This window comes from Thamnophis sirtalis, unplaced genomic scaffold, assembly GCF_051295495.1.
Source record: "Thamnophis sirtalis isolate CommonGarterSnake01/CBP01778 unplaced genomic scaffold, rThaSir2_p1.2 scaffold_1, whole genome shotgun sequence".
NCBI lineage: Eukaryota > Metazoa > Chordata > Lepidosauria > Squamata > Natricidae > Thamnophis > Thamnophis sirtalis.
In genome coordinates, this window is record NW_028261381.1 from 122023070 (window position 1) to 122086302 (window position 63233).

General features: G+C 36.2%; 2 protein-coding genes across 4 annotated transcripts in view; both read left to right on the forward strand.

Moving 5' to 3' along the window:
- The window catches only part of G2E3 (G2/M-phase specific E3 ubiquitin protein ligase), a 22688-nt gene extending 17888 nt beyond the window's left edge, over positions 1-4800 (forward strand). For all 3 annotated transcript variants that reach the window (XM_087723232.1, XM_014066000.2, XM_087723243.1), the window contains 5 exons: positions 688-998; positions 1908-2089; positions 3171-3343; positions 3938-4137; positions 4388-4800. In XM_087723232.1, coding sequence (XP_087579358.1) covers positions 688-998; positions 1908-2089; positions 3171-3343; positions 3938-4137; positions 4388-4623 — 1102 coding nt within the window. In that variant the 3' untranslated portion in view covers positions 4624-4800. The remainder of the gene's footprint in view (positions 1-687; positions 999-1907; positions 2090-3170; positions 3344-3937; positions 4138-4387) is intronic.
- A 5208-nt stretch (positions 4801-10008) lies between these two features.
- On the forward strand, positions 10009-59832 carry SCFD1 (sec1 family domain containing 1). Its single transcript, XM_087723253.1, has 25 exons — positions 10009-10163; positions 15981-16051; positions 16541-16629; positions 17397-17487; positions 20007-20129; positions 22446-22533; positions 23304-23393; positions 24398-24453; positions 30808-30893; positions 32567-32666; positions 34945-35084; positions 35265-35355; positions 37588-37661; positions 38739-38820; positions 43245-43341; positions 44214-44284; positions 46113-46192; positions 50023-50085; positions 50948-51023; positions 52163-52216; positions 53248-53300; positions 54541-54574; positions 55688-55753; positions 57730-57798; positions 59616-59832. The coding sequence occupies exons 1-25, from the start codon at positions 10133-10135 to the stop codon at positions 59637-59639; spliced, it is 1899 nt and encodes a 632-aa protein (XP_087579379.1). The 5' UTR covers positions 10009-10132; the 3' UTR covers positions 59640-59832.
- Positions 59833-63233: the final 3401 nt, after the last annotated feature.

Below are 63233 nucleotides of genomic sequence, written 5' to 3' on the forward strand. Positions count from 1 at the left end.
TGGGCGGGTTATATGCGTGGGCGGGGTATACGGGAAATATTTTACACGATCCGGAAAACCCGCGGGTTATATGCGTGTGCGGGTTATTTGCGTGGGCGGGTTATATGGGTGAAAATACGGTAGTTTGGTTTTTAAAACTAGTTTGCCTTTTATGGGTACCATAAAATAATAATAAATACAAATTTAGCTTTTAGAATCCTACGCATTGTTTCAAAATTAGTGATGTAGGCTTGGAATCTAAATGGACATGCGGATAGACTGGATCTTCCATTACGAGACAGGATTACGATCCAATGATCTCAGTTGTAGAAGGGAAGTACTTCACCCACACAAATATTTGGAAGTGACTACACTGTTCCAAGAAAATTACTCTCCAGTGCACATTTTCAAGAAGTACTATACTTCTTTTGATAGAAGTATTACTTAATCAGAATTCCATTCAAAACTTTCTGTTACAACAATATCACAACCCACATTTGCTATCAATAGAAATGTGATTTTAGATACTTCTTTAATAAGCCTAAACTGGTCTCAGAATAGGATGCAGAATAATCCTTTTGTTTCCCTATCTAAAATTAGGCCATTATTATAATTTTAGAGATAACTTTATACAAAATACTCCTGGTACTTGCTTGCCATCAGAATTATTGCTGAAGTACCTAAATAGATGCTTTGCTATTCATATAGGCAACTTGGAATGCAGAAAAGAGAAGTCTCCAAAATTTTGAGGGAATTAAGATTACAGATTAATTCCAAACCAACAAGACTGAATATCATCAGACAAAATATCTGGGGTAGTGCTCTAAAAGGATTTCAGAAGCGGAACTTCAATCCTGCTAACACTATTGAAGTAAAGTATATAAACTGCAGGAATAAAACAGAGGTGGATCTCTGTTGCTCATCAAAGGAAGATTTTTTTCAATTGCTGATGCTTCATCTTCAGAATTCATCATTATTTGAAGGGGACCACTCAAAGAATTTGTCCTTTGATTCTCAAGGTAAGCTTGACATGGTAAATATTTCGAATTTACACCAGGAGGGGATGCAGCTTTGATTGCTAGCTATGTTTAGACATAAATAATGATGGCAGAGTCTTTATTCTAATATTAACTGTTAGAATATATTAAAATTGTTATTTTAGATGTTTGGCCTAAGTACAAAACAAAACAGAATTTATTGTAAGTTTTCTCTCAAGTTCAAGGTAGAAGTTTCATATTATTTTAATTATTCCAGATACTCTGGAATTGGTATAACTCATTTTAAAAATTCTTTCATACAATTCAGAACAATTGCAAAAAAAGCACACACCCCCCAAAAAAGCTGGATTGAGCCTTTTTACTGTTCAAAAAAGTAATGCTAGCTAGGTTTCTGGTTAAACGGCTAGTGAACACAATGTTTTTGAATAGTAGAAAGACTGGAAAGAAACTCAGATCTTCTTCCCAGTGAGGGGAGGGGAGAAATTCAGTGCTGGGCCTGAGGAATGTTTGCATCCCAAAGATTATTGTTTATCCAGCAGCCACAGGAGTTCCCCTCCTTCACAGAATGTCCACGTTCACAAACAAATTGTATCTTATATCTAGTTCTCAGCAGAAATAAGAGTCCCTTTTTTGCCTAATAGGCTTCTAATTCTAACTAATGATGTAGAAAAAAGAATACTATGTTTTGGTCTAAATGTCCATGCAGATTCGCAATCATCCAAGACATGGTTGTCCCAACCTACTTTTCAAAAGGCAATCAGACTTTTTTGGTTTTTCTTTGAAAACGTTTTGCTTCTCATCCAAGAAACTTCTTCAGTTCTGACTGAATGGTGGGGAATGGAATGGATTTTAGTCTAACCTTTTTCTCATATTAAAACAAGTTTCTGTCAGTTGTATTCAGTAAGTGTAACATACCATTTGTACTTGCAGCTCTTAAAGATAATTTATACTATGAAGCAGGAAAAATGATTGCAGTTTCTCTGGTTCATGGAGGCTCATCTCCTAGCTTCTTTTCTAAAACCTTGTTTCACTGCCTCGTCTATGGCACAGAGAATGTGAAGCCAACAATAGAAGACGTTGCTGATATAGGCGTTTTGCAAGCAATAGAGAAGGTGAGCAATTGCTCTGTAAGACAATAGGATATATAAACTTCCAGTAAGAAAGAGGAGAGAGAGTCACAGATGAGTTCATGATTGTGTGTTATTGTGTGTTGAAGGATGTTTTTGAGGAAGGTGGCACTTCCTTAGATGGAAGTTGGACTTGTAGACCCGCTTGGACTATTTTTGGACTTGTTCAGACTGAAGGAGCACATTGCAGGATGAACCACTCTGCACACTAGTCTTGCCTACCAAGATGAGATGCATCTGTGGATTTGGCCACAGTTTTTTCAACATGACAATGTTTTTTTACACCAGTTTAGTCTGCTCTTCAGGAACCTGTTTGCACTGGATTGAATTTGTTCTGGTCTACGGCCATACTTGTTATACCAACTACGCTTGTGAACAGTGGTTGTGGGCATGGCTCCTTCCTGCACCATCTATTTAGCACTGATGGATGCTGAGACTTTGAAGGTATGAGGGTGGAAGAGAGGTGTTACAATACAGTGGAAGATTATTGTTTACCCCCTCTACTATGGAGATCATTTTGCTTATTCTCCTGGTAGTCCCAAGGAGGAAGAAAGCAACTGTAGATCATGTCAATGTAGATGCCATCTGATGTCTAAGTGCCTTGACTGCTGGCCTATTGGTTTCCCAGTGTGGACTGGGGACTGATTTCCCTTGGTTTCTGGTGAGAGTCAGAAGAAGACTTGATGGGGAATGAATGAGAAGGAAGCTCTCTACCAATTGGTGGGAGCAGCGGGACCAGGATCACCCTGTCAGTGCTAGCGGTGGAATGGGAGATGGTTACTGAATATCATTGTTACACAGAACTAGTGAAGTTAAAGTGCCACAGTGTACTTTGCTTCCCTTCCCAGGGAAGAAAAGAAAACAGTGGGTGATCTTTGGCCTTGAGAATTAGAGGGCCTACATTTGGGGATGGGGTTTCCATTGGGGAGGTGGGATGAAGCAGAGTATAATGGTGGTGACAGGCCTGGGGAGATATGGTGGGAGAAAGGGAACAGGTTGTTCCCAGGGAATGTATTACCTGGAATGGTTCGTTGATGGTGCAAATATGCTTGGTTTTCTTCTCTAGATAAAATCTGCCAGAACACTGAGCAACTTAGAATCAGCAATAAGTGATTGCTCTGACTATCTTGCTTCTATTGGATGTTTAAAACCTGTAACAGCACTACGTGATAAGAACACATTGGTGAATGAGATTCTGAATCACCATGTCATCAAAAGAACTCTTTTACCATTTGAAAGGTTTGCTTGCTGTGGAAATCATTCCTATCATTTTTGAATTTTTAACTAATTAAAAATTATTTCAACTGTTTTGCAAGAAAATATTATGTGATGTCCTGTGGGTGTCCATTAAAATATGATTGTTCATTATGTCTTAGTTATTTTCACCAAATTGTTTTTTCTCTTTAATCAAGTAGTATTGGCAAATTAATAATTTTGATAAAATGTGAAGTAGGAGCTCAACACTTGGAAATCCTTTGAGGATAGTTTCAACAATCATAAGTTGTTCAAGCAAAAGGTTATGAAGCTTTCTAAGATATTTCAAGAGATTTTAGTAGATTTGGAACATATGGGTGGTATGATAAAGAACCAATTCAAGCTCTGAGTATGTGAGTTTGCCTTTCTAGTTGAAGCAATCACAGGAATCGTTTTAGTAAGCATAATTTTAAATCCTCTTGCTACTAGAGATTATCTAGTATGTTTTTGCTTTAAAATAAGAGGAATCTGTAATAAAAAAAATAAATTTGGTAGTGTTCACAAGGTTCTTTGTATTTTAAAAAAACAGTACTAAAGACTCAGCAGTTTCTTTCCTTGCATTTCTCTCTTCCCCAAAAGCTTTAGACAAGGTTTGAAAACACTTGGTGTTTTGGAAAAAATACAAATGAATCCCGATGCATTCTGTAGCATATTATGTCACAAACCCGAGAAACTTTCAGCAAAACTTCTTGGTGATCTCTTTACAATTCAATGTACATCAGGAGCAGACAAGGCCAGATGCCTTGATTTCTGGATGGGTTACTTACAGGAGACAGAAGGTAAGAAAATGGGCTATTGCCTACTTCTAGAATTTTGAACTTTTTAAATATATTTGTACCTGTAAAATAAGACATCAGATTGCACTTGGTGGAGAAAAGCTTGTTTTTGAACTTTTATTTAACATATTTGCAGTTACGATTTCCTGAAGTCAAAATGTTATTCCATTTCATCTGTAATTTCTTCACTAATATAATATTTTTATTAACTACAATAGCTTTTTCAAAACAATCTTCATATTTCTTGGTGTAGGTGGTGAGTCATCTGTAACTCTAGAGGATATTTTAGTATTTGCAACTGGTATCCGCAGTATTCCACCCATTGGCTTTGAACCTGATCCTTCAGTTATGTTTCTGCATATAAAATATCCCATCGGAAAGAGAGATCTTAACTGTTTACAGCTTCCAATAACAAAATCTTATGAGAATTTTAAAAAAGTTCTGGATATTGCCATCCAACGTGCCCTATTACAGTCAAGAGTTTGTTAGTTGCTACAATGGATACTGAAAACTGAATGATGAAGCACACAAGAAGCTTGCTACTTGCCTACTGGAAAACAGACATTCATCCTCACAGGTTTAAAACTTGATCATGGAAATGCATAATTTCAGTCTTTACATTTTGAACAGTGCTTCAAAATGATGAGCAAACAAAGCTTTTAAATCAATTTTGCATTACATTTGTTCTGGGTTTTGTTTGTTTTTTGGCCAAACCAGCAAGTAACTGGTGGTTTGAGATTGTGGTGTTCCTCCTTTTTATATCATAAATGTTACACATCAAAACCTCTGCATTCAGGAACCCTTTCCAAATTGTAATATATCAACTTTTATATATTGTCTTTTTGTGTAAAGATTTGAAGCATGGGTTTATTTATGTGGATTCCTGATTCAGGAAATGTTAATTTCACACACAGACTCCTTTAAAGCATTCTAGCTCTTAATTGTAAATATGAAAAAACCCCTAAAGATTACCTCATGTTATCTTCTCTTAAATATTCATAATGCCTTGAACATTTGTGGGATTATGCCCAAATAATTGTGTTTCCGTTCTGTAATCATTCTATTTTTTTTAAAAAAAAGGTTTGAATATAAAAGGATTTTAAAAAACTGCATTGTAGGAATTTTGTAGTCAGAAAAGCTATAATTGGTGTCAGATGTGTTTGTTAACTCAGTTTCGTTATTTCAGATAGAGATGGAAATATGTTTGGACATAGAGTGCTTTATCCTTGAAATAACAGTTCTACCCTTGCCAGAGGAGTTCTAGCATTATTCTGACTATATTGGAAGAGGTCTAAACTTCAATCTGTTTTAACTAAAGCAGCTATTTCAAACCTGGAATAGGATGTTTCATTCTGAAACTATCTTCTATAAGACTATGCATACTATAGAAAATGTATGTAGATGTTTTAAGAATTATCCTCACATTTATGCAAATTGAAGCAAATATCATTTGATTTAAATTAGACTTTTAGAAGAAGGGTGAGATGAATTAGCTTTATATATGTCCTAGAAATACCAAAGTTAGAAATGGCATTCCCTACTCGGTACTTAACTAGAAAAATTATGCATTTGATTTCATTTTTCTAAAATCTATTCTATTGGATGCATTATAGATACACCATGTAGAGTATTAAATCTTATGAAATAGGTAATGAAATAATTTATGCACACATAACATTTTCATATACATGTATGGATACACCAACTGCTTTAATTCAAATTGATATGACATTACTTTTACTAAAAGGAGAAAAAAGCAAATTTATGTTTTCCCCTGGACCACATTTTCCTCTTGGTTTTGTTGGGTTGTGCTGAGCTGAAAGATTAATCACAGTAGTTTATCATTTAAAAGTAATTTCTGTCATCACTTATTAAATTGCACAATAAAAACTTCTGGAGCTTATCCATGCTACTCTAAATTGTTTGAATTTCAATTATTGAACGTTAATTGTGTGGGTGAAAAGTATACAGTGTACACTATACTGAAATGTTAGGCAAAATATATATCAGAATATAGTAATAAGGCTACTTCGTTAGTAGAGTTTCATCCTTGGCAAGCATATATATTAGTGATTTGAAATAAATCTTATGGTAGGTTTATGATATGTATTTCAACAACTTGAATTCATTGGTAGAGAAAGCACTCAGCATTATGGAGTTAATATTTCAGCAGAATGGATGGAATGTTTCTACTCCCACAGTTTCCAACCGCAAATTTCAATTTCTCATATTAAAGAATTAAAAAATGTGTCTGAAAGGGAACATTTATTTCCTGGCTTTTAGAATTCTACTTGTCCTCTTCTGTAAACAAGCAGTTTGGTGGGCCTTATTTTTGGTGTGATTGAGATAATATTTCATTCAAATTCTTTCCTCAGTGTGAATTAATTAAATTCTGGCTACCGAACCAGACAAAGCTTGTGGATCAATGACAGAAAGTATATTACAAGTCTACTGATTTACAAGTAGTCCTCAGCTTAGGACAATAATTGGTGCTGGAATTTCCACTGCTAAGATGTAAAGCACAACTGCATTGCTTAGTAAAGACAATTCCTGAAGTCCTGGTTCTTATTAAATGAATCCCACAATTGTTAGATGAGGTAACTCCCTGGCAGCTTCCTACAACCAAAGGAAAAGCGCAAGTCCCAAACTGGCAGGAAGGTAAGTAGCTGCTGCCAGGTGGGAAAGGGTCCATGAGAGGTGCTGTGCAGGGTTGGGTGTGGGGTGATGCAATGACTTACTCCAACAACTTGCAACCTTCCCTGCAGCTTTCCCATTGACTTTTGATCACAGGATTGCAAGTGCTCAGATTACAATCATGTTACTGCAGGATTGCTGAGATAGCCAAAGTTCCAAGGATCAGTCATTTGTGCAAGATCAGTGTAACTGAACAGTTGCTGAACAAATGGCTACTAGTTGAGGATTGCTTGTATGTGGTATTTTGTAATTTGTTTTTTTTTTAATGGTTATACATAATTTTGAATACACAAATACTATGCTTATGTAAATACCTTGGAGGTAATTTTTTAAATATACTTTTTCCCCTTCCATTCAATTATGTTGGATTCTCAGAGACTATCTGGACAAATCCCTGCAGGGTCGTTGTCCGCCCCAGAGGATTTTCAGTATTTTCCATTGCCTATTTCCTAGGACTGAGAAAAGGTGACTAACCCATTGTTACCCAGCCCAAGGCAGAACTAGAACACATAGTCTTATATGTGTTGCCTAGAAGGTGTTTCATGTTAATATAGGGTTATTTACATTTTCATTTGAAAAGTTGAGATTTTTTTATCTTGGCATTTTTGCAGAAATTTGACAGATATAGTTTACTACTTTGGGGTTTATTGATTTCCACTGAGGTTTTGATTGTATGCTAGAATTAATTAGAATATTTTAATTTAGTTTTGCAAAATTAATGTAAATTTACAAAATTCAATTTGATGTTTAAGCAGTATGTGTGACAATTGAAAAGGGAAACTTTCTGGGGGGTGATTAAATAATTCTTGCATACTACTTAGAAAAATTGCTTATAAACATTTCAGAAACATTTTCAGAAGTAAATGTTGGCAATTCTCACATTTCATATCTTTATAAATGTTTTAAAGGATATACATATAGCTGTAGACAGTTTTCAGTGAACTTTATACTTTCATTATTTTGTCACATACAAATAGCCTTTTGGTGTGAGTGAATAACATGGTTATATATGTAGTTTTTTAAAGACCTTTCAACGTGACTAATGAAAAATTACAGCTTTTTGAATCGCAAATCGCCATGCCTTTACTAGAACATGTTTTATTGTGCTTTTCAATATTCATGTGATTTAAAGGAAGATATATTTGCAAAATATCTTACAAATGTATAGAACTTGTAGTTTTGCTCCTGGTCATGCTTTTTCTACATAAGGATCATATTTTGCCTAATTTCTGATTGGTTCTAGTGGAAACAAGGTAGTAATATAAATCAGAACTATCAATAAGGCTAGCATATGTATGGGTATGGTGATGAAAAAACAATTTTTGTTTTATTATTGCTTCAGTATTATTATTTTACATTATAAAATTTTTACATTTACATTATTTTACAGTGAAATTTCTGCAATATCATCCTATTTCTTTGTAACAGTCATAATATATAAATATTGAGATTCCCTTTGTTGCCCAGAGTCAATGGTGCTTATGTGTCATGATTGATATTGGATGTTTTTCTTATTATCCATTCTTTGCCCTTACCATGTGATTCTAGCAAAATTTATAGCAGTTTATGGGGATGGACTAAGGAAATAAGAGATGCCTTAATAATCTCTCAATGTAATTTATCTGTACAGAGTATCACACATTCTTCCAATTATTATAGTACTTGAATTTGAACTTTGCTAGACTGTATAATACACTATCTACTGATTACAACAGAGAAGTAAGAAACACTGTAAATTAATCGGATTTATATATGTGTGTCAGTCCAGGGCAACAGTATTCCTTTTGAGCTCAGGTACTTGAAATAAGATTCAAGAATTCACTATTTCTTCTAACACAAGTATCTATTGAGAAAAATACATGTGAAAAAGGAAATACGTACTATTGAAAGATGAAACTTAGCATTAAGAAAAAGTGGAATATAAATCTTGTATATAAGGTTACACATTTGTAAATTATGGTTTATGTAAAACTATTATTTCAAGAAGCCTTTTGTAACTTTCAATGTCTTTTGTACTTTGCTTTTAAGTTACTTGTAGCAATATATGGAACTATCTTGTGTGTGTATACATACATACATACATGTCCATGTAAAGTGCAATAAATCAAGGATTTCTAGTTAAAAGTGTTACATGTTTATTTCTTAAGTACTGTTGGTCCAAATTCTTTAGAGAATAATTAAACATTGTGAGTCTAATGATAAAATTAAATGTGGGATAAATCTATAAAGTATGGATGGATGGACATGTAACCCAACTTGATCAAATGTTACTGATGTACTTTCCATGTCCAAATAAAAACTTCAGAAGGATATTATTTATAGTTCCTTTGGAATGCATGAAAATAATTATATATAACTATTGTTCCAAAGATTGGTTAATAAAGGTTGGTTGAAGTTGCCACTGTCTCACCAAAAAGAATTTAATCTGAAAGTGAAAGCTTAACCATACTAACAATTCACTTTCCTGTGAAATGCAGGGATAATTAACCACTGCTAGAAAAGAGTGGAACTTAAATCATTCTTGGTATTTGGGGAGACAAATACAATCTTGTACAGTATTTTTTGTTTTATTCCTGAAGTAATTGCGTTCAATGCCTGTGGAGATAGATATGCAAGTTCCAGTCAGCACTCAGCCACCCTGAAAAATCAAGAAGTAAGGGGATTTAATTAGCATGCGGAAAAGTTGTGGTTTTGTTTTCCTTTTAAGACGCAATAATAAGTGAGGCTAAAGTTTAAAGAACAAGATCCTACGTGTACTTCCACCGTCGTCGTCATCACAATCCTAGCATTTTTCCCGCAAGTTACCTTGGAACCTGCGGGGAAAATGCTAGGAGGAGGAGGAGTTGTAAGAATGTATTGAACAAAAGGTAACTAAAAGTCCCCAAAACCATAGGTTTGGTCAGAAATGAAAGCTTAAACGCGCCGATCCGCTTTCACACGCATAAAGTCCCATAAAAACAGTGCCGAGGATTATCAATCCAGTCATCCGACCAACTGTCGCCCACAAAGTGAATAATGTTCAGAATGAAACGCAGGAACGCAACAGGAGAATGCCAAATCCCAACTCCCGTTCCTCAAGAAGCAGGACGGGGGCGCCGGTCTACTACGACGCGGCATCCCTCCCTTTCTCGAAGGAAGCCGCCCTCGGAGCAGCAACAGCGCCGACAGGTCGTCCATGAGTTCGGCAGACTCCGCCCTCCGCGCTCCCGCAAGAACCCGCGTAGTCCTCTGGCGCGCCACGTCTGCCGGGCTGGTGATGGCGCGGCGGTGAGGGGGGCGGAGTCGGCCCGAACATCAGGGGAAGATGGCGGCCAGCATCCGGGAGAAGCAGACCGGTGAGTGCCCGGCGTTAGGTCGCTCGCAGGATTGTTTGGTCTGGTCGCCTTGCCTTCTTCGGCACGCTTGAAGCCGGGACTGGCTCCAAGGAGAAGGCGAGGGCCTCCTCCTTCGTGTCTGTCCGGTGTTGCATTGCGACCCTCCCTTCGTCGCTGTAGCTTGCCTTGGTGCTTTTAATGTGAGAGGAGTGTTTTCTGCCCCGTCGTGAGAGCGGGCGGGCGGGCATGCCAAGTCTCGGCTGGGCTGATGGAGCCCCCACTACTGGGTTGCCCTCTTTGTGCCTCCCGCTTAGGGTGCTTCTGGAGGCCTTTGTTTATCTTGGTTTTCGCTTAGCCTTGGCGATTACCTGCTAGGAATGAGTTCGTGGGCTAAAGTTTAAGGGCATGGTGCAAAACGGGAAGCTGGCTTTCCACCAGTACAGGTAGTCCTCGACTTACGACGGTTCACTTACACTGGCACTGAAAAAAGTGACTTATGACCATTTTTCACACTTATGACTGTTGCAGCGTCCTTCCCCCCCCATAGTCATGTGATTTGTATTCCGATGATTGGCCACTGATTCACATTCACAACAGAAGAGTGTTACACTTCACTTAACAACAGTGTTACTAATTTAAAAACTGCAGTGATTCACTTAACAAATGTTGTAAGAAAAGTTATAAAATGGGACAAACTTAACAAATGTTTCACTTAGCAACATAAATTTTGGGTTCAATAGCAATATCATTTACACTTCTATACCATTTTACAGTGTTTTACAGCCCTCTCTAGGCAGTTTACAGAGTCAGCCTATTGCCCCCAATAATCTAGGTCCTCATTTTACCGATCTTGGAAGGATGGAAGGCTGAGTCAACCTTGAGCCTAGTGAGTTTTGAACTGCCAAATTGCAGGCAGCAAACAGTGAGCAAAAGTAGCCTGCATTCTAACCCCTGCGCCACCGCACAATTGTGGTCGTAACTCGAGGACTACCTATACTGCCTTGCAAAAGAAATTGTTTCAGAGAGAAAGGAATACCTGAATTAATTTTTAGGCTGGTCAATCAACAAGACAAATTGAAAATATAAGAGTGAATAGTTTATAAAAATGATGGCTAACCTTTTTGGTGCTGAGTGCCAAAAGTGCGCGCACACACCCATAGTGTAATGCGCACATGACCCACCCCACATGACCTGCGTATGCGTGTACAACTTCCTCTGTGTGCAACACCCCCACACGCATGCATGTGTCTCCTACATACACCCCCCCCCCAGTGTATGCATGGCAGAGACCCGAAAACCAGCTGGAGACACAGGTGCATGCTCGGCAGAGCTGAGCTGGGATGATGGCTCGCATGCCTGCAGAGGGCACTGCATGCTGCCTGTGGCACGCATGCCATAGGCTCACCATCACGGGTTTATAAGAAACGGTTCCACCACAAAACCGCATTCGACTAAAGCGCGCTCGACAAAACTGCGTAGCTGACGTCATCACAGGGCGACAACAGCGCGGAGACAGAAGCACGCTGTAAACGCTAAACCTAAAATTAACCCCTAAACCTAACCCCCCTAAACCTAATCCTAAACCTAACCCTAAACCTAACCCTTAACCTAACCCTAATCCTAACCCTTAACCTAATCCTAAACCTAACCCTAACCCTTAACCTAACCCTCAACCTAACCCTAACCCTAAAGCTAACCCTAAAGCTAACCCTTACCTTAACTTGAATCAGCTTGCTTTCAAAGCGCTATTTAAAGCGCCCTTCTTTCTCCGCGCTCGCTGTTGTCGCCCTGTTGATGACATCAGCGACGCGGTTTAATCGGGCGTGCTTTAGTCGAGCGCGGTTTTGTCGTGCCACGATAAGAAACATGTACTTGGAGTTTGTAAAACAGAAGGTCCTTTAACGGGGCAGTCCCCAACCAGGTGTCCTCAGATTTGATGGATGGCTTCATCTATCCCATCCAACAGTGATTATGCTCATTGGGATTATGGGGTTTGTCATCTAAGCCATCTGGAAATCACTTGGGTGAGGAAAGTTGCATTAAAGTCAGGTTTTTTTTCCCATATAGACAATGCCATCTCTACTTCTACTGTTAAATTATGAGACGTTGAGTTTATAGTTTGGTTTATAGCCCAATATCGTAGGTAAAATATTTTTTTCCAGATAAACTCCATGTCAGGTATGCTCTCAGAGGTTGAGTTTAGAAGTAAAAATTATTTGCTGTTATGCTGAGAAGAAGGAAGAATGTGTCCAGTTCAGAACAGTTAAATTATATATGGAGTTAACATATAACTAAACTAATCTCATTTTTCCCTCATCCATATCAAACTTATTTTGTCAACTTGTTTCAATATGTTTTATTTGGAGGGATCCTTTGGCAGGTTTCCATGGTATGCTTTGATTTTTAGGATATACCTTTCTTGCTCATCAATTTAGTAACCTATAGAGAATCCATAATTGCTATACCTTTTTAAAGACATTTGAAAACCAATTTCATTGTATTTAAGTACAATGGCAATAAAGATTATGCTTATACTTATTCATATATATTAGTTCTTGAAACAAGTCAGGGTCTTCCTTTTATGCACTATATCTAACAGGTGCTTCGTGTAATCTAATATCTTCTAAGTGTGTTTGATCACAGCTCCCATAATTCCTTGCCACTGCATCCAAAGATGGCAATTACCTATGGTAGAAATGTAATAGGTGGCAGGTTGAAAGAACACTCTTAAAACTTTGGAAAGTATGGAAGTACCGCCTGCCAAAAACAGGGACTTTACTGAAGACAAACAGAAAAATTTGGGCAGTCCTTCTATCATAGTAATTGGGGTAGATGGAACAGAGAAGCACCATAAAAATAGATACCATAAATAATAAACTAAATAAACATTAAAAATGGGGATGTCAGGATAGAGAGTAGAAAATATAATACCAACTTGTCTGATAGTATGAAAGAGGTCATGGTAAAAGTAGACCTCAGTTACTCATACGTTTCTCTGTAAAAGTGCCAGATGGGTTTGCCTTCCTGTTCATTAAAAACTCACTGCGAAGAATCAAGGTTGAGCACCCAACCATACTGTTAGATGCAATGGGATCACTGTTCTAAGACTTATAACTTGTTGAGTAAACCATTTTCCTATCCTAGAAGTACTCAGTGAACCATGTCCTTGGCACACGCAGAGGCCTGATAAAACATGGCAGGTCTACTATACATTGTCAGTTTGATTCCTGGGAGACTGAGTGGCCTTTATTGGAAAAGTCCAAGACAGGCCTGTTAAAAATTTGTCCTTGGTAACAGCTGCTTGCTATATTCTACCCTAATTATTCTATAATAATGTGAAGGAGGTATACTTTTTAATTGCTGTCCCTTAATTATTGATTGAAAAAAGGTATCAGTGGCACCTTCTGCATGATTAGTGCTTACGGTGAAATGGAAGGTTTACACATAAACAGGTTTTTATAAATGTCTCCTCCAATATGAGGAGAGCAGTAGAAGACAACAGTCTTCTTATTTCTTTCCATATAATTATAATAAGAAACCCAAGTTGGTAAACAAATCCCCCTTTTTCTTTAGCTTTTTACATTGCTATGAGGACCCAGATTGTTGGGGGCAATATGCTGACTCTGTAAGTGCTTTAAAAGCACTATGAAGCAGTATATAAGTCTAAGTATAGAACTTAGACTTATATACCGCTTCATAGTGCTGCTATTGCTATGAAGAACTGTGAATATAAATTACATGTGCCCTGTTTTCTTCTTTTTTAAAATAAAGTTTTTTATTAGATAAACATTAAAAACATTGGATATAGTGCAATATTGCTGGCATAAACCTCCATATAGTGATTAGATCTTACAACAGTTATGTTTTATATCCATTACATAGGTTATGTAGTCAGTCAGATTACTGGTCAGTTGATTCTTTTTATATATATAATTACTAATCATACAAATATATCCAATTTCTATATATCACACATTCTTAATACCATATTTTCCTATTCTTAACTAGTCTGTGTTTTTCTGTCCCGGCCTTTTTCCCTCATTTCTAACCATTGGCACCATTTGTCCCAGATTTCGTGATATTCCGTCTCACCCTTGTCTTTGAGCTCTAGAGTCAGTCTGTCCATCTCTGCGCACATCAATATCTTATTTATTATTTCTTTTTCTGAGGGAATCTCCTTATTTTTCCATTTCTGTGCAAAAAACCAGTGTTGCCACCGTTAAAATATGCAGCATTAAATATAGTCCACCTTTGCTATGTTTTTCTTTTGTAATCCCTAGTAGAAATAATTCTGGCCTCAACTCCATCCTTTGATTAGCATCTCTTCCAAATACTTTCTTATCTGGTGCCAAAAAGCCCTAGCTTCCGTGCACTCCCACCACATATGGTAGAAGGTCCCTAATGCAGCATTACATTTCCAACATCGTGGTGATACATTTTTGTTAATTTTAGCTAATCTTGTGGGTGGGATGTGCCACCTGTAGACCATCTTGCGTAAGTTTTCGTTATATGAGGTGGCTAAAGTTAACTTTCTGTTTCTTTCCCATAAGTCTTACCAATTGTCCAAATCTATGCTGTAACCAAAGTTCCTACTCTATGCTAACATGGTTTCCTTTACTTGCTCTTCTGCCATTGTATAATTCAATAGATAATGGTATATTTTTTTAATCATTTATCCTCTTTACCTAGTAAAATTTTATCTAATTCTGTAGGTTCTTTCCTAATGCCCCATTCTTTTTTGTCTTTTACGTATCGAGATTGGACTTGTAAGTAAGCCCACCATTCCAGTTCTATTCCTTCCTCATATAATTCTCTTCTAGATTTTAGTTCGCCTCTTTCGTTTAAAATTATAGAGATATAATTATACTACGTTATAAATAATTACTTTCCCTAAATTAATAAAATTCGGATGGAAGAACACTTCCAAGGTCGATAACCAGTTTGGTAGCTCTGATTTCTTCTTGTTGGTTAACTTTTGAATAGTTGGTTTTTGCCTTTTCTTTAGCTGAAATTTCTGAAAGACTTGATAAACATAATGATTGGTTAAATAAGATAATTGTCCTATTTATCAACAATGGAATTTAAGAGTATCACAGTCAAGATTTGTACAGTTAGAACTCATTTAATGTCCAGTCAAAGTTACAATGGTGCTGTAAAATTAACTGTACAACTAGTCCTCACGTTTTTGACTGTCACAGCATCCCTGCAGTCCTGCATTTGACATTCAGGCATTTTGTGAGTATTTATGACTGTTGCCATGCCCTGCAATCAAATGATCTACATTTGCATGCTTCCCAACCCACTTCCAACAAGCAGAATCATTAGAAGTTGGCAGTAAAATCACAAGTCACAGTCATGTGATGTCTCGCTTAATAACCCACTCTGATCTGCTTAATGATGGAAGTGAGGTTGTAAACCTGTTGCAGCGACATGTTTTGCTTAGCAAGTGCAATGGTTAACAATAGACTAGAGTTACCAATCACAACTGTGGTCACAGCAAGGAGTACTTGCACATAGAATAGATCTTCCAATTATATTTATTCTGCCTGCTGCAGATGATAAAGATGGTGTCAAGGGCTCACCAAGACATTTGTATAAATGTGCTGGGTATCTAGAGATTTGCGCAAGTTTTCATTTTCTTTATAGTTCTCTGTTTTAGATGTTAATATCCATAAACAAGTATTCCTCTAGTCTAGTCCTTTAGTTTAAAAGAAGCATTTTGGTCGCAAATTCAAAAGATTACAGCCCGTTCTCTGCAGTGTCCCCCAAATATAAATATTTTAAGATTGTGATCATTATAATTATTAACAAATAAAATGGAATTCTTTCTTTTTTCAGGGGCTTTGAAACGCATGTTGAATTTTAATGTGCCACCTGTTAAAAACAGTACAGGTGAACCAGTATGGAAAGTAAGTCAAGTTATAAATTGATCTTTTATTCAAGATAATTGATATTGTCAAATTAACCTCCATGTCATATTTTTGAAAAATATTTTTTATAATTCTAGTTAATAAGGTGACATAGTCGAGCAATTGTTATTTGTAAAAAACAAGTAAATAGAAAAAACAATTGACAATTGAAAATTAGCTGGCCTGAAATTTTGATGAAGGCTGTATAAAAAAACAATTGTAAACACTGAAGAACATTTATTTCAAAACAATTCTTAATATTGCAACTAAAACTGTTTAACTTACTGTTTTATCCTTTCTGTAAATTCATCCCTTCCTTTGTTTAAATCAAAGGTGTCCTTACTTTTTGAATGAGAGAGGTGTATAATACCATATTTTGAGGTATAATATTAACTATAAAGGAAGTGTTAGTGGGAAAATAGCTTAAAAAGAGTGTATTAAGATTATATGCATTGTGTATATTTTAATATTATTGTGTTTCCATTTTAGGTTCTTATTTATGACAGATTCGGCCAGGACATAATATCTCCATTACTCTCTGTGAAAGAATTAAGAGATATGGGCATTACTTTGCATCTGTATGTATTGTGTATGTTTATGTCTGTGGATATATTGTAATGCATAGTATTTGAAATATGTTATGTAATTGAAAGTTTATCAGATTAAGTTGCAAATCAGATATCCTGCCAATGAGTCAATAGATGAGAAAATTATAAGGGCCCAATACTAATCAGGGGCATTGCCCTGTCAAAAGCAAACTTGAAGACTAGCATGCTAGTTAGTATAAAGTTAAACTAGTTTGATGACATTGATGATAAAATTATTAGTTTAGAAAATACTGAAATGAATCAAGAGAAAAATCTAAAAATATATGTTTTAATCATGTGTCAAAACAGTCTCAGTAGAGTTCAAAAGTGTTCGCAGAGGTTGCTGATAGGAGAAAATATATTTCATTGAATAGTATACCTTATTTCTTTCCTGGCCATGATACAATCTCTTACAGAGATTGTCATGGAATAAATAAAATGCTTTCTGATTAATTAAATAGTCCCTATTTTTGAGTTTTTGAGTAGAACTTAAAAGTATCAATTTGATTTTACACATTAGTGTGCTCAATGTTGGTTTAACTTTTTAAAAAGCTTTTGTTATAGATTGTTCTGTTTGCATTTTTTGTATAATTAATTATAAACCATCATTTATGGAAAGATAATAATAAATAATACTCAGCTTTCTGTGATGCTTAATCCTAAGTAAATTCATAGGATCAAGTGATGTCTTTGTTCTTTAAATGACTTTTTAGTTTGTTTGCCTGATATTAAATAACTTAAGTTTCTTTTCTTTTCAGTCTTCTTCATTCTGATCGAGACCCTATTCCTGATGTTCCAGCAATATATTTTGTAATGCCAACAGAAGAAAATATTGATAGGCTGTGCCAGGTAGATATATATTTAATGTTTTCTATAAATAGTAACAAAATTGTAATATAGAATTCAAGGGGATAGAAATAAGATGAGAAAGTGGCAGCTGTATGTTCTGAGGACTTGTTAAGAGGTAGACATTTCATTTTAGTATTACATGTGAGGAAAACATTCTGAGAAAGTGATCATCCAATGCTGGATTTCATGGTTTTCAAATGAGATAAACTTGACTGTAATCAAACTTGTGACTTGAACTTTTGGATGATGAAAGTTATCTTCTTTAGATGGGGAGATAAAGGCTGAACTAAATAGCTGGCTACAGTATGATACTAGTAAAAATAGTTTGGATTCCTTGATAATGGACTCCTTGCTAGTACCGCGTAATAGAGTGAGCGCCCATTACTTGTCCCAGCTTCTGCCAACCTAGCAGTTTGAAATCACATAAAAATGCAAGTAGAAAAATAGGGACCACTTTGGTGGGAAGGTAACAGCATTACGTGCACCTTCAGTGTTTAGTCATGCCGGCCACATGACCACGGAGACATCTTCGGACAGCGCTGGCTCTTCAGCTTTGAAACGGAGATGAACATCTCCCCCTAGAGACGGGAATGACTATTACATATGTGCGAGGGGAACTTTTACCTTTACCTAAAGAACAGACATGTTATTGTGAGGAGATGTTACAGATTTTAGACACGGTGCATAAGTAATTGCATCCAAAATTTGAACAGAATCAAGTATCTTGAAAGCTTGTCTATCATGAGTTTTCAAAGGCTAAAAGCATCAGGCAGAAGTTTTGTAGGGGCATAATCCAAAGATTTCAGTGTCTTGGGTAGGTCATCAGTTGGTCTGTATCCACAACAACAGAGTTTCTGTAGTCAGGAATTTAGGGTACAAACAAGCAGAGTTTTCAGTAAACAGTTGTATTTCCACTGAAGGAAGCCAGGCTAGCAGTTGCCCTTAAATATAACGGACTTGGTAACAGATGAGAATTTCCCTGGCATGTAAACTGCTGCTCTGCTCTCTATTATTCATTGCATATGGCACACACTGGAGCTTGATGGTCTTTCCAGTTCCAGTGATTTCTCAATAAACGTGCCTCAGGCATTGGAATGCTAGCTGCTTCTTTAGGATAAGGTCCAACCAGCTCTTCTGGAGCAAGTTTTTGTCAGAGTTGGAGCTGATCCTGACACCCCTGGACCAGACTATTAGGTCGAATCATTATTCATCATATACTGTATTCTTCACAGGAACTTTGGTTAGTATTCCAAGCCTTCACCCAAGCCCCCTTCAGAGCTTCACTGCAGTTCCTCATACAGAAAATGGCATTTGAGAATATCTAAGCTATGATTTCAGCCAGGCATATAGCAGAAATTGGGGTCACTCTCTACCAAGTAAGACTTTTATATCATCTAGCCAGGAGCTATCACTCTGAACTTAGACCCAGCCATGCCGTCTTTCATCAGAGCCAGAAAAGGATCTTCCCATCCATCTGCTGCCTCAGTTCCAACAAAGAGACATATATTGACATATATTGAATGTCAGGAGACCATCAAGATTTATTAGCAAAGAAGAATTCAGAACCTTGACATTGACTTGTATCCCTCAAACAGTCACATCTTATCTCATTTTAGAATGTCATTATTCCATTGTAGGAAAATGGTACTTAAGACTTCCTTTGCGAGTATATTTTCTATAGCAGACAAAAAGCATTCAAACCCTCAGTTTCAGCAATCAGTTGTATTTAATATATCTATTTCTCAAATATGCTTCTTTGAGCTCTCCAAATAGCTTTTTATTCAGAAACTGCAGATGGAGCTGTTTGTAGAACTGAAGCACTGACTGAATCTTATATCCATCTTAGGAGCAAATGGGAGGGAAATAATCCACTGTATAATGTCTCTTCAGTAGAAAATGCTTCCTGGCCATAATACAAATTATTTAATCAGAAAATGAGGTGGCCTAGTATATCCAGATTTTAAGAAGTAGTCACATCACAGAATTTTGACCAATTATCCCATTTCTGTAACCCAGGTGACATTCATTTTAAAATAAACACTTTTTCACTTAGAAGCATTTTTAAAAAATTATATTAATGAATGCCAATCTTGCCAATAAGGAACTAAAAATATTGCATCTCAATTGAAATTTCAATAGTGATAGTAAACTCAGCAAGGAACTAGAAAAATGCATCTAATCATGATGCAGGACATCCCAAATTTAATTAAACATATCTCCTTGGTTTGTTTTACAAAATGTCATACAGCCACATCTACTCAGCTCTTCAGTTTTATGGATCCACTTTCAACTTCTCATGGCATATGTTAAAGATAATTTCTATGTTTAAATTAATAAGATATTAAAATTGTACTCCTAAATAAGGCAAGTTCCCGACAGTTAATTTGTCCAATGGAAAATTGCGTAAAATAATTGCATCTTTACTGTCCTGTTTGCTAAATATTTTAATCTTAAAGCACTCTTGTTCACTAAAAGCCCACTTATTTAACATTGTTTGGTTTGGTCTTTTTTTCTTTCAGGATCTTAGAAATCAACTTTATGAATCGTATTATTTAAATTTTATTTCTGCCATTTCAAGAAGTAAACTGGAAGATATAGCAAATGCTGCTCTTGGTGCCAATGCAGTTGCACAAGTTGCTAAGGTACAAAGTATAATTTAAGTTATATTGATACAGGCGAACATGACACACATGCTTATGTATTTCCAAAGCATGTATCTGGCACAAATCTATAATTAATTTAAAAATACATCTTTGAAAATACATTGCTTGTAGAGTGATTGGTATTGTATATCTTTGATTCCAAAAAATAGTTTCGGCATTGGAATCTCTTAACACATACAGTACATGGATTTGTCATTACCTGATGCTATATAAGACAACAAGACACTCAAGTCTTGTTCCTCAAGAACTCAATGGGACTGTGGAAAACAACACTGGAAGTCAACTCAAAACATCTCACACAAGTGGCCATCAAGTATGGCACACACTAACTGATGTATGTGCACATTGCTGTTCTGCATAGACCAGATAATTCAAAATACTGGATATGAATATGCAGACATAGAGACCAGTTACAAATACCTTGATATCTCACAGTTACATGGGTGCCATGATGAGGCAAGAAAGACAGCAATGTCCAAGTATCACTAAAGGATAAGCAGGTTCTGAAGAGCCACCTCAATGGCCTGCTAGTCATCAGATACCCTGCCAGTATAGTGAGCTGGCCACCATAATATGGGCATGCAAACCATTGATGTGAAGACTCAGAAACTCCTCACAATGTATAAAGAGTTCCACAACAAAACAAAAACCCAGGAACTGTATACCAGCTGGAAACTGGCAGGTGGGATCTGGTGAATGTTAAAGCCACTGTCCTGGACAAATCCAGAACATCCAGGAATATATCAGAAGATGGCACTCTGAGATATGTTGCTGAAGCAGCAGCAGATATGAGAGGAAGATCAACCAGAGAAAGTGCCATGGCAAGACATGGGATATACTAGTGACAGATAGCTGATGTGGCAAACATTGGAGAACCTTAGCAATGACTGGAAAGGGCTGGATTAAGAAACAGTGCTGAGGCACTGATCATATCAGCACAGGGAGAGGCACTAAGCACCAGTTCATAGAAACAGGCATCTATCACACTAGATAGCAGCTGAGGTGCAGACTATGCAGAGAAGCCCCCAAGACAATCGAACACACATAGTGACAGGATGTTAGATGCAGGCAGCAACAGCATACACTGAATGGCACAACCAGGTGTACCCGAAGTCCACAGGATATGGGCTCAACAGAAGATCATAGAGAATAATGGGACTAAGATCCCATGAGACTTCCAGATACAGATAAGCAGGTACTGGCCAATCAACCAGACATCATGGTGTAAATAAGGACCAGAAAACAGCAGTGGTATTAGAGGTAGAGGTGCCAAGTACTAACAGCATCAGGAAGGAGTATGAGAAGCTGGAGAAAGTACTAGGGCCTGAAGGAATAACTGGAGAGAACGTAGAAAATAAAGGTCGAAATTATTTCAGTGGTGGTAGGAGCACTCGGGGCTGTGACTTCTAAGTTGGGAGAGTGACTCCATTTGATCCTAGGAACAATATCAGAGTCCAGAAGAAAACAATACTAGGAACAGCTAAAATGCAGCACAGAACTCTCAGTCTCCTAGACCTCTGATAGAGGACTCGAGATTGAGACTCAGCCCGTCCATTGGGGTAAGAAGAGGATTTTTTCATAGAAAAAAAATGCATAAAGATATATAAAGATGCCAGTTGCAAACTTAGTTGAGATAACTCTTACATTTTATCATTTTCTAATTTATTCATTAAACAAATTTGTGTGGCCAACCAATGTTCCCACGTGGTGACTCTTGATGGCTTACAAAATTAAAAATCACAATACAGAAACCTGTACAATACACACAATGGCAAGAAACAGAATCAAACCAACGCTTGAGCATCTCCATATCAACATCGGATTCCCCAGGCCCACTAACAGAAACACTCTTCCGGGCCTTCTGGAAAAGTATCAAGTTGGGGACTAATCTTATTTTGGGGTGGGGGTGGGGGGGTGATATTCCATAGGGAGGGAGTCACCCCAGAGATGCATAATGCATGTAGGCATTAATTGTATCCTGTGATGGTTTTGTTTTATTGGAAGTTCTTTACATAACTTGGAACGCCTATATTTTTATGAATCCTTAAATACTGTAATCCTCGGCATCATATCTTTTTGTAGGATTGCTAAAGAATAGTAAAACTGAGATAATAAAATAATGTTAAAGTAGAAAAGTAAAGGTTCTTTGGATTCAGCACTCATACTGTGGCTTCTGAAAGATATTGTGCTTTTACTGTCTTACTGCCCTGTGATTGTGTCAAATATGTTAATTAAATATGTGCAATATCTACAAAGATGTTTCTGTAGTGATGATAATTTTGTCTTGATATATAGGTTTTTGACCAATACCTCAATTTCATTACCTTGGAAGATGACATGTTTGTGTTATGCAATCAAAATAAGGAGCTTGTTTCATATCATGGTAGGTAATTTTTTTTATTTAATGTAATGTGTGGCATTTTAAATCAATATTTGTTAGACCTTTTTTCAGCCTATTCTTTAAATCACATTATTGAGGCTGTAGTACAATTAAACCGTATAAGATCTTAATGCTGTAATTCTTTGCATGCATACAAATTTTCAATCACTGATACTGAATTTTGCTATTAAAAACGTAAGACCACATCATTAAACATGCATTTGTTGTTAAGATAAAAATGGATATTAATGAGGAAAAATAAATAAATAAATAAACAACTACAGTCTTTTAGTTTCTGAAAGAATGTTCCAGGATCTTAGGAGTTTTGAGTCTTTCTTACAAAAAACAAAAGGATGTTAGCATTTGTTGGTGGGATCATCCTCAGAATTTGGTGAAAAAATAATCCCTTGTGATGGCTTATATGCTTCCTTTCCAATATGGGTAGATGGAGGAGAAATAATGATAGTAAAACTTGGTTTATACAAGGCGGGGTTGGGTTGCCTGATCCAAATCAAGAAAACGAGAAAGAAAAATGTCATGTTTATTAAATAATCTTTCTTTCATGTATCTGCCTATCAGTAGACTGATGCTCTCTACATTAATAGCATCAAGGTATCTTTTTCATTATGGAAAGAAGAAGCATAAGTATTTTTCAAGTTGTATGTGTTGCGTATGTGTGTGTTTTATCTTTCAGTGTAGGATTTGTTATATAGAATTCTATATTAGAAATAAAGTCACTCTGTGATTATTTTTCTTCCTTCTTGATACTATAGCCATTAACAAACCAGACATAACAGATACAGAAATGGAGACCATTATGGATACAATTGTTGATAGCCTTTTCTGTTTCTTTGTTACACTCGGTAAGTGTAAACTTTTTTCATTGTTGTACAATTATTAGTAAAGATGATGACTTCTACTTCAATATATTATCTGGAGTAAATAATAAGAAAACAGGATTTGTCATCTATTATGTGCTCTTCTATATTTCTTTCTCATTTTTCCATTAGTTGTAGCATTAAAGTTTATCCTACCCAAAATAGCATTTTCTCAAAGATTCCTCATCAATTTGAATCTTGAATTTAAACTTTTTTTAATATTCATCATGTTTCCTAGAGATATGACATTGTAAGCTTGAATTAGGCAGAAATGAGAATGTTCATTTGTATGAAATTTGAAATTATTTCTTTTTAATTATTTTACAATTAATATAAAGTTTTAGATCATATCAGGATTTTTGAAATACATTCTGCATTGGAAGTCCTGAAGTCATGTTAAAAGGGACTTCTATACAGTGAACTTATGATCAGGTATTTGAAAATTAGCACTAGTCGCCAATTTATTTTTGGACTCTATGCTAATGTTAAATAGTTAGTTACTAATGTTAAATGCCAGAATGATTGAAAACAGAATATTTGAAGAACTTCCTTTTCCAGTATATATTGAGTCACTGATTAAATTAACTTTTGAATTCTCTTTTGTATTCTAATAAATTTTTGGGACTATCTTTTTAGAACTAGTAAGACTGGGGTTTTGGTATCTTTGGCCAGTGCTTAGAAAGTCTATTCCAGGAGAACACTAATGTCATTCTGAAAGTTAGTAAAGGCCTTGTTTTTAGCAGAGCCTCCAATATATAATATTCTTGTTGCTTTATCTGCTGTTTTATTTTATGAAAGGTGCTATAAACATTGTCTACTTTTTAAATATGTATGTAGGTGTCTACATACAGTATGTTTTTTCAAAGTTGTGACCCACCTGTGTCTTTAACTTTAAAAATGTACAATGCAGCATTGCAAACAATATGTAATCTAGTTTAAATATATGATAGACTTGATCAAAGGATATTTATGGAACATTATCTTTACAGGAGCAATTCCAATAATTAGATGCTCAAGAGGAACAGCAGCAGAAATGGTGGCAGTGGTAAGTTATGAAATATCACAACTTAATTTGACATTGAAACATTTTAGGTGCTTTAATGTAAAATGTAGAATGGATTTTATACAGTAGTTAATGTAGTTTCTGTAGCTTGCAAAAACAAGTGCCCAATCACACTTTTGATTTTGTTTGTACCAACTTTTGGACTAACATTATTAGGTCTTATTTACTGACTGCACATATTCTATTACAGTGTAGACAAATGCGAACAACATATAAGTATTAACTGACTATTCATTTTATACTTTTCCACCTAGTCTTATAGTGGGTCAGTGCATTTTTATTTATATATTTGACTTGAATTGCAGAAGAGATTTGGCATTTGCTTGATGGTAAATTCACATGGATGGATGTATCAAGTCAAGCACATTTGAAGAATTTCCCAATTCATCTATCTTATTCAATCAAATCTTAAACTTTAATGCTTTGATGCAAAATAAATAGATTTTAGGAGTATATACTTTTCTCTCCAATCTCATCTGGTACTGTTGCAATCTGATTTTCTTCCATTTTTATTGTTTCTAATTCTTCTATCAAACTTAGATATAGTTTAAAATTCTGGTTTGTTCAAATAACTAGAGATAACATATCTATTTTATTTTATTTTCTGCTGTTCAACCATTTCTGATTCTTGGAGACTGACCTGGACAAATCACTATAGTTTTCTTGGCAAGGTTTTTGCCATTGCCTCCTTCCTTGGATTATGAGAGATTAACTAAGTGGGATTAGATCTCAAGGTTTCCTAGTTTCTAACCTTGCTGCTTTAACTACTATGACAAACTAACTCTCATATCTATTTTAACTTTCATCAAACAAACCAACTTTATATTCCTTCCTTTTACTTGTAATTATCTTATTCTTTAGTTCTTCCAAATAATGTTCTAGGACTTGGATTTCTTTTCATTTTTATTTTGTTCCTTCTCACAAAATTTTTCAAAGCCTCTTTTGTAAATCCATTATAAGGAAATTATCCAGGTCACTCTCTTGATTTCTCATTTGTTTATACCTTTTAATTATTAAGACATTAGCAGCTTACTTTTATATGTCCTGTGTAACTCCTTTTTACATGTTATTCTGGTAGCCTATCATTTTTATATCCATTTTCAATTCAATCTCAATCATATCAGTAAAATTGGTCCCTCTTTCATTACAAACATATTTTAAACACAATCTTATCTGTAAAGGCAGACACTCTTGGAATTAACTTCTGGGTCCATTGTTCACAAATATCCTTTAGTATATCCAATATTAAAATATTTTGTGCCATTCTGTATTAATAAATCAAATTTAAGTGTTTGTCACCTTTAATTGTAATCTTGGTTCTTGCTGGTTCTCCTGTGTGCTGCTTGGAGAATCCAAGCATGGGTTAACTTTGTCCATTAGCCTAGAGACTGAGTTATGAAATTGTTGACCACACCTCCTCTGACTGGAAGAGTTCAGGTTTTTTACTCAGTCCAGCCTGAAGAGACGTAAATTTATTTTCTCTAGGATAATAGACAATAATTTAACTCAAACTAATAATAATTTCACTTTTACCTTTTGTTTCTTTATAATTGCAATTAATTTATCTAGGTATTGTTTCTTGATTTCTGCAATTGATTGTGTTGCTTTGAGTGGGTGGCTTGCCATTCAGACAGACAGCCACTCCTTAGAAGGTCCGGTGCCGGATTGCCCTCTGGGCTTCAGGCAATGTGAAGAAGCCAGCTGCAGCATAAAGCCGCAACTGAGCCAGCTACAGCTTTAAAAGCCGAGGCTTTTCTTCCGGGGATGAGTGGAGCCGCATTGCAGTCTTCCACCCCTCCTCCATCTTCCTGCCACGGTTGGGGGTTGGTTCACCACCCCCGCGTTTCGGCTTAGGCACACTCGATTTACTGGAGGAGCGTTGCTAGGAGATTAATTATGTGCAAATTGAGCCGCTGCTGCCATTCGCCATTGGCAGGCGGATATGCACTCCAAATGGCGCCTTGCATCTGCCCCCTTTAAAGGAGGGTCGTTATTTGAGGATGCCCTGAAGCCAATATTAATCAAGACACGGGACAAGCACAAGGTGCTCCTGTTGTCTAATAGGCGCGCTGACAGGAGCCTCAACCGTATTTTCGACACCAGTCCTTTTGGGCCACAGTGGCTGGGGGCACTTCGGCCCTGTATGTCCCCAGTTACAGTAGGCCATACAATCAGGGCCACGACCGTTCCCAGGAATGGTTCGCAACAAGGGATAGGGGCAGACAACCCCAGACCAGGCGGCCATTTCGTGGTGCCTCCAACCGACCATTTCATCGGTATTGATGACTCCCAAAGGGACGATCCCATTGGCGGTCGCCTAACATCCTTCGGGCCCCAATGGAAAGATACCACCACAGACACTTGGGTTATTCAAAGAATGAGGCTGGGCCTCACACTAGAATTCCTCTCCATCCCCCCAAGGCGCTTCATCAGTGCCCTGTTCCCAGGTATCATGTAAAAAAGGGTCTCATGGACACCAAGATCCAACACCTGTTGGAAATCCAAGCCATAGAGGCAGTGCCCCTGGGACAGGAAAGGCTAGGATTTTATTCAATCTTATTCCTAGTAACCAAAAGCTCGGGGGGGGGGAGAGCTATTTTAGACTTGAAAAGATTCAATCTCCACCTAAAGTATCAACTCTTCAAGATGCAGTCACTCAAGACCATACTGAGCTGTATCCGCAAAAGCGGCCTGATGACATCAGTCGACATCAAGGAAGCGTACCTCCATGTGCCAATACACCCAGCACACAGGAGGTTTCTGTGGTTTGAGTTTGCAGGGCGCCATTTCCAGTACAAGCCCATGCCATTTGGCCTCTCATCAGCCCCGCGAACCTTCACGAAGCTGTTGGCAGCCCTCACCGCATTCCTTCGCTCTCTGCCAGTCAGAGTAAATTGTTATCTCAACGACATCCTCATCCTGTCGTCGTCCCAGGGCCAAGCAAGGCGAGATCTTCAGACCACAATTGCCATGCTCCAGCTACATGGATTTGTCATAAACTTTCCAAGCTGCCATCTGTAGCTGTCCACCAGCCTGCTGCACCTCGGACAATCATCAACTCTGAGAACTGCAAGGTCTTTCTCTCTCAAGATCGCATAAACAGCATCCAGGTACTGGTGAGTCAAGTTCAGCTATGGAGAACTTTACCATTGGCAACATTTTCCCAACTCCTAGGGAAAATGATATCTTGTATAGACATTGTTCCCTGGGCAAGGTTCCATGCGCACACCCTCCAATGGTTTCTACTCCCATTCCAGAGGGCCCACACCAGGGTACAGCTACCGGCCAAGGTAATCAGATCCCTGCTGTGGTGGCAGTTGTCCAAACTTCGCAGGGGGTACCCATTCAAAGAACAGCCTGTTTGGGTGGAAATCCCACGCCCTGGACCAGATAGTGCAGGGTCGCTGGAATGCGCAGGAACTGCGGAACAGCATAAATTGGTTAGAGCTACACGCAGTTCATCTAGCCCTAATCAAATTTTGAGACTTGGTGAAGGCTCAACACGTATTAGTCCTCACAGACAATGTAGCCACCAAAGTCCATGTAAATCGGCAGGGGGGCACTCAATCAAGGGCATTAATGCTGGAAGCAGAGAGACTCCATCTGTGGGCAGAGGCTCACACACTATCAATCGGCATGGAGCACATTTCGGGTTCCACGAACATTCAAGCGGACTGACTGAGCAGGGCCACACTGGACCATGCCAAATGGTGCCTGCACCCGGCCCTGTTTCAGGACCTATCTCACCGGTTCGGCCACCCCATGGTGGATTTATTTGCTCAGTCCAATAACACTCACCTACCGAGATTCTTTGCCAGGTTCCAGGAACCAGGGGCAGAAGCAATCGACACCCTTTGCAGCCCTTGGCCACCAGGCCTCCTCTACGCCTTCCTGCCCATACTGATTATTCCACAGGTGATTCGGAAACTACTGGCGGAGAGGGTGGAGGTTCTTCTGATGGCACCAATGTGGCCAAGTCGCCCCTGGTACTTACTCAGACCTCGTCAATCTGTCTATATCTCGACCGTGGCGTATACTGGATGACAGGATATCCCTTTCACAGGGGGCTCTCATCCATCCGAACCCCAGTGGATGCAACTTGCCGTGTGGCACTTGAAAGAGATAGCCTAGCCCGTCAACATTTTTCAGACAAAGATATAAGGATGATTCAAGCAGCCAGTCGCCCGTCAACCACACGCACCTATGATGCCACCTGGCTCGCCTTCTGCAGGTGGTGCACCAGTTCCAACATAGACCCCACCTCGGCTTCAGTACCTCAGGTACTTGAATTTCTGCAGATGGGCATGGACAAGGGACTCACACCGAGCACTCTCAAGCGCCAAATCACTGCCCTGGCAACAGTGCTCTATGACGGTCAAAGTCGCTCCCTAACTCTCCACCCATGGGTGCGAACCTTCCTCCGGGGGGCTACAAACCTCAAGCCACCCGTAGTCCACCGCTATCCCACCTGGGATTTGACTGTGATACTCCAGGCTCTCACTAAAACACTGTTTGAGCCCATTCGTACCATAAGCCTTAGATTGTTGACCCTTAAGACAGTTTTTCTTGTAGCTATTACATCTGCTAGAAGGGTGTCGGAGCTGGCCGCATTGTCGGTACGCCAGGACCTCTGTATATTTCATCCAGACAGAGTTGTCCTCTGAATGGATCCGGCATTCCTCCCCAAGATCAATACTTGGTTTCATCGGGCACAGGAACTTATCCTTCCTGCCTTCTGTCCGCACCCCGCGCATCTGCGGGAGAGACAAGGGCATTATCTGGACTTTCTCAGGACTCTCCGTCGTTATGTGAAATGGACAGCTTCCTTCAGAAAATCGGAAGCTTTATTTGTGTCCTTTCAGCCAGCGTCTATGGGCCAGAAGGTGTCTTTCCAACACCATCGGTTGCTGGCTGAAGGCATGCATCTCTCTGGCCTACGAGAGTCAATCCAGACCAGTTCCCAGACGCATTACTCCGCATTCCACCCGAAGTGTGGCCACATCGGTGGCTTGGGCAATGCAAACCTCTATTGAGGATATTTGCAGGGCAGCAACCTGGTCATCCCCATCACCTTTTGTCAAACATTATAAACTGGACATATTTGCTGAGGTATCATTCAGGCGGCAGGTTTTACAAAGGGTTCTTCCAACCTCCAGGACCCTGGACTAGCCTAGCTCCCGCCCTTCGTTTTCATTGCTTTGGCATGTCCCATGCTTTGATTCTTCAAGCAGCACACAGGACAACAACCGTTGACTTACCTGAACGGTCCTTCTATGTCCGCTGCAGAAGAATCCTATCCCACCCTTGGCACCAGCCGGTCCAGGGGCTCTCAGGACACACTTAGATTTTATTCCACAACTTCATTGACCTTAACATCCAGGTTCTCTATCATATTTCCATCTCTTGGATGGGCTGAGCCTTCGTACAAAATTGATCTCTTCCAGTCAGAGGAGGCGTGGTCAACAATTTCATAACTCAGTCTCTAGGCTAATGGACAAAGCTAACCCATGCTTGGATTCTCCTGCAGCACACATAGAAGGACCATTCAGGTAAGTCAACGGTTGTTCTCTGTAGTGTCCAAAAAACAGCATTTTTCCATGGGAAGGATTCTTTTTAATCTTACTTTAAATTTATATGGACCATTGTAACTTTCTAAAATCAAAGTTTAATAACCTTTTTGTTATTTATTCAAAAAGCAGTCTGTAAACTTGTATTTAAAACTAATTTTGTTAAGGATTGAAGGAAACTTACCCAATACTGTCAAACTAGTCTATTCAAAGGCTCCTAATAGCTGAAAAGCAGTTAACCAGCAGTTTCTAAAAGTTATTAGAAAAAAAGTCTGTAAACCCTAAGAAACAGACCATGGTTTGAGCAAGAGAGCTGTTTTGCTCATCTCCCAGAGCTCTAAACCCACTGAGGACTGCTGTCTAAAGCATTTGTGAGCCATCTTTCTTATCCAGAGAAGAATTATGATGAGCCTGTCTACTTGCCAGCTCTTCATTCCCCGCAGCTGCCAGCTCCACTTTTTGCAGAGCTATCTTCAGTTCACCATTTTTTCACGGCAATTCAGTCACAAAGAAAATATTCTGAAATGATACAGGATTGCTCTGGAGAAAACAATATTTTCAATAGAATGATCTTTTGTTAATGGTATCTAGAAAAATAGTTACGATATGAATGGTTTTGGATGTATCTTATTAATTATTGAGAAATTCATGACCTAATTATTTTCTGTCTTTGTCCCAGTTTTGCAAGAAATCTACAGCTGCGCTCCCCCCCCCAAAAAATATAGCACCAACTTTATAGGTTTTTGAAAATTCGATTTTGTTTCCACAGAAATTGGATAAGAAACTCCGAGAGAACCTTAGAGATGCCAGAAATAGCCTTTTCACCGGCGACACACTTGGGTCTGGGCAATTTAGGTAACATTTTCACTTTTTGGCAATATTTTTTTTAAGATTATTTTATTTATTTATTTGTCAAACATGTACAAGATAACAAGTATAGGTATGAACATAAACATGAACAAAGGAAGTAAATACAGATAAATGGGAACAGTCAGACAGGGACAGTGGCACGCTGGTGCACTTATGCACGCCCCCTTTACGGGCCTCTTAAGAATGGGGGTAAGGTCCATGGTAGACAGTTTGAGATAGAAGCTGTGAGGGTTTGAGGCTATAACAACGGAGTTGAGTAGAGCATTCCAGGCGTTGACCACTCTGTTGCTGAATCTGCATTTTCTGCAATCAAGTTTGAAGCTTGAATTTGTATCTATTGTTTGCCCATGTATTATTGTGGTTGAAGTTGAAGAAGTCATTGACAGGCAAGATGTTGCAGCACACAATTTTGTGTACTATGCTTAAATCGGACCGCAGGCAGCACAGTTCCAGATTATTCAAGCCCAAAATTTCAAGCCTGGTGGCATAGGGAATTCTATTGTGAGTAGAGGAGTGGAGTACTCTTCTTGTGAAATACCTCTGAACCTGCTCAATCGTGTTAATGTCCTATATACAGTGTGGGTTCCAGGCGGATGAGCTGTATTCAAGAATTGGTCTTGCAAAGGTTTTGTATGCCCTAGTTAGCAATACAATGTTACTGGAGAAGCACTTCACAAAATTAGGTTAACAACTCTTAACCCTTTTTGGCAATGCTGTTACAGTGGGTTCTGGGCTTAGTTCATTTGAGATGAGTACTCCTAGGTCAGTAATGGCGAACTTTTTCAGCACCGAATGCCGAAAAAGGAGCATGGACGCACGAGGCACCAAGTGCCGAAAAGGGAGCACTTCATGTGCATACTTGTCTGGGATGCAACCCAGAAGAGGAGTTGCCCAGGGGGCATGTGTATGCTGGAAAATGAACTTCTGGTTCTTTCGGTTACTGTCGGGCATGTGCACATGCTGATCAGCTGTCGGAGTGCATATTCATGCCAGAAAATGGAAGACCAGTTTTTCCAATTTCCAGCACTGCCACACGCACAAAAGCCAGCTGATCATCGTGTGCGCATGAAACCTGGAAGAGGAACGGGTGACACCTCACATATCAGGCGACATGGCTCCATGTGCCACTTTGCCACCCGTGCTATAGGTTCACCATCGCTGTCTAGGTTCTTGACAGAGTGAGGGTCATCTATGAAATCATTTCCGCCCAACTTATATTTTGTGTTCTGGTTTTTATTGTCAATGTGTAGGACAGAACATTTATTAGTTGAAATTTGGAGTTGCCAATTGCATGACCATTCTGTCACATAGTCAAGGATGCTTTGTAGGGTAACTGTGGTGTTAAATAATTTTACGTCATTTTATTAGTGCTTTATAGAATTAAAGTATGTCACTGCTTCTCCATAGCTTACTTATTGTTGTAGTAAATGAAAGCAATATTTAAAAATGTTTCTTGAAGGAAAATTGATGATTTGAGAAAATAGTTTTAGACAGACTTGTTAACTTTTAATGTAATTTTATACACAAAAACTCTTTATTCAATGAAACAGTGCTTCATGTTCATTATAACTCCTACAGTGTTCCAATACAGTTGTAATCATTAGAATTTTCTAAGTATACCGATAGCAATAGAGATTCTAAACAGATTTTTTTTATAGTTTTCAGAGACCTCTTTTAGTACTTGTTGACAGAAATATAGATTTGGCAACTCCTCTACATCATACGTGGACCTACCAAGCCTTAGTACATGATGTACTGGTAAGTACTATGTGTATTATCTTTTTTCTCTCTTCTTTTTACTCCCACCTCCATAATACAAAAGTATAATGCAATGCATGCACCTCACCCATTATTCTTACTTGACACCAATAATTTAAAAATCAGTTTCTTTCCAAATAGCTGATATCCCAAGACATATGCAAGTCTATCAATGCCAGCTTTACTTTTGCTATATAGAATTAGGAATGTAAGTAATCCAAGGTGTGTTGTATAGTTTTGCTACATACAGTATGATTTATTTTGATATAATGGATTACCCAGATTATGGCTGAGTTTGGTCACTAGCCATTATTTTTAGTCAGTGAAATTCCATTTTTCTCATTTGTTCCTGCACAGTGATGAAGTGTTTGTATCAATTGCCTGTCAAAAGGATTTTATCTAACAAAACTGTCCTGTGGAGGAACATATAGTCTGATGCCATGGGGGAGGGGAATAATCTTGCTTCCCTAATTTGCTTTCAAAACCTCTTGAAATTATATTCTTCCATTGGCCTATAATAAAGGTTTATTATACTAATTATCAGAATATGATAGAATCATGGTATTATGTAAGGAGAATCACCACTGTTTCATATATATTGTTGGTATAGTAAAAATTTAGTTAATGAACTTGGAAAGGATTATGGAAAATGTACTGAAAATAGGGCAAGCATATAAAACAATGGCTCCCAACCTTTGGGGCATCAGGATCTGGTTTCATGGAGAGAGGTTTTCCACAGACCGGAGTGGGCATGGTTTTGTGTGTTGCCTGCATCATGCGAATGGGGCTTCACTTGTTTCCACAGTCCAGTTTCTGGTATGCTGTGGCCTGGTGCAGATATAAAAGATTCATATGTCAAAACAATTGGAAAGGCTTGAAAAAAAGGTTGTATCTTTAATTAATAAAAGGAAATAGAAGTTTAGAAGATGGATTGTGTAGGAGGTCTAGAGAAAAAGTACTTGCCTTTCACTGCTTAAAATTGGTTTAATTACTTTAAATACTTTACTATTACTTTAATTACTTTAAATAAAATTACTGCCAGTCCCAAATAATGTCAATGAAATTTCTTTAAAGTGATGCTATTCTGTCTAAAATCCTATCTCATAGATTGTGTCCTACCAAAATATAAAACATGTTTTATATTTTATATATACTAATATTTTGTCTGTTATTTAGATTTTTTCTGAAGTATGTTCATAAAATATGTTTTGATCTCTTTAGTATTTATTTCTCAAAGCTATACATTAAATATTCAAATATCATTAATCACCACAAGATGGTGTAGATGTTACATATTAATAACTTCAATGGAAAAGTAGTTTTTCATAGTTATGAATTTGATCCAATTAAAAAAATCTAAAATGTGCAATTTTATAGAAAGAATTGATCCCAGCAACTGAATTAAATTTTTAATCAAGAAAGATTCTTTAATCAAGAAATAAAGTATTTCATTGTATTAATTACTTGACTTGTCACAATAAATACATATTTTGTAGTCTCTATAATTGGCTTCATGGTGATGCATAAACTTTTTTAATAGGTTAAATTAAATTCAGTATAAGGTTTGTATTCTAAATACAAAGTTATTTTTTACATTGACCCATATTCCCATGGCATGGTCCACAGTTCTTTTAAATAAGGGATTATGTGCAATTTCCATGAAGAACTATATGGTATTCTACCAGCTGTTATCATTTACAAGCCAACTCCATATACTTTTCACATTCATATAAGATTGAGTAATGCTTAATGGAAAAACAGCTGGTAAGAATTAAAATTAATATTTTAAATTTGTATCATTCTATGGTGAATCATCTTCCAGGGTTATTGAGCTTTATGGTTACTAAGTATGAAAAAATGATTAAACCAATTGTCATTTAGAGCAGTTATATAATTTGAATTACCAGTTTTAGTAATCAACATTGGTGTAATACAAAATCTTTGTTCCAGACTATAAAATAGACTAGCTGAAATATTGAGTAACTTTCAGAATTACTCAGAATTTCAAAATTTATAATTAGTAACTCAAAACTAATATATGTTGTAGCATATATTAAACAGAAAAAATACATGTTCTTATTTGTATATAATATATACAGAGAAATTTAAAAGAAAAATTCAAATGTTACCTTTAATTGAAAAACTATCCTACTTTATTTCCAAGAGCAAAACATCAAATATCACTTTGGTGTTTTTACTAACTGATTTTGAATTTAAAATGGTCTAGTGAAATAGTAGGTAATAGGCAATAATCTCTAATTAAAGTAATCTTTTCTAGGATTTTCATTTGAACAGAGTTGTTTTGGAAGAATCTTCAGGAATGGAAAATTCTGTAGCAGGTGCTAGACCAAAGAAAAAAAATAAAAAAACATATGATTTAACTGCAGCTGATAAATTTTGGCAGAAACACAAAGGAAGGTAAGTGGAGTATTTTATGCCACCAGTTCACCATTTATGCTTCAATTTATATTACTGTTTTCTCAGTAAGTTAAACAAAGTTTAAAATATAGTATAAAGAAAGCGATAAGTAACATTTTTAAAATGTATGTTTAAAATACAGATTATGAATTAAAAAAGAGTTTACACAATATTTATTAGTCCTTTTCCAGAGGTAGCAGAGTCTGTCCAGCAAGAGTTAGAATCCTACAGAACTCAAGAGGATGAAGTGAAGCGGCTTAAAAGTATAATGGTAAGATTTATTGATATAATAGAAATACTCTTTTGGGATTTCGTAGGATTCTTTAAATATATTGACATTTTAAAAATACGCTGAAAGTGCAATGCTGATTAATTTAGAATTCTAAAACTTAAAAAAAAAGATTTAAATCAATTCCACGGCCTTATAAACAGTTTCGCAATCTATATTGTATACATTGAGGTCAAACAATTGGTATAACTAATTACAAATGGATTACAAGTAGATATGAGAACGAGGAATGTTCTTTACTCTTCTAGGGGAGAAAAATTGAATCTTTGCATCTTCTAAGAGGAAAAACTAGAGATGAGAAAATACTACAGAAAAATAGATGAAGCAATGTATATATTTTTATTTATTTATTTATTTCTCAATCAGCCAACTTTGCCTGCTTCTGTATACATAAAATAATATAGAGTATCCTTGTGCTAGGTAAATTAAATCCATTTACATTACATAAAGTTAGCTTTTTGCTCATTTTGGTTGCAGTTTAATTTCAGTTTAATGTTGCAGCTATTTATTTACTTATTGAATTAACCTGACCATCCAAACTCATCTATATGTGACCCTGGGCAGTGTACACAATTAAAAGACAGATTAATAAACAAAAAGCTCAACCATTAAAACCAGTTAAAAAAAAATTACAGTGACAAAAAAAGTTTGGGCGGATGCTGTCTAAACTTATACACAGTGCAAGCATTTAATGGCCTCCCCACTTTCATGGGATTCCCAAGCCCAAGGGCACATCCAAGTTTTGAAACCTTTCCTCAGTGGTGGGCTGCTGCATGATCGCACGGATTCGGGTGAACCCTTAGCTGTGATCGCTGGCTGGGCCTGCCCACCTGCCCTTGTGCTATGCTTTCCATATATAATTAATTTTCTGGCTCATTCCCCCCACCCATGCTGCCCAGCTGAGTTCTGCATTGCCCCTGCTGTACTCACCGGAGCTGCCTGAGTTGATTAGTGGCATGTTTCAGTCCCAAAGGGGCGTGTGTGTGTGCTCCATTTCAGTCCCAAAGGGGCGTGTGTGTGTGCTCAGAACCAGTGAACATGTTGTGAACATAAGTGCTGCCCACCTCTGCCTTTCCCGAAGGCCAGTAGGGTTGGGGCCAATCCAACCTATACCTGGTGTTCCCTCTGCTGTACCTCCAGTTACCTTCCTTATTCCACAAAGTTCATTATCTGTTCTGTCATGTGCGGCTTTTTCACGCTTCTGATGGACCGCTCATGTTTGTAGCCGAATGGGAAGAAAGACACCGGACAAATCCTTCTTGGGATGAGGCTTGGCCCCGAGCGATGCCCGGGGGGCTTCTTTTATTAGTTCCAAACAAAGAGAAGGTGTATACAAATTACATCAAAAAGCACATGATTAAATAATCCAATAATAATAGTGCAGCATGGCAAAAGGCTTCGTCTCTGGGCAAAAGAGGAGGGGGGATGAAAAGGGGGGCTGCTTCGTCCCTGGGCAGGAGAAGAGAGATAGATGAGAGGGGAGGGAGGTGGAGGAATAGGGAGGGGGGAGTGGAGAAAGAAGTAAACAGCTCACATTCCTGCATCCCTTTGAAGTTGGCTAACTGCTAGATAGGCTGGTACAAGGGAGCACACTAATTAATGGGAAAACTTTTACATATTGCTAATAAGAATGTTTTGTTCATCTCATGGTAGCATCCATCTCTGGGCCTGTGTTTTCAGGCAGCCATAACTGCTCTATACACAGAACTGGTAATGGATCTCAACAGTCATGAACAGTTTGTTTGTTTTATTTCTATTCTGCCTTTATTAGTCTACAAATAACTTAAGGAAGTGAACATAACCAACTCAAGGCAGAGAACATAATCAACGGTTAGAATGTCATATAAAGAGGGAACCTCTGTGGTTGTCATGATGGCTATTCTTTTTCTTCCAGATAACTTTCAATAGGATTTTTCTATATCTAATCCTTCATTGCCTTGCCTCTCATAATATGCTAATGTCATGTAACATGGATTTCTTATTGTATGTCTAAAACATTTATTCAGAGAATCATTTTTCAGATATGTCAGGTCTACAATACGTTGTGTGTATATAATCAATAAGACTTCATTGTGATCTTTCTTAATTGCTTTAACTGCCTCTTCTTCAAAGTTATGTAAAATGAGAATTCCATTCTGTGTAAATTAAATGACCCATTTAGTTTTTAAACATACACATATGACTAAAAATAAATAAAAATACAATTTTTCTTAGGGGCTGGAAGGTGAAGATGAAGGAGCAATAAGTATGCTGTCTGATAATACAGCTAAACTAACTTCAGCTGTTAGGTAAGTATGAAAGACTTTTAATGGGCAAGAAGTTCACCATTTAATCAATTTTCTTCCTTATTCTGATATTAGACTATATTTCATACTAAGTGCAATTCTCTTCTTTAAATACCTCATTAAATATTAAAGTAGTATAATGATGTAAAACCATATGTTCCAGATCTACATTTTGGGAAAAATAGGTGCTCTTTAAGTATTGAAAACAATTTTATGGATTATTATGTGTTGCAAAATTGATTTTAATTCCTGTACTGTAACCTCATTTGACTTAATGGATAACTAAGTTATTAGGAAGGATTTGAATCATGAACTGTTTTATGGCTACCAATCACAAATATGATACGGTAGAACAACTAGTTTACAACAAAGCTGGACAGTTGTGTTATATGCAAAATCATACTGGTAAAAGAAGAGGGTGTCAAAGTCTTAAGATTTCAGAGCATATAGAGAAGGATTTGGACAGTATATTATCCAGGTTCATATTTTCTTCTTGTGCAGTACATTTTATAGCTAGCAAATAAGGACAAAACAGGATCTAAATATTATTTCGTTCTGAATACTTTTAATATTTTCCTGAGGCCCAATTCTGAGATGCACCTTCATGGATTCTCCCTTTCCCTATTTTTATTTGATACATTTGTACTATTTGAGATTGATTCCCAAGTTGCATGTTTGTATATACTAATTACGTTTTTAAAATAGAATAAACAGACAAGTTAATTTGAATGAAATCTTTTTCAGCTCTCTTCTGGAGCTTCTAGTAAATAAAAGACTCATAGATCTTCATACAAATGTAGCAACAGCTAGATTTGAGATTGATTCCTAAATTGCATGTTTGTATATATAACACTAATTATATTATTAAAATAGAATAAACAGACAAGTCAATTTGAATGAAACCTTTTTCAGCTCTCTTCCAGAGCTTCTAGAAAAGAAAAGACGTATATCTCTTCATACAAATGTAGCAACAGCTAGATTTGAGATTGATTCCTAAATTGCATGTTTGTATATATAACACTAATTATATTATTAAAATAGAATAAACAGACAAGTTAATTTGAATGAAATCTTTTTCAGCTCTCTTCCGGAGCTTCTAGAAAAGAAAAGACTCATAGATCTTCATACAAATGTAGCAACAGCTGTTCTGGAACATATAAAGGTATAAAACATTGCCATTTTAAAGTTTATCAGATTCATAGTTAATCAGTCCTTTTAATTAAAAGGAATATTAAAAGGAATGTTCAGCCATATGTTTTATTTCTTTCAAAAATAATGTGCAACAAAAAACACAGAGAGATACTGTATATTATGAAATTTGATACCAAGTTTTAGCCGTGACTGAATCAATACAGAAGAAATGGCGAGGACAGAGTTTTTTGGCAAGAGAGTATGCGGCAGTAATTATAATGAACAATTGGTTGCATTGTGTTTCTCTTATATGTAATGGTTTGAACACAATTGGCACTCTGCAAGATAGCTTACATTCATCAGATAATAAAAGGCTTTGATTTTCAGCCTTTACTAATTTTCACTGTTTGGTTTTCTTGAGTCTTCTCTCCCAGATCTATTTTATAAAATTAGGCTACCATTTAGTTCAGTATTGATTTATACTTAATTATCATTTGGGGGCATTTGTAGAGCAGAAAAGGGAAAAAAATAAACTTCAGTAGAAATAAAATTACATTCTGTTATGTGCTTAATAAAATAGCTCCAGTTCCTAGTTACTCCAACTTTAATCTGGTTTGAATTTTTAACAATAGTTTGAGTCCCAAGAGTTCCTGTGGGACTTAGACCCATTTTTTCTTTCTCTACATAAAGTAATCATTTAAAAAGGAAAGAATCTCAGAAGGATACAATAGTACCATGTTGAAGAGTTCTTGACATGGTTTAAAGCAGGGGTCCCTAAACCCTAGGCCATGGACTGATCCATGCAAGTGAGTGAAGTGCCATCTACACATACATGGGTTCGAACCAGTGTGTACCCATGTCCCCCAGTCTACGGAGAAACCATCATCTGTTCCCTGGCATCCAAAAAGATGGGGGCCACTGGTTTAAAGTACAGCCAATATGTATATGAATTTCTAGCATCCATGCTTGAAAATTCTGGTTTTGATCTCTTTCTTCAGAGCGCCAATAAATTACAAAATATTGTCTTGTGTCATCCATGCCAAGAAGAAATAAATCCCCTTCATCATTCACAAGACTGCCATAATGGGTTAGATAAGTAGCATTTTAGATTCTGTGCAAATACAGTTGCTCTCGAAACAAAGTGTTCTTTTCAATCAAAGTATCCTTGTCATGTGAGATTGGATGGCAGGGTATTTTATAATTGTATTTGTTATTAAGCCAAACAAAATAGCTGGTTTTAAACAAGCATAGTGCGGGTTTTTTATTATTTAAAAAAATGTTTTGGCATAATTCAGTCCCTTCATAATAGTTTTAGCTTGCCTGGATTTTTCATTTCATACTCAGAAAAGCAAACTTCTTTTATATAGTCCTATATTTTTATAATTGTTTTAAATGTATGAAAACTTTCATTTATTCCAGAGGCTTTATACTCAAGCTGTTGTTTTGCCAGACTGAATTCTCATTTTTGTCTGGATTTAAAAAAAAAAAAAAACTTAAGCAGAATTACAGTCTACTTTCTCATGCTGCTGCTGCAAAAAAAGAAGTTTATAAAAGAAAATTAAACAATCCAGTCTTTTTTTTTCTCCCATGACTTTTCTGGGTACAATCTTTTGAGACTTATTGAATAAGAATTGAGTTTTGGAAATTGGTAATCAAACCAACAATTCAATTATTATAATTAAAATATAATACTAAAGATTGTTTTTTAAATGTTTGAATGAAATTTTATTATAGCCAAAGGCCAGAAAGATACAACTGAAATTTTAATTAGTTTTTTGTGATGATATTGAATTTTAGAAAATATGCCTATTATTGAGAATATTTTCCCCCCTGCATTGAATAAGTACAATCATTTTTTCTACTTTTTTGCATAAAATGTTTTTCATAATTGTCTTGAATAACTGAAGCTTAATTCACTGACAATCTGTTTCCATAGAAAGTAATTTTGAAAATAAAGTTAGTTTATTTTTTTCTTCAGTGTTTTACATTGGACCGCTGTCAAAATCCAAGGCAGGATGTGGTTTGGAAATACTTCCATAGTTGACTGTCTTTTCCTCCCAAGGCATAGAAATCAGATGGCCTTACTGAATTAGATGCTTTTGACACTGCAGAGGTGGAATAAATTATTAGCATGCTTCCTTTCTGCTTCAGGAAGTTTCTTAGAGAAAAATAAGAGGAGAGGAAGGCTAGCTAACTTTCCTGTAAGTTTTTATCAGTTGAAGCCAAAATGGAGGAGAAATATTGTTTTCTAGGATCCTTAATTATTATCTCATGTCTCCATTATTTGCATTACAGTAAGAAGTAGTATTTTTTATCATTAATTTTGTAAACGAATGATTTATTTTGGAATACATTGGCTGTCCCTAAATCTGTATTTTAAAAAATTCTTGTACATGCACATATATACAGACATGCACATATATATGGAAGGATGTGTCAGTGAATGTATACACATCTGCATATGGACACAGAGGTGCTGTCCCCCTTTATGGCCTGTTGGAAGACTGCCTGATTCAGTGAAGTCTTCTATGAATGGAAAAGAGAAACACGATTCAGAAAATGTGAAATAAGTGAACATTGGCCTTCTCCCATTTCTATCCATAGTAGCCACTCATCATAGAATCTAGACTTTGCCATTTATGGAGGTAAAAAATTGAGTATTATCCATACCATATATCTTTGACTTAAGAGTAATTTACTAAAGCTTTATGGAAGTGTAATATATCAAGGCCAAAATAGTTGATATGCTAATTTATATTTTCTACAATGAATCTTAATGATACTTTTGTGGTAGTACACTTTGCGGCTTATTTTCAGATTGCCTTAGATTATTTTTTAAGGCATAGCAAAAGGAACTCTGAGATTAATCACCTTTCAGAAATTCTGGCAGTTTTTTGGCATATTTCAGTGTTTAAGCAAGAAGCTGGAAAGAAACATCAGTATTTCCCAAGATGGATTACTAAATATTTATCGGAAAAGCTTAGAAGAAGAGAAACCTTGTTTTAGGTTATTATTTAACCTAGTAAGATTTTGGCAACTCAGAAATATAATCAGAATTTAATAGATGCAAGGAAAATATCTCTTTTTATTGGAAGCATTTTTGTTCTACTATTCTGGACATCTTTATTCATTTTTCTTTTCATTGGTATTTAGTATGACTTAAATATCAGAAAAAAAGCAATTGTACTTTCAGAGGGAATCCTTTTTTTCCCCTTCCATGGGTCTCTGGTTTTTGTTGAGTATTTTCATGGTTTAATAGTAATTTCCAGTAAATATAAGGCACAGTATTGCCCTTATTTTTGTGAGTTAAATTTTATGAAGTTAAATTTAAGAAATACAAAAAAATTGTTAAGACTTCTGCATTTACCATTTACCAATATTATGTAAAGGATACTGAATTATTGTAGACTGTTTTATAGAAAGCTCTAATCTTTGTTGCATTAGAAAATTAAAAATGCCTTAAGCATGAACCTCCTACGAAACCATTGATTTGAGATGTATAATATAGTTTTACCAGACCCATTGAACAAGTTTGTTTGCAATTGGTCTGAAATGGTTGCAAACAATTAGTACTTTACCATATGTTCTGCGATTGGCTTTGTTTTGTTTTGGGTGGCTAAATTGAGCTTCTACTTACTCACTACATTTATTTGTATCCCGCCTTTATTATTTTTACAAATAACTTAAAATGGCAAATATATATCTTCCTCCTATTTTTCCCACAATGACAAGCTTGTGAGCTGAGTTGAGCTGAGAGAAAATGATTGGCCCAAGGTCACCCAGCTGTCTTTCATAGCTAAGGTGAGATTAGAACTCACAGTCTCCTGCTTTCTACAACCCTGGTGCCTTAACCACTAGACCTAATTGGAAGTAGTTTTAAGTTTATTTTCAGATGATTTGGCTGTAACCTGTTTGATGTAAACCATTTCTGGATAGGCAGAATTATCCTCTGCTTAAAACCTTGGTTTTTTTTACCTAATAATTTAATCAGTAAACAATATGATTAAATATTTTAAAGTATATAATAAAATAGTAAGGAAAGATTTTGTGCTGCAGCTGCTTTGAAGGCAATGGATATAGCAACTGAATTTGATTAACCCCCAGATGAATGATCTGTAAATCCTTTGAGTTTGAGGAACCATGGAAGAAAAATATAATAATCTATGTATTCTATGTATTTTCTGTATTCTATGAAAATATATATTATTCATATGTACATGTATTAGATGTATTTACTGTACATATGTATAATACATGTTATATATATTTACAAATATTGTATTTATTCTATGAACTTACTACTGATTCAAAGAAACTATGCGATTGTGTTCAGGATTTTACTATGCAAAAAATATATTTAAAATATGGAAACATTTTTTACTTTCTAAAAGAAATGGGTGTATAGCTATGTGCGTATACTAAAACACTTTCCAATGGCAACTTCTTTTTATTCAGACTCGGAAACTAGACGTGTATTTTGAATATGAAGAAAAAATTATGAGCAAGTCCACATTGGATAAATCACTTTTGGATATGATTTCTGATCCTGATGGTAAGTGTATAATTTGGATTTATTGCAAAGTTCCTTTCTGTTAATTAATGTTCTGAAGTTGAGTTAATTAACTTGCTTGTATAGCAACAATAACTTTGTCCTGAAAAGTTGAAAAACTACTATTACTGGTAAAATAGCAGAGCTAGAAGAACCAAAGGTCTTGTACCATATAAAGTAGATATAAACTTTACTATAAGTAAAGTTATAGACTGTTGTTTGTAACCTATTGTATGTATTTCCAATCTTGACTATTACATTTTTTTAAAAATCTTCTGGTTAATAACTCTTTTAGCTGTCCCTGTGAACAGAGGAATCTCCATTAATTTTGTTTACAACATTAGAAGACTCAGTTTGGTGCTAAAAGTCCACATTTATAATTGTACAAATTGTTTATTTTAAGAGATGTAATACATTTCAGGGTAGTGGTCTCAATATTCTCAATAGAAATAAGTGACACTTAATAGCCATGCCACTGCATATCCCCTATTCCTGGTGACCCTGGTGTTTCCCATTGTTTTTTCTGTTATCCATTTTTCTATTTGAATAGGCTTTTTTTTTTCAATTGGTGTTAACACACACAGTTGCTCCATCTATTATGCAAATTGAGGGATAGTATAATCTCCACTCTGAAGCAAGTATCTCAGGAGAATCACAGATAGAGTGGGTTCAAGATAAGCAAATGCTGAATAAGTAGTTACCAAATTGATTCTTGTTCTATGTCACGACTGCTAATTTGTCGGTACTTTTCCTACTGGTGTAAATGCCAAAAGTGAAGTGGTAAACTTTTTATTATGATGATTTTTTTTAGTGAAATGTATTTTATAATAATTTAAAGAAAGTTTTTTTTTTAAGTAAACCTTTTTTCTGAACAGCGGGAACTGCAGAAGACAAGATGCGACTCTTTCTTATCTATTTCATAAGTTCTGTACAGCTACCTTCTGAGGTATGTTTGAAGTAAGCATCTACATATAGATAATTCTAATGTTATTTTTGTCAGTAACACAGGTGAATTTATAGTTTAGGTCAGTGGTGGGTTTCAATTAATTTTACTACTGGTTTGCACGTACAACGCTTCTGTGCATGCGGAGAAGCTTCTGCACATGCACAGAAACTTTACGCATGCACAGAAGCATCCGGGCTGGTGGGTGGAGCCTCCCGCCACTGCCACTACCGGTTTCCCTGATCCAGGCGAATCAGCAGAAACCCACCTCTGGTTTAGATTTTTTGGTCATTTCCTGTTGCACTCTAAATACTTTGTTTCAAACCTATGACCAATAGAAAAGTACATAGATCCAGGCAGACATAATGAATCGTTTATGTGTTGCATTAAACTTTTTTTAAAATTTGTTGAATAAAAATATGTGTTTAGGGTTTATATCTATCCATTATGATAGAATTCACATAATATGCTATGTCATAGCCAAATAGGCCACACAGTGTTTTAGCAATATGTAAACTATTTTAGTATTTATTATGTGAACATGTTTAAAAGATCAAAATATTTTGTGGATGTCAGGGAACACAGGAAAAGTTTTTATGTCAGCAAAAAAGCTGTAGAAGTTAACAAAAGCTAGCTTTTCTGACCATCTTTAAAGAACAAAAATCCCATTGAGCTTAACAGTTTAGTGTTTTCTAACTTGTTTACTTTACAATTTACATTATAATCATTTTAAATATTAATACTAATAAAAATTCCAAGTGATTCATTGTTTGATTATAGGCCCTCAAGCTATACAGATCAATTTTCTCCATGACAGTCTAACTTGGTTTTTCAAGACCTCCAAAGGGAAGAGGTTAAATCAGTATAAATATAACTTGATTGATACAAATAGAAGTTCAATTTAAAAAAAAGAAATACAAAGGATAGTGTGTACATACCTCAAACTCAGAAAATATTATAGCAATAGTTTTATTATTATTACTATTATTTAGCAATAGTAAATAGGGCTGGAATTTCTATCACTAAATGATGTCATAAAATACTCTAGTTTTTACTTTTTCACCCTTTTCTCTACTAAATAAATCAAAACAAATTTAGGAGTTTTATAAACAGATAGACTATTTAAGAATATACTGTTTATACTATTTATGCAGATAAACTGTTTAAAGAAAACTATGCAGATAATATCTGTTATAGTTATCTATTACAGTTATCTATTTATATTTGTTAAATGAGTGTTACCTAAATCTGTAAATACTATCTTTTGCATTTCTTCGTTACTGAACTTTTATATTGTACCAATCAAGTTGTATTTATAATGATTTAAGCTCTTGCCTTTAGAGGACCTGAAATGGAAATATATCTTAATCCTCAAAATTTGAATTTGAGAAAGTTGATCTATATTATATTCGATCTTATGTTCTCCAAATATTTCGACTGTAACTTTCTTCACAGCCAGCTAGCATGGCAACTAGTCTGATAGGATGAGATTGTCATGGACCATCACACATACTAAAATTCTTAGTAAATAATTAGTAAATCAACTTAATTTTATAGGAGTACTTCCTTTCATTTTCTCAAATAGACTCTTCTTCAAAAAGAAACAAAAGTAACTGCTTCGAATCATTTCTTGCAGTGATCTTGTTTTCTTGATTAGCAATTTCACAGCAGTGGTTGGGCAGGGACATTTGCCTTTATGTGTAATAGCTCATTCTGTTTATATTTATATATATTTGGAAGATGAATATTAGCTTATTTCTTGTCATACTAGTGTATTTATTATTAATACATTTTAAATTGTCACAAATTTCAAATATCCATTTCATTTCAGGCAGATTTGGAACAGTACAAAAAAGCACTAACTGATGCTGGATGTAACCTTAATCCTTTAAACTACATTAAGCAATGGAAGTAAGTAACTTTTGCTTTCATAATATAAGAAAGTAGTACACTGCTAAAATTTAGATCGGAATTTTGCTTCAGATTGAACGTAGAATTCATCCAGGACTGTAAGGAGAAATATTTTAACCCCAAAGGGTGGCATATACAGGTAGTCCTCAATTTAAAACTGAATTGAGCTGAAGATTTTTGTCACTAAATGTAACAGTTGCTAAATGAGTTTTGTCCCATTTTACAAACTTTCTTGCCACAGCTGTTAAGTAAATCACTGCAGTTGTTAAGTTAGTAACATGATTGTTAAGTGAATCTGGCTTCCCCATTGACCCTTCTTATCAGAAGGTTACCAAAGGTATCACATGATCCCAGGACAGTACAACTATCATAAATACATGCCAGTTGCCAAGCAGTCAAATTTTAATCACATGACCAGAGGGAGACTGCATTGTAAGTGTGAAAAACGTTCATAAGTCATTTTTCTCAGTGCCATTGTAATGTTGAATGATCACTAAATGAATGACCATTCGTTTGTAAGAGGACTACCGATAATAGGAGAGGAAGGAGGATAGGTGATGAAACATGCAAACTCTGCCTCTAACTTATACTTACACACAATGTTACAGCACAAGTATGAGAACAGAGCTTGTACCATGATGTCACAACTTATATTTCATTTAGGCATCATTGTTGTTAGAATAACCACCTATGGTTTCATTGCCATATGTTCATAGTGCTTAAAATAAGAGCAGTAACTGCTTTTAGCTGTTAGGAAAAGACTTAACAGAGTGTAACGAATGGACGTTTTTAATTCTTCGTTCACATTGTTTATAAAATTTATAAAATGATGTTCATATATGCAAGACTTTGGAAATGTTGTTTCTTATCCTTGCTAGAATTCTTCCCTCCCTCCCCATATCATGGTGCATGCTTGCCTGAAGTGTTCCCCAATTCTGTGGAACAACATATACATGGAAAAAGATACAATCAATAGCAATACTGTTGCTTGCACAAACATAAGTTCTTCTCATCCACAGCTACCTATATTCTCACACAGCTTGCATTTCTCTTCTTACCATTTCCCATCTACCATTGTATTTGCTAAAGATTCAGAGTCTTGTTAGCCTTCATATCCAATAGTATATCAATAAAATTTGGCTTCATTGTCTACTTCATTTATTGGGGCATGTCTGGAACAGATGAGGTTTGTTATTATTAGAGCATATTTTTACTCAACTGCAAATAAAATAATAGTAGTCTTTTTCAAATCTTCGCAGCCGTATATGTAATAATATATTTGTGATCTAATAAATGATTTCCAGATAGAATGTGGAGTCCTATGTGAACAAAAATGATTTGACTGCCATTTTCTTTACCTGAAATAGGGAAACTCTGTTCTGTGTAAATAAATTCATCTGCCAAGTGTATTATTACAGGAACTATCCCTTTATTATTTTCAATATGTTTTATAGTCTTATAGTGTGTTTGTGTGATTAGTTATGATAGTGCTGTCATTTATGTTAAAGGAGCAATTTTATCTTCAAAATGACTAGGATGTTTATAATACAATAGCAGAGTTGGAAGGGACTTTGGAGGTCTTCTAGTTCAACCCCATGGCTAGGCAGGAAGCCCTATACCATTGCAGACAAATGGCTATCCAACATCTTCTTAAAGACTTCCAGTGTTGGGGCATTCACAACTTCTGGAGGCAAGCTGTTCCACTGATTAATTATTCTAACTGTCAGGAAATTTATACTCAGTTCTAAGTTGCTCCTCTCCATTAGTTTCCACCCATTGCTTCTTGTTCTACCCTCAGGTGCCTTGGAAAATAGTTTGATTCCCTCTTCTTTGTGGCAACCCCTGAGATATTGGAACACTGCTATCATGTCTCCCCTAGTCCTTCTTTTCATTAAACTAGACATACCCACTTCTTCATATGTTTTAGTCTCCAGTCCTCTAATCATCTTTGTTGCTCTTCTCTGCACTGTTTCTAGAGTCTCCACATCTTTTCTACATCGTGGCAACCAAAACTGAATGCAGTATTCCAAGTGTGGCTTTACCAAGGCATTATGAAGTGGTATTAACACTTCATGTGATCTTGATTCTATCCCTCTGTTTATGCAGCCTAGAAATGTGTTGATTTTTTGGCAGCTGCTGCACACTGCTGGCTCATATTTAAATGGTTGTCCACTAGGATTCCAAGATCCCTCTCACAATTACTACTATTGAGCAAGGTACTATCTATACTGTACCTGTGTGTTTTGTTTTTCTTGCCTAAATGTAGAACCTTACTTTTTTCACCATTGAATTTCATTTTGTTAGATAGTGCCCAATGTTTAAGTTTATCAAGATCCTTCTGTATCTTACGCCTATCTTCTGGAGTGTTGGCTATTCCTGCCATCTTGGTGTCATCTGCAAATTTGATGAGTTCCGCATTTATTTCCTCATCCAGATCATTGATGAAGATGTTGAAGAGTACTGGGCCTAAAACAGAGCTTTGGGGTACTTCACTGCATACCTCCCTCCATGTAGATGCAGTTCCATTGAGGACTACATGTTGAGTGCAATTGGTCAGCCAGTTACGAATCCATCTGGTGGTGATGCTGTCCAAACCAATTTTTCTACTTTATCTAGTAGTAGGTTATGGTCTACTTTATCAAATGCCTTGCTGAAGTCCCAAGAATGCAATAAGAATAGTCTGGCATGATCTGTTTTTGACAAACCCATGTTGGCTTTTGGCTATTACTTTGTTTACTTCTAGGTGTTCGCTAATTCGTTGCTTGATTATCTTTTCCAAAATCTTCCCTGGTATTGAGGTCAGGCTGATAGGTCTATGGTTTCCTGGATCTATTTTTTTTTTCTTTATTGAAGATGGGAACCACATCAGCTCTTTTCCAGTCCTCTGGCAGTTCCCAGGTGCTCCAGGTTCTCTGAAAGATATTGTTCAGTGGTTCTGAGATCTCGTCTGCAGTTCCTTCAGAACCCTGGGGTGTAATCCATCCGGTCCTGGTGATTTGAACTTGTCTAGGGTAGATAGGTGCTCACTTACCATTTTCTTCCCTATTTCAACTTGTGTTCATAATCTGATTTTTGTGGTGCTGTTTTTGGTAGGTTGGACTGTTTTTTTTTCCCCTTTATGTAAAGACAGATGCAAAAAATGACTTAAATAGTTCTGCTTTCTCCCTGTTGCTTGTCACCTTCTTGCCATTTTCTCCCAGCAATGGACCAATTGTTTCTTTGACTTTTTTCTTGTTTTTAACATGTTGGAAGAAGCTTTTTTTGTTTTGTTTTGTTTTATTTTTGTGGCAAGGCTTTCTTCATTGTGAGCCTTAGCTTTCCTCATTTTATCTTTACAGGCTCGGGCTATTTGCTGATATTCTGCCTTAGTTATGTCCCCCTCTTTCCACTTTTTATATTTATCCTTTTTGTATTTCAATTTGTCAGAGAGTTCTTTATGCAGCCATGCTGGTTTCTTTTGGGAGCTGTTATTTTTCTTCTTCATTGGTATTGTGTTAGACTGGGCTTTTATGATCTCATTTTTCAAAATTTCTCAAGCTTCTTTAGTTGTTTTCCCCTTGAGGATTCTCATCCATGGAATCCTTCCCAAGCTTTCTCTAGGTTTATTGAAATTAGCTCTCTTAAAGTCCAATACTCTAGTTTGACTTTGTTCTACTACTTGTGTTTGCATTATGTTGAATTCCAGTATTGCATGATTGCTTGCCCCCAACGTTCCTGTAGCTTCAACACCTATCATTTCCTCTCTATGTTTTGTTAATGAACAATTTATTCATAATCATTTGCTGAAAACCAATCAGGTATATAAATATATATCTTTTTACATTTTACAGAGCTTTTGCCAAAATGGCTTCAGGTCCAGCTATGTATGGAAATAGTGCAGCAAAGTCATTGGGGTGAGTTCCAAATGTGTTTTGTTGCTTTTGGCATCCTATGTTGTAGTTTCAGTCTAAAACATTCCCCCACATAGGTTAAATTAAAAAAAATGCAATAAAACAATGGAAAGAAGCTGACTGATATTCCTATATCCATGCTTGGGTAATAGAAACTATTAATATGATTGCCATACCACCAGACGTCTTCAAGACATTCTACATACATTTGGAAACAAGTTGCGTGCAGCAAATTTTTAGAATGCACAGCCAAGTTCCCAGCAGGACAATCCTTCCATTGCAAAATGAACCTAAAGTCACCACACTGCTTACCAGTAGGCTTCCAGGCCCATTTCAAAGAGCTGGTTGCCATCTATAAAATCCTAGTTGGTATAGGACTGGGATAGATTAGATACCACCTTGCCAACATTAAATTAGCCCATCCAGTCTAAACTTCTTAAGCAGGTCTGCTGAGAACCCCATATGGTAGGCACTTGGGAGTGAGTTTTGCACCAGGCCTTCTCTGTAGCAGCCCCCTATTTTGAAACAGTCTTTCCTCTGAAACAGCGAAATTCTCAAATTCCCTATTAGAATTTTGTAAGTTGGTGAAAACAGGAATTTGTCTTTGACCTAAGTTGATGGTGGATGTTCATCATGGATATGCATTGATGCTACTGTTTTTCATTATTTTGTTACTGCCATGCTGTTTTATTTTTATCTGTTAACTGCTCAGCGTTTTAGTTGATTGGGGCAATTTACAAATATTGCCAAATCAATCAAAAATGCATAACAGCATTATATTTTGACATGCAGACTCAGCACTAAAGGTTTGTTACTTAAGCATGTGGACACAAACCAAATCTTTATGATGTACATTTTGTTTCAGTCTTTTCTCACGCGTTATGAATACTGGATCCCAGTTTGTGATGGAAGGAGTCAAAAATTTAGTACTAAAGCAGCAGGTATGTTTTTACATTAAGTATATTCATTATTTTTGAATAAACATATACCCAAGACTACAAAACTTTTCAGACTGGGATAAACAGGGATAAACACTTCAGCATTTCATAAATTGCTTAACAAAGTGAATAGAATTAAATTGACCAGATCAGAATTGAACTGAATTACCCCTGTGTGGAAAGGTTCCATTTCAGTTCTGTGCTTTGTGTGACATGCTCTGGCTCTCTGAAATAATATGGATATTAATGTAAGATAATTTAATTGCATTTTCATAAACTCCATTTTTTTTTCTAGAGAAGTTTGATTTGCTACTAGTTCCAAAGTCCAAATTATGTAACTCAAGATGTCCACTTTTTCATTTTGCTGCTACTTTGACAGCATGCAGAATATCAAAGTAGAATAACAGGGCAGATTTCTTACTATTCCAGAAATTGTCTTCATTAAAGCTAATGCAACTTCATATTTTAAAAGATGTGGGAGGGGAAGAGAAACAAAGTAATGTTATCCTATCTTTGAATTAGAAGCAGCATACTACTTAGTGATTATACATATTTTATCTATGCAATAACTAATACTTTTTACAGATTACAAGATGTGCTTTGGTTTTACAAGTACCCTTGATTGCACAAGAGGCTAAATCAGTAATCATAAAATTTACACTATCTGAAGTTGCATTTGTTGAAGCATAGCCGGCTGCATCTATAAAGAAAGATTAGAAATGTGTGGCTATTGTTACATGTATTAGTGGTGAATAGCATACTTGAATTATGCACTTCATTTAAAAAAGTACTTTTTTATTTGTCCTATGTTATATTTCTGCTTCATTAATAACACAGGATGTTGCATAATTGTATACATTTTTTAATTTCAGTATTACCCACCAAGCTTCATTTTAAAAAGCAATGCCCTTTTTAAAAAATACATAAGAGTACATCTCCATTATCTGTTATATTTGTTCTGTCATAAAGTCTGAAATGGTCAAATGTTTTTTTAGGGGAGCAAACATGAGGGAATTGCATTCAAATCATATGATGATTCAAAAAGAATTATCTAATGATAATAGAACTGAATAATGATCTAAGTATGTATTACTGTTTTAAACTACTTGCAACTCACTTAAATTAAGGTACTTTTTTTATAGAATCTTCCAGCAACCCGCATTTTAGATAACCTTATGGAGATGAAGTCAAATCCTGTAAGTATAGATAATGAAAAATTAGAACACCAAAAATTATGGTGTTCTTTCAAATACTATCCATGTAATAAAATAGAAAGAAAATCATGGAATTCCTTATATGAACCACTTCAGACTCTCACAGATGCAAAATGCTAAATAATAAGTAATCTTCAGCAATCCATTGTTTTCAAGAATAATTTCAATTCTCTTCTTGGTTGTTATGTTCAGACTTTAAAGGTACCAAAATCTATCCAAGGTGGTTGAATTATTTAGATATCAGATAGAATTTTATAATGTTTACTAATGCCTACGGGCATTAGAGTGCACTATAGATATAGGTTTTGAAATCAAAGGTGAATCCCCCAAAGATTATTTGGCTTGTATGCACCTTACAATTTTTTTAAAATATAGTATGTGGTAGAATTAATGTTTTCTTCTTAAAAGGCCATAAACAAAATTGATCTATTTCTTTTTTTTTCTTGCTTTGCAAATTATTGAGCATAGAAGCAGAAAAATGCCTTGCAGTCATCAGTGCCAATATTGAATTGATTTTTTTTTAAAGAAGCAAGTATTTTTATATAACAAAGTTAAATCCAAAAGTGTCCTAGTATTCACATCTTCTAAACAAATTTCATTTTGTTTTAAATATAGAATGAAAGAAGAAAGATTTTGATTGCTGTATTATTTGAGCATTAGCTATAAATGTATTTTGAAAATAGAATGGATTATGAGTACAAAATGTACTTTGGAGAAATGCAGCAACATGAAGCTTGAAAGCTAGGACTATTTATCATTTTATATTAACAGACAAACAGATTAACAGAGTTGGAAAGGACCTTATCAGTCATCTATATTACTTCAAATAAATATAAATAATATGTCTTGATTTAGCAACTACGAATGTCATGTCTCACCTTGAGTGGCAGCTGCAATAAATATTTTAGTTCTTTGAATAATATTTTCAAAATATTTTAATAAAATGTAAATATATTGGGAAATTAAAAATAAAATAATGAAAATGTGTTCCAACCAATTTTCTCTTTTAATAGGAGACAGATGACTATAGGTATTTTGACCCTAAAATGTTGCGAGGTAGTGACAGGTGAGTTTGTTACGAAGTTACATAAAGTTTGAAAAATGGCAATGTGCAGACATGAATTTATGTAAAAATATGCAATACATTAAAATGTGATATTCCATTTCCCAGTTTTTATGAAATATTTGAATATCTATTGTTTAGGCATATTTTACCTAGTTTACTTATTTGTTCTTTTAGTTACACTCTTCTTGAACAGTTTGCTAAATATCCCCCCAAAAAACCCGACTCTGAAATATACTACAGGTAGTCCTCAACTTACAATGGTTCATTTAGTAACCATTTAAAGTTAACAGTGGCAATGAAAAAGTGATTTGCAACCATTTTTCACACAGCATCCCCAAGATCACGTGATCAAAATCCAGACGTTTGGCAACTTGCTCATATTTATGACAGTTGCAGTGTGGCAAGGTCATGTGAACACTTTTTAATTACCTTCTGACAAGCAAAGTCAATGGGAAAATCAAATTCACTTAAGAGTCGTGTTACTAACCTGACAACTGCAGTGATTCACTTAACATGTGTAGCAAGAAAGGATGTAAAATGGGGCAAAATTCACTTAACAAATATCTCAGTTTGCTACAGAAATGTTGGGCTCAATTGTGGTTGTAAGTCAAGGACTACCTGTACAGGCAGAAAGCCTGCTGGGCCAGTCATTCTCTCTCAGCTCTAGCAAGCAATGGCAAATCACATTCAAAAACGCTACCAAAGAAATTGCACAAACTTGTTCAGGCAGTGACTACAAATAGACTTGACTCAAAGGCACCCTCTAAAATACTAATCTAAGAAATTACCTAATTTTAATGTGAGAGAACTAGACTAAGAGCAGTTAATTTACACTTAGTATATATTTAGAAAGGGACATAAAGGAAGAAACAGAAGAAGAATGGGTACAGATAGAAAATTTGTCCAGTAAAACTGGAGTAAATAATCTATTGGGGAGGGGTAGCACATTTGGAATGCGGTATGCATACTAAGACATGTGCAGTCAACAAATTGGTGTTTACCAACAAAAAAGGGGCTTAGGATGTTGTCTGACATTCCAGTGTGATGTCTATATGATGTTGAATGCTAGTAGTTTCCTTTGCAGAATTTCAGCTTTCTATTAATTAATTATTAGAATTATATTTTTAAAGTTGGGCGTAATAGGAATCTTTGGGGAATTGGATATTTTACGCTTAGTATAATTCAGGTTATTTTTCATTTTTGTTTATAAATGCCTTGTTTGATTTGGTTTAAATTACAGCTCAGTTCCACGAAACAAAAATCCATTTCAGGAGGTAAGATTTGTTCATGTTTTTTCACACAAGTTTTTTTCACACTTTTTTTTTCACAAAATTGGCTTTAAGTGTTTATTTAAGAAAATTTATATGACCACCCAACTCACTCCCAGCGACCAACTCCAGGTGGCTTACAAGGATAAAATGTAATAACTATTAGTTATTTTTAAGAGAAAAATCAAATCCCATTATTTGAAATTATTAGTTGATTAAAGCTTTATTAGTTACCTAAGAATGTATAATCCTTCTAACTTCAAAAAGTTAAGTTCTAATCCTTTTTCTTTCCTTAATTCGTAAAGATTTCATGACAAAATCTTAACATAATACCCTGTTCTTAAATTTATTTTCTTAAGACTCACTTATCTTCAGAAATGTGATTATGAACAGGTATACAGTATCTTAATGAGTAGTACAAATAATAATTACCAAAAATAACACCATTACTTTCCAGATAAGTGGATGACACCCCCCCCCCTTAAAACATTCAAACTGTGGCTTTAAGTTTTTCTCTTCACTTCAACTAAGTTCTGCTATAATAACCATGAGTAAGATAATCGGGAAGTTAGCAAAAGTTGAAGATTGAAGCCCAAAATAACATTTTTTCATTGTCTGCTGCTCATTGAGGGTTTTTATATCTTAATGAAGTATATCAAGAAGATTTTCAATTTGCGATATAGTTGAAAGTTATCTCACAAAAGTGTTAGGGTACCCCTGCAGGGTAGTCCAGAGAAGAAGCACATCCAAGGGTATGTTAGTTCTATCTTTATTGTAAGGTTACACTAATAAAATCTTGCAAAACTAAAAGTATTTCATCTCCAGAAAATTAGGGAGGGTCCCTTTCTGAAATGTTTCCCTTGCCATCCCCCCTTCTTTAGGCTGAGACATCTTTTATATGCCAATTGTTCTCTCTGGGCAATCTTTGCTGTCTGCCAAGGTCATTCACAATAACCATTACGAAAAGCTACCTTAATGTTACTACCAAAGAAATAATAATCTCTTCTCTAATAGCCTGCATTTTAACCAGGTATCAAAATCCTTTCTTCCATTAAGCTAGTAGTTATTCTAGGGTGTACTAATGCCTATGGTAAATGTTTTTTTTCCTTTGAATCTTAGGCAATTGTATTTGTAGTTGGAGGTGGCAATTATATTGAATACCAAAACATTGCTGATTATATAAAGGTACGTACATGCCTTCAGATAGTTGCTTAAGATTACATTTCTGTTTTTCTTTTTCTCAGTCATCCAGGTCATGATTGTCCCAAAGGTGCCAAAGGGGCAACTGGACTTTCTGTGTTTTCTTTGAAGACATTTTGTTTCTCATCCAAGAAGCTTCTTCAGCTCTCAAAAAAGAAGCTTCTTGGATGAGAAATGAAACATCTTCAAAGAAAACCAGAAAGTCCAGTTACCTCTTGAAAAAGCACCTTTTAGTTACAGACTTCTAATAGCATCCTTTTCCAGCAAAACATTCCATTATGGTTTTACTGTGATCTGGAATATAAGTAATATATGTTCCTATTATTATTATTAAGTAGTAATCTGCAAATAGACAAATAAAACTGCCTGTAGAATTATCATTGCTTGCTTTAGCCACCCTTATTGTATATCAAAGGTAAAATATTAAGCAAATTAAAATAAATTCTACTATAAAATTGCTTTTTTTCTCCTTCAAGCCTCTTTAATATTTCTATACTATGCATAACAGTTATTTTTCCTATATATTTATAAAATACAGCATATCATCAAAGCTTTATTTATTGTAAAATAGACCTTTAGCATTTTGTGATACCTCTGATTTTTGTAATTACCTTTAGTTTTTCTTTCCAATTTCTGTATTTAATTAATGTCCTGTTTGTTTTCATTATCATTTTTATAAAGATAATGTAATGTTCATGATAGTTTTTATGAATTGTACTGTTGATAATAACCATCTTATAATTTCATAATATATGTAATAATTGTGTTGTATTGATGCAATTGTGTTGATAATATAAACCGTATACTAACTACAGGCTCTCAGCGGGAGGTATTATCAAAGACACCAAAGACTTTGTTATATTAGTGTTCATTTTTAAATTCCAACTCCTAGCATAAACTTCACATTCAGCCACTCTTTAATGTTTTTTAATGTTTTTGCATTTAACAGTTCTAATTAAAATTAAATTCAATAGGCTCAGAAAATTTCCCAAAGCATTCCACTATTCATTCCCCTCTGAAAACATATTACTCATTGCTAGAACTTACCTCTTCATTTACCCAAGTGCTTAATGAATTATAAGTTTCTAGACATCTCATTTATTTCTGCTTTACATTTTATATTGTCCATGTGTTGTCTGATAGTACTGTGGATGATGTGATGAGCTATATGCCATATAACAATGATGGTGAATGAGAGGCTTTCTAGGAGCCTGGGGAGGGTGAAAGGAGCCTCCTTCCCCCCCCCCCCCCCCGGATGCCCTCCGGAGGCCTTAGGAGCGTCCCTAAAGGCTCCAGAGGGTGAAAAATGGACCTATCGACAAACCTGGAGTTCAGGAATTGTAACTTCCGGTTTGTCCGTAGGGCTGTTTTTCGGCTTCAGGGGGGTTCCCGGAAGGCTCCGGAGGGCAAAAAACAGCCCTATGAGCAAACCAGAAGTGACTTCTAGTTTGTCCATAGGGCCAGTTTTTGCCCTCCAGAGCCTTCCGGGAACCCTCCTGAAAGCTCCAGAGGGCAAAAAACTGCCCTATGGCTAAACTGGAAGTCTGTTTTTGAACGTCCGGTTTGCCTGTAGGGCCAGTTTTTCGCTCCGGAGACGCCTCAAAAGAAGGCCAAAGTTAGCTGGCCAGTGCACGCATGTTAGCTGGCCAGCTGACAGGGCAGTACCTTGCGTCCCTAAGAAATGGCTCCGTGTGCCACCTGTGGCATGCGTGCCATAGGTTCGCATCACGGCATATAACAAGTAGACATATTTCTTTTACATAGATACATTAACTTAATCCCCTCCCCCATTAACAATGGCTTATTGCTTGTTGTAACTAAAACAAATGAAATTACAAATTGTATGTGCACTGTGGTTCTTCAATAGCCTGTTTGCTGAAGTTGCTGAATTGATATTGTACCTTATTCCCTTTTAGTTTAAAGTAATTAACAATGTCTTAATAAAATTATGTTTTTCATAGGGCAAACAAGGTAAACATGTCTTATATGGCTGCAGTGAACTCTTTAATGCTGCAGAGTTTTTAAAACAGGTAAGATTTAAATTTAAAACATAATTTTAAAATAGATTAATATGTAGAGATATAAAATATGTTAGTGAATGTATTCAAGCAGTTAATATGTTTTGTCTTAAGACTCATTCCTAGAAGATTTAAGGTTGACAACAAGGTGCTCAGCACTGATATAAAGAAAGCAAGAGGCATATTCCTATTTTATTATAGGCCCATGTGTTGTTGTGTTCAAATCGGTAATTAATCTCTTGTGAGAACCTGTTCAGGAAGGGGCGCAATGGCTCAGTGACTTAATGACTCTGGAGAGAGTCTCTGCTCCAGTGGTTCAAGTCTTAGGATTGTGTATCGGAGTGAGTTCATGTCACTCGCCTCAGCTTCTCTCCACCTAACAGTTCAAAAGCATGTTCTATTGTGAGTAGATAAAATAGGTACAACTTCAGGGAGACGGGGGGTGAGCTGGTGCTCCGTGCAGGCAGTCAGATTCCTGTCCCGGTTGCGGCACTTGTTGGCGAGGTGGGTCTGGGGAGGGAGGGAACCTTGGATGATGCTGCAGGAAGAGCTGCTTGTCTTCCTATCTGGTACGAAGCCAGCTCATCCTGTTTTGGTGCGTCATGGGAAGTGCACAAGCATTTTCTACAGCAGGGCTGGTTCCTTGTCAGCCAAACTACTACTCTGCAATAGTATTGTGGTCTCCTGGTTAATGTGATAATTGTTATATAATAATAATAATAACAACACCTATTCAGGTAACCAGACGTTTAGCACAAAAGTCTCACACTTGGTTATAAGATACTTGGTTGATAGATGATTGATACCTAGGATGCTGGCAGCAACCCATATCTACCATCAGTGCTAGTCAGTGATATTTGTGATACATTTTTAAATGTTCAGTTGACTTCAGTTTCATGTTTAATGAATAAAAGAGATAATAATAATAATAATAATAATAATAATAACAACAACAACAACACCTATTCAGGTAACCAGGCATTTAGCACAAAAGTCTCATACTGCTTCTATTTGCTTTTAGTGCAAATAGAAGTCTGTGTGCGTTCAGTGCAATAGGAAAAGTCCTTGACAAAGTGAAGCACCTTAGTATTTCTAAATCTTAATTCTGATGAATTTGTCAACGTGACCTTCCATGTAGTACAAATAAATCAGTAACAGAAGTACAATATTTTTTTCTCCTGGTGCCCAAAATGTTTAATTGTTCAATTTGCCTAATATTGCTGAACCTGTTATTTTTGGTGTATACTAAATCTGCATAGAGTAGTATCAGGGCACAGTGATTCATTTATATGTAGATTCAAAATTCATTTGCAAACACATAAAATGTGGTATAATTTTTCCATATACTATTTAATTGTTCAGTGGAGCAGCCCTTTCTTGTGTGGGTTTTTACCTATAATCAAGAGGCGTCTCATAGGATTTGAGAGAATCCTATTTATTACAGAGTGTATGCATTGATGCAGTATATCCCTGATAAGTCCTAGAAATAAGGATTTGTCCCAGGTAGTTTGACCTGGTAGAATAAATAGAAAGTGTCAGATTGGGATAAATGACTAGAGCAGGAAAATGTAGAACAGATTTTGCTGCCTAGATGCACCATTGAATAAATGAATTAAATGGAAACTTATGTTTTGTGTAAGTACTTCTCTCATGCTTTTCCTCCCATGGAAAAGGATCTTTAACCATGAGAAAAATCATTTTTCTTGAATTTTAATCATTTATGTTTGTTCCTTTTTTAGTAATATTCAAGCATTGGGGTTTAGTCAAATGCCCTTTTTGTGTTAGAAAGTAATCAGCAAATTCATTTTATTCTTTTTGTTTATATTTAGCTTTCCCAACTTGGACAGAAATAGGACAGAAAAGGAACATTTTGACGACATTTGAGAAGAGATCATGGTTGCTGATAACATCTTTACCTGTGCATATATTTACATTTCAACTCATTTATTTGTAATTTTTATGAAATAATACTCTGTACTTATATATAATGCATTCCACATGCAAAACATATACTTCAAATAAATTACCAAACTTGAATTATGCTTATCTATCTGTGCCTGTTTCTTCTGTTCATTTGCAGGCAGTTACATTTGGAATGTACATTTGGAGTGTCTTTTGGGGGGAATTTTTTTTCTTAACTATTAATAGGGACTTTCCCGACTTCAGACTTCGGCATAAATGCACTAAATATATTTCAAATATATTTTTAATTTAGCTTATTTACATTAAATTTTGACCCCTATCTGAGGGGTCAAATTTTACACCCCTCAGATAGGGTTCGCAACTTGGGAGTCCTCCTGGACCCACAGCTGACTTTCGACCATCATTTGTCGGCTGTGACCAGGGGGGCATTTGCCCAGGTTCGCCTGGTGTGCCAGTTGCGACCCTACCTGAACCGGGAGGCCCTCACAACAGTCACTCGAGCCCTTGTGATCTCTAGGCTGGAATACTGCAATGTGCTCTACATGGGGCTGCCCTTGAAGAGCATCCGGCGACTTCAGCTAGTCCAGAATGCGACCGCGGTTCGCCCACATAACACCTATCCTCCGCGAGCTGCGCTGGCTACCTGTTGATCTCCGGGTGCGCTTCAAGGTGCTACTTACCATCCATAAATCTCTCCATGGTAGTGGATCTGAGTACTTGAGAGACCGCCTCCTGCCGATTACCTCCCTTTGACCGATTATATCGCACAGATTAGGCCTCCTCCGAGTTCCATCCGCCAGTCAGTGCCGACTGGCGACTACGCGGAGGAGAGCCTTCTCAGTAGCAGCTCCGACCCTTTGGAACGACCTCCCCGTGGAGATTCGCACCCTCACCACCGTCCAGACCTTCCGCACAGCCCTTAGGATCTGGCTATCCCGTCAGGCCTGGGGATAAGATTCTAATTCGCCCCACCCGAATGTTGAATGAAAGTTGCGTTTTATTTTTATTTATGCACTGTCTTATGTTTTTTGTTTTGCACCCCCCTTCCCATGTATTGTAAGCCGCCCTGAGTCCCCTCAGGGAAAAGGGCGGCCTATAAATCATAAATAAAATCCTAAAAAATCCTAAATTAATAGAAAGCACATACACCTAAAATTAATTTACTTTAGCCAAATTTCTACTAGCTAAATGTATCCTGTAATTTGGGCAAAGGTTTGTTTGTTTGTGCAATTTACAGGCCACCCAACTTTATTTACTTTTTACATATTATATTCAAAGTGCTTTTTGGCTCAGATTCTACCCACATTGTCCCAAGCTTTTGATATCGGCAGATCATTTTATTTCACTATTGTAGAACAGGCAAATAAATTTCATAACCGAATGAGATTGTGATTGCTCTGACTAGCTATCACTATTATGTAGTTCAAATTTATGTCATTATCTTTTTTTCTGATTTTACAAGGCATAAATTGTATGCTTAATGATTAGTAGCATAACTCATCATGTTTGGTGTGTTTTATATATGGTCTGTCCATCTCCAAATAGAAATTGTCCATAGTAACATAATATTTCATTTTTTTGTTGATTGAATTAATTCTTTTAATCTTGAAGTGATGAACTCATACCTAAGCAGTTGGTTCCCATCTTTACAGCATTTCTCTCATCTAGTCATAGATTTGATTGTTTCTCCTTGAATTATAAAATGATGATTAGGATTGTGCTGTCTGTACATCAGAATTAGGTTGCCCTTCCTCCAGCATGAAAAATAGAAATGTGGAAATCTTATGCTGCATTGGGGGGGGGGGGGGTGGAGAGAGTCCTTTACTACACCATCATTTCATCCAACTTTGTTTCCAGGCTAAGAGGGCAAGAGAAGGAAGGTGGGAGAGTGGATAAAACTGCTTTGGTTACATAACTCTTAATTCTTTGGAGGTTGGAAAAAGTATCTTAGCAAACATTTTGATGACGCAATGTGCTGTGTATTTGAAATTTAGGGAATTTAATAATTATCAAAAGTTCTATTTCCAAAAATCACTTTGAAAGATGCAAACTGGAAACAACTATAGAATGCTGCTGCAAAGAGTTGCAATGGATTCTCTCCATTTTAGTCCTGAACAGATGAGAATTCTTGAACTGCTTCCATTTATGACGTTAAATTTGACAGGTTTGGCAAATTTCTGGATGGGATTCTTCCTAATAATCCTCAGACATGCCATTCTAAAATCTATGGTGGAATAGAAACATTGAAAAAAGGCCTAATAATTTATATTTGGCTAAAACATGCAGAAAAAGGGAAAGTTTTTTCTATCGGGAAAAACAAGATGCACATCAGATCATTGACGTTATTAGGCGATGATCAGTAGGGCATATAAATGAATCAAAGAAACAGTGGTTTCCTTCATATTTTTTATGTAATGTTGCTAAACTGAGAAAGAGTACAAATCTGCCTTTCATTTGATAATTAATCTATACAGACGGTAGAAAAGCAGCTTTCTAAGAAATAAAACATTTCCATAATTATGAAACTAAAATTTTCTTGTAAAAGTTGCATTAATTCTATAATAGCAATAGCAATAGCAATAGCAGTAGACTTATATACCGCTTCATAGGCCTTTCAGGCCTCTCTAAGCGGTTTACAGAGAGTCAGCATATTGCCCCCAACAATCTGGGTCCTCATTTTACCCACCTCGGAAGGATGGAAGGCTGAGTCAACCCTGAGCCGGTGAGATTTGAACCGCTGACCTGCTGATCTAGCAGTAGCCTGCAGTGCTGCTTTTAACCACTGCGCCACTGCTACATTATTTTAAATGAAGGGTGTTATTTACAGATTTGGTGCCATCAAATTATTTTCTGTTCCTCCAGGTAAATTATATCTTGTTCTTTCTTTCCCTTAGCATATGGCCATATCTCTGTTGATCACGTAAATTTTAGGTGCTGCACTCCCCAAAATATCATTCTTTTCACCAAATTGCCAGATTTTATAGTCTATTCATCCATACTGGCGTGAGTTTTAAATCTCATTACAATATTATTTTGTCCTTGCAGCAAAACGAGCAAGGATTCATCCGTACAAATACCAACAACACTGGTGCTACACAAAACAAGTCAGCAGCCAGTGACAAAAATACTCAGTGTCCTAGGTTTCTGAGAAGCATCAGATGTCAAAATTATTCTAGTAACCAAAGACTATCCTTTAGCTGCAGCAAGAACTACATTCTGTTCTTCTGTTTCTAATAAACCTATTGCTTTGATTGATAGAACAGTTCCAAAGTGTCAGTCTGATAGAAATACTTTTATTCAATTAAATCTCAATAGAAAACAAATAAGTTTCTCAATAATAGTAGCAGATAACACAGATCCCTGTGTATGTTGTCATTCTAACTTGAAACTTAAACCTATCTTTCGCCTCCCAAGAATTGGTGGAAGTCGCATCTCTAAGGGTGGGGAGCAGAGGTGGTATTCTGCCAGTTCATCCTGGTTCAGGTGAACGGTAGTGGTGGTGGCAGGAGGCTCCGCCCACCCAT

What these genes read in the sequence shown, in the direction of transcription:
- SCFD1 (XM_087723253.1), top strand. Translation starts at nt 10,133, where the DNA reads ATGGCGGCCAGCATCCGGGAGAAGCAGACCG. An exon ending in GGAGCTTGTTTCATATCATG is followed by an intron (nt 22,534 to 23,303) that starts GTAGGTAATTTT and finishes TTGATACTATAG; the next exon opens with CCATTAACAAACCAGACATA. An exon ending in ACAAAAATCCATTTCAGGAG is followed by an intron (nt 54,575 to 55,687) that starts GTAAGATTTGTT and finishes TTTGAATCTTAG; the next exon opens with GCAATTGTATTTGTAGTTGG.